Consider the following 57549-nt stretch of genomic DNA (forward strand, 5'->3'; position numbering starts at 1 on the left):
AGCAGCAGTATGTCCAGGTTGGTGTATTTTAAGCAATGTTTTACCATAAACAGTAGTTCAATGAAAAATTGGAATCTGGCAAGTCTAGTTATACTTTCATTATGATGGAAATATACTATAAACACATTAGAAAAATGTTTATAGAAATTGTTTACATCTCATATTCCAGCTATATCTGACTGTGCAGGATTTATGAATTTTGGAATTTTAATATCTGAGATGTTAAAATTCCAAGTTCATGTGTTACTTGGTAGTCAACATTTTGTGAACATTCAGTATTAGAGGATAAACTGAGCGTTATATTTTGCAGCAATGTCTTGCCATGGCATTCAGGCATTTTTATTCAGTGAAGTGCATTACAGATTATTACATGGATACTTTTTCTATCACTTTGAGTGTTTAATTCACCTCCAAAATATATTAAAAGGACAAGAATGATTTGGATCTGGAGTTAAGGATTTCATTTTGTGAGTTATTATTACATACTTCCCATTATGATTTTACATATAAAAATAAATGTGGTTTGATACTTATAAAGATAAACAAAGGATTTTGCAGTAACACAAAAAATATAGAACACGTCATAAGCTTAGGATGCCTTAAAGCCAACCATTGAGTGAGCAGTAAAACAGACAATTAGTGAGATAAGAAAAATGATGCTTTTAATTAGAAGAACCTGCAGCATTTGCATTGTGCTGTTTATTGTAGTCTTGGTGATGTATTTATAATGATATTGGAATGGAAGTTACGTGGTTGTTTTCTTGCTCATGCAAAACATGATTGGATGTTCATATTAAGCATACATTTACATTGTACATATTAAACCATTACACAGTAAAACAAAAAGGACAAATATTTACAATTCCTGAAGGATTAAGACATTGCTCTTATTTTTTAACTAAAAATAATCATTGCAAACTATGTTGCCCAGAATTTATACCAAATGGTGACACTTCTTAATGTGCTAGACAATCTGATTTTCATGACAAAAAATATTATAAATTCAACAAATTTTGTTTGGGATCTTCTGTGCTTCTGATGCAAACTATACAGAGGATCACATACACATTTGTATCCAATGGTACACAATAGTGGGCACTACCTCTGGGACTTTCAGAGATGTATGATTGGCTTGTGCCATTTGCAAGCTGCTCATGCCGAAGGATGCTTTCAATACACCTGTGCAAACTGCTTCTGGGCGTCTTGCAATCATCCTGACAAATGACTGCAAAAACTCAGCTTGGTTCCCTGTAACTAAAATATTTACCCAGCTCTTTTTGGATTCTTGACCTCCTCCATAAGAAACTGATCTCCCAGCTCTCCAAGTACACACTCTTTGCCCCAATCTCTTCACTCATGATTCTCCCAACCCAATTCCCTCTATCTCCTGATCTGATCCCACCCAACACTAACCGCCAATAGCCGAACCCATCCGGCTGTTCGCAATCTGTCACAACCAATGACCACTCCCTTAATCAATTACCTCAGCCCCAATTGGAACCTTCCGAAATCAACCAGTTGACTGACACTTGCAACACCTACTTCTATTTACCATTCCCTGGCCTACCACCACACTACTACCAATACCTGGCAGCTGACCTTCCTCCAAACATTCTTATAATCAATAGTCCATAGCCCTTATGGCTCAACCCTGGGCCACTCTCCCTTGCATCTTCCAGGATCTAGCCCTGACCTTGACCTTATTATAGTTATTTCATTTGCTAGACGCTGATAGAGTGAATGAAGGGAAAACTATTATCTTATGAGGTCTTCCTATTACATTTCCTAGCATCAGTCCCACAAACAAAGTCACCATCGGATGATTACTTAGCTTGTCTTGGAAAGATTTCTAGGCATTAGACTTTAATCTTACAATACCCTTTTCTAACAGGACAATTTAACAATCATTGGATATTTTTACCTCTGATCTTAGAGGGCCAGCTTTAAAATTTCACTATATTTTTAAAACTATCGGGCAGCTGCCAAAAAATTTCTACTTTACAGGGGGAATAAGACAGAAGAAGGTAAACAGATACATGTTGGACTTGGATGGCTGATGAAGCAGTTTATAATCTCAGGAAGTCATTGTTCTATGGAAGGAGGAAATTTAAAACTGCACTTGCAATTATTATGATAAAATAGAATTGCAATCGAATACTTGGATCAGATTGCAAATGTAGTCAAGATAAGTATTTTATGAAAGAAATGAATTCAAAGCTGTAGTAAAATCTATATAGTGTAAAAGATAGCAATGAGAAATTCAAAAAATAAGTAGTCATCAAAAATCATCTGGAAATCTGCTATTTAAAGAACTCAAAGCAATGGAAAACTGAAGGTGTCAGAAATATGTAGCTATGGAAGTTCATAAAAAGGGAGAGAAGAGATTACGCAATATATGTTTGAAGATGCATTCAGAAAGATTGCTATTCTTTTACAGGATTGCAAACTTTTATAGAACAATAAAAGTCCTTCAAATGATCTGGATGAAAATAACAATGAAAGTTTTGTCACAATGGTGAATCTGAGTCATGTATGGATTAATGAGGCAAATTCAACAGCAGTCAATGGCACATCTTCTTACTGCAACAACTTTGGAAGTTCAACCTGAAATCAAAAAAGAAATACTTACATCAGAAAATCCTTTCAAATAATATCATTAAATCAACTTAGAGATCATTGTTAATTAAAGGCTTCTAAAAACATGTACTGCTGAATTTATAGACCAAAAAGAGAAGATAAGACAGTCATAAAAAAAATTGGAACCTGGCAGATGAACATTTCTTTAAAAAGATTAGAAGCCAAAAATAATAATTCTAGATTTATAGTGTATAAGGAATAACTGGGAGGCAGAACAAGGTAATGATCTTACAAGGGGGTTCAGTAGGCTATAAAGTAACGAGCGTAAACTTCTTTAACAGTTCAATTCCGTAGATATTGCTGAGTGAAGCATTGTCATTACAGCTTGGACTCATGGGTTTCATGGGCTTGTCAGAAGTCTCATCTTGCATTCAGCACTTGATTGGTGTGGCACTCTTTGCAAAGGATCAGAGGTGTCTATGAAATGGATGGCAGGAAGGAGGTGCTTCAATAATCTCAGAAACCCAAGCCGAAAAATGGAAATTATAGATAACATTTAAATTATTGGGATGTAAAATGAAAAATAGAAATACTCTTAACAACAAAATCTGAAAATTATTTTTTACCCTGAGGCAACAAAGCTTAGCGATCAGTGAATTAATTTTTCATGCTCATAAACGTTGTTCGGCAATAACACATGAAGCCCGAATTTTTCGACATGCCTGCTGCGTAAATAGTAATTAATTAGTTTAAGCTCACATCATCACAGTAACCTGTTCACAAATTGCATCAGTTAAATGCTACAAATCTAATAGAGGAACAGGATGTACTGCACATATGTGCACATCAGATTTGTCCTATAACAACAATGTATGCTGTCCTTCTCACCATTATTGATGAAGCAAGGAATGGCTCATTGTCTCTTATAATATTTGTATTTATTCCATATAATCAGAGTTATCAAGGCAGTTTATTCTTGGTTTATATTCTTTTTGCCTTGGCTTGATGTATTAATTGACACTGACTCTGACATAGTTCATTTGTTAGAAGGTGGTGTCCTCAAAGAATTTACATATATGACACTTAAATATTTGGTCATTTTTGCCTTGATCCATGATTGCTTTGATCCTTTCAGCAGATCGCAGTTCAGGAGCAGGACCCAATGTCAGATTCAGGGGCTCCCCTCAGTGTAAATGGAAGTCTGATGACTGATGCAAGAGAGCAAGGGTACTCCCACCAATTTCTTTTCGGTATCTATTAATCATCTTCACTGGATTGTAGTAAATAATAGCTCACAAAATCTCTTCTTGGCAAAACAACATTACCAAAGTTTGCATTTAAAGAGAACAAGGCTTTTATTGGCTTTTTCTTCCATTCCTTTTGTCACTGATTTAACCATTTTCTAAAGCAATTGAAATATAATTGTTTCTATTCTTGGCCACCTGAATATGCTAAAGCATTTTATGGGCAATTAATTTCTTTTGAACTGTAGACACTATTTTAATGTAGCAGCCAATTTGCAGTCAGCAAGCTCCCTCAAACAGAAACTTATGCACAAAAAGTTCCAGGCAATTCTAGGTAACAGTGTGGAATTGATTGATTGCAATGTGTTTGAAGGTGCAATCTTTCAGATGATATGTCAAACTGAGTCTTGTTTGCTTTCTCCCACAGAAAGCAATATCAAATGTCCAGGTGATCTGTTTTAATGTTTTTAACTGAGTGATAAAAATGCAAGACCCAGGGCTAATTTGTGTACAGATCTTCATAATAACGTTAATAGATTTCTCACATTCATCTGAGAGGGCAGAGGAGATTTAATTTGACGTCTCCTCTGAAAGACAGCATCTTCAAAACAAAAGCCTAGATACTTATACTTAGATTGCTGCAGTGAGACCTGAACTCAAAATGTATTGTTTCAGAGACTGCGTTCCATCAAACTTAGAAAATTAAGTGACTTGATTGAAGTTTTCAAGACAATACAGGAAAGATATGGTGGATGGAGTAAAACTATTTTTGGTGGCAGGGAATAAGGAACATCACCTAAAAAAAATCTAAACATCACTGGACTTAAAAAAGAAAGGAAACAGAATGTAACAGATGTTTGGAACTTTTATCTCACTAGCACCAATTATTACTGGTTCTGAAGGTCACAGTCTTTTCCTCGGGCAAAGGACTCTAAAATTAAATGACTTAGATTTAAATGAGATGCAAAAGCTTTAAAGGGGACCTGAGGGCAACTTCTTCACAAGGAGGGTGGTATTTTTACAGAACAAGCTGCCAGAGGAAATGGTAGAACAACTGCAACAGTTAAAATACATTTTGACAAGAATATGTTTAGAAGGATATAGCTCAGGTGGATGGCATGGATGAGTTGAGCTGAAGGGCTGTTTCAACGCTGTATAACTCTATATGATTCTTTAATCTAAGATTGATAGATCTTTAATAACTGAAGGTGTTAGCAAATGTAAGCCATAGACTGGTCTGTGGTATTCATCATTGATTAGCATAATCTTATTCAATAGCATGGTATACCCTAGGCTTTCTATGTTTCTATATTCCATAGCGGTGTATGTCGGAAAGAAGCCGTGCATCAAAACATGGATTAAGCTTAGCTTACCTTGTAACTGAAACACAGTTTCAATGACCACTCTATCAATAAATAACATTTTTGTTCTTGACAAATAAGCTGCCAGATGAAATGGTAGACGTGAGGCCAATCACAATATTTAAAAGATGCTGCACAAGATAAGGGGGTAGTTAATTTTTTTTCTAAGATGTAGTTCATTCCAAATTTATTTATTTATTGAGATATGGCAAGGAATAGGCCCATCTGGCCCTTCGAGCTGCACCATCCAGCAATTCCCCAGTTTAACCCGAGCCTAATCATAGGACAATTTACAGTGATCAATTAACCTATCAACCAGTCCATCTTTGGACTGTGAGAGGAAATCAGAGCATCTGAAGGAAACCCACTGGTCAAGAGGAGAACATACAAACCCCTTACATATGTATGTGGAATAATTGGCAAAAAAATCATCGGATAGTTATCTTAACATGCACTGTATCTAAAAAGGAAAGGTATGTCGCATTTTAATACCATTTTCAAAATGCTGTTTGATTGTGTTCCATTCAGAAGCTAACTACAATAAAAATGACTTTTCAATTTAAAATGAATGATGAATCTAGAATGATTTAGATCAATAATATTAGACTAATGCAGCTTGATTTCACGATTAGAGAATAACAGAAAACACAAATGCATGCTACTGTGCTGATCCCAAATGTGTTCCTCTCCTCCATTACTAAATTAACCTCTTTGATTCCATAATGTTCAAACAATTTCTTTAATTCGACATTCTCTTGTAGGCAGTTCTTCTTTGGGATTGCAGTTTCAATCCCGTGCAAATTCCCCAACAGATCCTCTTTGTAGCTTGCAATTGAGACTTTCAGCTGTGATGATGAAAAATGGTTTCTTGGTTGTATTTTTAGTGACATCATTCATTTTGTTGCCAACAATGAGACAAAAAAGAGCTGTTCTGTTTAATACTGGGAATCTTAAGTGGTTCAGAGAGGACATGATGTACACACATTTTTTAGTCAGCGCAAGAGCCTGTGGTTGGCAAGTTATTAATAATTGTAACATCAGCTTAAGAGCTTCTACAAGTACTGGGAGAAGAAGAAAAGCTGGTCTCCTAAAGCCGATTTAGAGAATGGAGAAATTTCTTATTGGAAAACATGAGAAATATATCATAAAGACAATGATAGAGAAAACCATGTAAGGAATTTAGAACAATTATTATCACATGGGAAAAATACTGAGTAAATTAATGGGACCAAACATTAACAAAATCCCCCGGAGCTAATGGACTTGCAGTCCAATTTCCAAAGGAGATGGTTACAGGGATTTTTTTAAAAAAATTAGGCTTTATAGTGGCAATGCAAGGGTTATACTGTAAATTATATTGTATATATCTTTATTTTAAGAAAATGATATGACAAAAATACCTTGGTTATTACAAAAAATTGTAATATTTCTGAAACCACATCAAAGGATTTGAACATACTGTATGAACATAAAAAATAGAAACAAGAGTCTGTTCCTCAGCTCTTCAAGCCACCAATGATCGTCTCCTGTTCTGTGCCAGTCCTTATATCCCTCAATCCACTGAAATCTTTAAAAAATTAGGTACAATCTCTTTAAAAGAGGAAGCAGAAACATCTTGATAAATGAGGTTCTGTGAAAACTAAATCATTCCTTTAATGACATTCTGTTTGCCCAATGCCAGTGTTCATTTTATCCTTCCAAACTGAGGAGGTTAAAAGAGATGGAACATTGTGGTCACTGTGTTTCATTCGACAATTAAAATTCATAATTCATAAGCATTCTGAAACTGCCAAAGTGTTGGCCAAGATGAATCACAGCTGAACGGTCAACCATCTACCCTCAACTGTTAGTCTTCAATACACTGTTGAGAATTTATAAACTTCCCTCTACAAATGCAATCGCTTCTCATCTTGGCCCCACTTGGAGTAGTAGCATCCATATTTAGCATTAAATGAGAACAACAATTATTTGCATGGTCACTTTATGTATAAAAGAGACTGACAACTATTTACCTAATCCATATATTTTGCATTTATTGCATGATTTTGCTGTTGTTATTTATTGCTTCTTCCAATAATCAAATGAATCCAATCTTTCCATAACACTCCCAATTTGTAATTCTTACTTCATCTCCAAACAATCAGATTCCTTGAATATGTGGCTTTGGTATAACCAGGGTAACAATTCTCTTCTGACAGATGTTGTAGCTTGATTCATTTTTATTTCTGTAATCACAGCGAGCTTATACACTCATGGCTTCTATTCTAGTTCCTCTTTTGAGGTCCAGCTCTCCAATTCCACAATCTCCCACCATTTCCCAGAGTATCAAAGTAATTTTCCTCTTGTTTTCAAGCCTCTGTGTTCTTCACAATTTGGACTCATATCCTGTAATTTTATTGCACCTATTCCCCATCAAACATTGCTCCTTCATCTCACTTCAGTCCTCTCATTCTTATAATCTCCCTCCACCCTTCCAACATATCATCCATTTCCAAAAGTTTATCTTACGAATAAATTTTTGACTTCCAGTTCTCTCTGTTGCCCCCCCTTCCACAAGTTATGTGACCCATACATCCTCAAATATGCTGATATACCTTAATGCATTTGAAGACCATAACAAAAGTACTCCAATTAATGCATGTGGTATATAAATGTGTATTAACACAATATCCAAATATTAAAGAGCACAACTAAAATAAGGCTTTAAAGTTGCTTGAAATTCCGCCATCCCATTCCTTTGCACCAGGCATTTCCAACCTTTTTTATGCCATGGACCCCTACCATTGATCGAAGGATTCGTGGACCCCAAGTTGGGAACACCAGCTCTACACATATTTCAATTGTATGAACTTAACCTCACATTTCAGAATCTTGGACTCTAATCTGTGTTAATAAAATAATTAGAAAACAGCTTGCATGAATTTGCTCACAATCAACTATATGCATTAGTTCCAATAAATAAACACATTTCCTCACTTTTTAATATAAATGCACTCATGATCAACTGATTTTTAAGTATCTACCTTCAGGTTCTATAATTGGCCATACAAGTTCTCTGTCCCCTGGAAATAGAACCAACCACTGGACAACACAGGAAAGGAATAATTTACCTTTTTCAAATTTTTCAAGTTGCTCTGTCGAATGGCAGCCAGTAGCTGATCTCTTGAATTTCGTTCTTGAACTGGTGGTCTATCTTCCAACTTTCTTTCAGATACAGGTGTCAAGGAATTTCTTAAATTCTTGGTCTGGCCATTTCCTTCCACAGTCCTCTTGTTTTGCATTTTATGATTTTGAGTTACAGAGTTGGCATCTTCCGGCAGTCCTGGGGGTGGAGGAGGAGGAGGAGGAGGAGGGGGAGGAGGAGACGGGGTGTGAGTTGCGGTCTTCTTTGGACTTGGTTTAGGGGATGACCATGGTGAACTTCTGGGAGAGGACTGTGGAGAAGGCTTTGGTGACTTCTGCATGCCCGTTGTCTTTGGAACTTCCAGTACTTGTTTCTTATCCCCACCCTGCCCTTGTCGCTGCTCCTGCAAGCGCTTTTGCCTCTGCTTGTCCATGTTTCTACTCAGTAAGTTTGTCACTGTCATACGAGGACCCGCTAACTCAAAATGGTAGCCCAGTTTAAGAAGGGTGGTGTTCTCCTTCAAAAGTTTGGCAATATCCATCTCCACCTGCCCTCCAAAAATGTGACGCTGATTGTGGAATCTGAATTCTGTCAGGACATTATTCTGCTGCAAAGCTCTCATAATAGCAATGATTCCTTTACCAGAGATGTAGTTTGATTCCACATTCAGGTTAGTTATGCTTTTGTTTACCCTTAACACACTAGCAACAGCAAATGCAACATGGTCATCTGCACGAGTGTTGGCAAAGCTGAACATTTTCACAATGGTGTTTTCTTTCAGTGCATCAGCAAATCGTATTAAGATCTCATTTTTCATTCGCTCTTCATTATTTAAGTTTACTTCTGTTACTCCCGGATCATTGTTCTTAACTTTTTCTATTGATTCATCATAAATGGTTGGAGTTGTAGCTTGCGTTTCTGAAACTTTGGCCGTTTTTTTTGCTTCCAGGTTTTCCATGTTGGATGAGTCCTTACATTGTATGGAACAGTGTTTACTAGAATTGCCCACGCAGTCTTCATTTTCTTTAATGTCTTTGGTCTCACTTTTTGTTTTGCTACAATTTCCTTCTTTGGCGATTGCCTTTGGTTCTTCTTTAATTTTAGTTACCTTTTCTTCCTTTTCTTTTTCTTTGACCTTGTTGCCCTTCCTGTTATCAATTGCCTCACTCTTCTGCTCCTTCTCAGTAACTTTTGCCTCTTTGCTTTTCATCTTTTCATCACTTTCTCTGTCCTTGAGATTTTCAGTCTGTCCCCTTTCCTTGTCTTTCCTTTCTCTTTCTCCCCGTGGTTTAGGCAATTCCTCACCCTTTTTCACATTTTCATTGTCCAGTTTTTTAAGTGCTTTCTTTTCAGGTTCTTCTGCTTTGGCTTGCTTACACTGATCGTCTGGGCTTTTCCCTTCCTACAAGAAAGGGCATTGATTATGATGAGACCATGGAGATCATGGAAAGAGGCCCTATGGCCCATTATGTCTGAGCCAACCATCGGGCACCCACTTACATTAATCTGTCACTTAGCAAACTTTATTTTCTCCCAACTCCCATAAACTCCGACCGGATTCGGCAACTCATCTACACATTAGAGGCAATTTATAATGGCTGATTAATTTACCAACTCACATGTCTCTGGGATATTGGAGAAAACAGCAGCACTGCAAAGAAACCCATGTTATCACAGGGAAAATGTGAAAATATTACCCAGACAGCACCAAAATCATTAGCAAACTACAACGTTTGTATTTTAAACCATCTGATACTATCAAAAAATGTAAATTATGAATTGATTAAATTGGGGGGAAAATTAACACAGCAGAAGTTATATTCTGGACTTGAACTTGACCTTGAATCAGTCTAGGCAGATGAGATTTCCTACACTTTAAACTCACGGCCAAGAGCAGTTCTGGTTCATTTTAACTCCTGGTCCTGTGATGCTTAAATTAGTCCATATCAAGTTCAAGTTTATTGTTATCTCACCATACATATATACAACCAAACGAAACAACCTTCCTCTGGACCACAGTGCACCCATAAAAATATATCACACATAGCATATCAACAAAAATATTAGCACAAATAAATTAATAAAATATAATTCAAAAATATAATTCTGTAGTGTGCAGAACAGGTAAACAGTAAACAGCTTGCTGTCCTAGAGACAAGACCTCGGAGGTGGTAGAGTATTCGTTAGTCTCACAGACTAAGGGAAATAGCTGTTACCCAGACACGCCTAGTCATAATGCTCCTGTGCCTCTTTCCGGATAGTAGTGGGTCAAAGAGATTTGTGGAGGGGTGGTAGGGATCCTCATCTCAGACTGACCTGATGACTAGCACCTTCAGGTAGCTCTGAAAGCTGCCCTAAAAGCTACAATCAGAATAGCTCATAGCATTCTCAACCTTCTTCGATCCTTTATGAGACTTAGAGTGTAAGCCTCCCCTTTCGACCAACATCCTCTATGGTTGTCATTAAGGGGGAGGAGTAGAAGAGGTGGTGCATGATACATACTTCCACTCGGTCATTCGCAGTCCAGACCTACCTTTTGCCAAGCAAGATGATCATGGACTTTCAACAAGGGGAGTTGAACCAAGATTTTTAGGTGGACAAGGAGTTGAATAAGAGGTGGTAATTGAAAGAAGCTGCACTTAGTGGATAAATCACAGGATTCAGAAGCAAAGTATCCTAGGTTGATGAGGAAAGTAATGAGCAAAATTGCTAAGGCCCAGACCATAATTTTCCAGATGGCTATAGATTCATGGATGATGCTTGATGACTGGAAAATTATAAAAGTAATGCATTTGTTTAAAACAAGACGTATGTAGCTAAAACTTGATAAAAACAGGCCAGACAGATTAAACTTAATGTGACAAAATTTCTAAAATCAATAGGGACAGAGTTAGCAGTAAGTGGCAAGTGTGGTTTGATGAGAGAACCTAGCTTGGAATGTTTAATGTCTAATTATATTGTAGAATTTTTATGCATATTTTGCAATAATGCCTTAATGGGCTTTGAAGAGCAACTCCACTGCCTTCACAATTTACACATTTTGTCAAATAAAAACTTTTCTAAAAGAATCTCTAAAATCTGTTGTTGAAAGTGAAATGCAACATATTGTCCGTATCCAGCAATAATAGCTTTTCCCTTCACTGTATTTTTTTTATGTTTTGCCCGTCATATCACAGTGGATTCCAGTTAAATAAGACACAACGGGACCAGTACATTTTGGTCCAATTAAGTAGCTGGCCCAGTTAGACAAAGTTTCATGGAAATAGTTAAAAAGGTATTAAAAAAAAGACAAATAGAGTTACAAATGATGTATTTAAATGAAATACAGATGGAATTAGAACACTACCGATCATTCAACAATTCTATAAAACCATGTAACCTTTTGAACAAACTCATCCAGCTTTGCTATCACAAGGATCATTACAGAAAATCTTTTCTACCAAATGCAATAAGCATATACAACAGTTCATCTCCGTGCAACAGGAGAACACGCATCACAATACAATATTCTCCATTTTACTATTCTGTACATTATTATTGTACAATATTGCACATTATTGCACAATGATAAATTATTAGTGCATATGTTATTATTCTGTGCTATTATTAGTTAATATTACTATTGTTATCATATTTATTGTTATTTTTTTATTGCAAAATGTGTTTTTAAATGTTGCAGCTAGAACAAAATAATTTCCCACTTGGGATCAGTAAAATACTTATTATTATTACTATTATTATTAATAAACACAGAGAATTTAATATTGACGGAGGAATTCATCCAGTGGATGAAATGAAAAAGATCAGCAAACATCCAGTGCAGATGATGGACTGCTTTCATGCAATGATACTGACAATTGCGTCCTCCAAATCTTCATTTTCATTGTAATATTCAAGATGATTGTTGGTAGATGCCTTCAAATTCTTCATAGTACCTAACTTGTTGAAGTAGCGAAATTGTTTCATTTTCACTCCTGGCTATTTTTGACATCTTCAAACCTGAATGCTTGAAACTGCAGTGAGTAAAACGGTACTGAGTTGTCTTCCTTCTTATTTCTCACCAACTCTCAGTGACAAAAATCACTGTTTTTTGAACACAAACACACGCAATGGATGCTATTTAAAAGATTTTTGCTTTAAGCATGGTGCAACATCTAACAGCCACACAAGTGTATGTAACTGATGCTAGTTAGAACCTGTTTGGCAAATCTCCTACCCAAATTAAGTGGCATAGTTTCCCAAGTAAACAAAGAGAATCCCAGCAATTTACTCAATTTGTGTTTGTTCTTTAAGAGTTGTCCAAAAAAAGTGCCTGTTCTGGATAACCGAAGGGCCACTTAACCGGAAACCACTATATTTCCACCATATTTTAAGTCATGTTTATTAACTAATTTTACTTTGATTAAGTTGGTTCAGTTCCATTTGATGTGAAGTGGTAGCACATTGGGCTCTTCAAAGTACTCCTAACTCTTCCTCCATTCTTCCTCATACTCAAAATTCTGCTCCATCCTTTGACTAGGACTGCAACCCATTCCTTCAATAACCTGTTCTATTCATCTATAGGAAGGGGTATAGTCGACGTTTCGGGCTGAGACCCTTCATCAGGACTAACTGAAAGAAGAGACAGTAAGAGATTTGAAAGTGGGAGGGGGAGGGGGAGATCCAAAATGATAGGAGAAGACAGGAGGGGGAGGAATGGAGCTAAGAGCTGGAAAGTTGATTGGCAAAAGGGATACAAGGCTGGAGAAGGGAGAGGATCCTGTCTTCTCCTAACATCTCAGTTAGTCCTGACAAAGGGTCTCGGCCCGAAACGTCAGCTGTACCTCTTCCTATAGATGCTGCCTGGCCTACTGTGTTCCACCAGCATTTTGTGTGTGTTGCTTGAATTTCCAGCATCTGAAGATTTCCTCGTGTTTTCTATTCATCTATAGCTTGTCCAGTCAAGCAGTCAAGCATTTTCCAATAGCTAATTTCCAAACCGTGACCCTGTGAGGGGCTTTAACTGGTCATGTTTATATACCAAGGTAGTAAGAATGTTGTACGTGCATCGAAGAACCTAAAGCCAAGCTGTAGAATACTTTTCAGAAGCAACACTCACAAACCGTATCATTAGTTAGTTAAATCTCTTATATTTTTACAGACAATGACTTCTTTTTCACCTCTTTTACTAAGATATCCATATTCAAGCTCTCCCAGGCTCCACTACAATAAACAAACATGAGCCACTCGACAAAATCTTGGAAGCTTCTTCTCCATTCTGCACAGTCCTTGTGTCAGTGGGGATGTCCCATATTTTCAATGAGGCATTGAGGATATCTCTGAGAAAATTGCTGTAAGAAATCTGTGTCTCAGAAGCATGCAAGACATCAGGGACTACTGCTGTCAAATAAACCATGAGCTTTGTGGTGAGTTTGACGCCTTAGTTTTCATGCATTCTTTTCCTCAGTTGGCCAAAGTGCATGCTGCCACAGTGAAAGCAATAGCCCTTTTTATCCCTGATATCAGTCTTTGTTGAGAAATCCCTTGATCCACGTTGAGAAGAATGTCAAGTCTCTAACCCATGTTTTCAGCATCTCAGCATGGAGCTTTACTGTCAGAGGCTATGTTGTGCATTGGAGGCAGGTTCATAGAAGACCTTGGCTTTACTTTTGTGTGTTCCAGTGAAGTATGCTCAGAAGGATTAAGAAAACTGTTACAGCAATGATGCAGCCTTGCTTGACTCTAGTCTAAACCGTGATTAGGTCTGCTGTGGATCTGCTGACTAAGATCACAAAACCAAGCAAGAAAGAAACTCTAGATGTTCATAGAATGTGCTGGAGATTCAATGCATTATTTCTCTGCCAAATAACCCACTCACTGTTCCCATCCTAGTATTCTGTTATGCAGCAAACCTTTTCCCCAAATCCTCAAGACCTTCTACAGGGGCACCATTGAGAGCATCCTGACCACCTGTATCACCGCCTGGTATGGGAACTGTACCAACCTTGATCGCTGGGCACTGCAGAGAGTGGTACAGACAGCCCAGCACATCTGTGGACATGAACTTCTGTCCATTAAGAAAATTTACAGCAGCAGGTGCAGAAAGAAGGCCTGGAAGATCATCGGGGACACCCGTCATTCCAATCATAAACTAGTTCAGCTGCTTCCGTCTGGCAAACAGTACCGCAGCATTAAAGCCAGGATCAACAGGCTATGGGACAGCTTCTTTGTACAAGTCATCAGACTTATAAATTCATATGTCTGTACATTATGACAGAGTCAAATTGCAAAGATTTTTACTCCCTCAAGTTGCGGGATGGATGTAAGATTTAAATAAATTCAAATTATCCCAAATTCTCACACCAGCTGCCCTACTTCAGAACAACACACACAAAATGCTAGAGGAACTCAATTGGTCAAGAAGTATCTATGGAAATGAGTAAACAGTCGACGTTTTGGGCCAAAACCCTTCATCAGGATTCACCTCAGAACCTAGAACTCATAACATAAAGGGCAACTTTTTTTCTAAGGCAGCACAAACAAAATGCCAGTGGAACTCAGCAGGTCAGGTAGCATCTAGGAAAATGAATAAACAGTCAATATTTCAGGCCAAGGTACTTCTTCAGGACTCATTTTAGAAAAACAAGAATGTTTTTCTAAACATTTTTTCTATCCCTCTTGTGATTCACTTTACACCCTACTCCATTGTCCTCCACCACCTCCTTGGATTGTGTTGCACAATGGCGCACAAGACAGTTGACCGTGTGTTGTGATGTTTCAATGTACTTGTGACAAATGAAGCTAATCTTTAATATTTATCTTTATCCTTGGGACATCCACCTTATGGCAACAGATTCCACATGGAGTCCTGCAATGCAGTACAGAATTTCCCATATTTTCTAGCAGTTCGGCATCCACAATCAAACTGTTTCCAGTTTGACAACAGGTTACTTGAAACTTAAACTTCATGGTCTGATTGGATACTGTGTTTCATCAGGAAAAGCACAATATTTAAGAACTAGATGGCTAGCCTTCCTTAGAGTATCATGCTCAGTTTAGAGCATCCACATCATTGGGATGTATTGATAGTGACAGGGTCTGCCAACGCCTTCCAGAATACTTTTGTAGAGTTAAAGGGCTTACATATGGCTACTGTCCTTTGTGGTAAAATGAAAGTTAAGGATTGGCCCGCCCTAGACTGACTGTTTAAAATAAAGAAGGGAAGTAGATTTTTTCTGTTTTGTGGTTGAGCCGTCTGAAATTGGACATAATCTCGATAAGTGACTAAACCAGGTAAAAATGAATCCGTGAGAGGTTCTATGCAGCATTCTAAGATTCCAGAATGCACCTTAACCAAAAGGCTAAAAACGCTGAATCATCAGAGGTGGGGAATAAAGTATTAAAAAGATGGAGGCAGAGCATCAATTTGAATCTAGAAAAAAGAACTAATGTACTCCTGTTATTTATCATTATATTTTGTCCATTTTACTTTACAGAAATTGTATGGATAGAGAAAATCTCAGTGAATTTAACAATGCAGTGATAAAATCTATACCAAAGGGGTATATGGGGTGTCAAGGAGGGGGTAGCACCTCTGGTGGGGGAACATGTTGCATCCTTTTCAAGGCGGTTAGTCCACCTTTGGACCCCACCTGGCACTCAGCTCTCACCTGCGGCTCCCCGTAGCTGTTTGCATGCGACAGCGGCCACACCCCGGGCAACGGCTTCGACAAGCCGGCTAAACCAGGTGAGGGTAGCCGACGGGTCTCAAACCCTCGGTGAGATAGGGAGTTGTCTATCCCAGCTTGTGAAGACAGACTCTGGCGGATTGAGGGGATGAGACAAATGGAAGATCCAACAGTCAAGAAGACGGTCTCTGCAAGCATTCTGGAACGTGTAGAGCAGGACAAGACACAGAAGACGTCCTGGTCATCCACTGCACCTAGTCCCATCTCCCAGCGTTTCGACTCTGTCTTGCCACTGGATCCATATGGGGATTGGGAAGAGAAAGTGAGGCTGACGCTGTGCAACTCTCCCTCACTTAAATCCAAATCGCGTGCTAGTCTCAACACCATCATAATGGTGTCGAGGTCCTCATCAACGTCGACGATGGACAAACACCAAAGGTTACAAATTTCCTGTTGATACCTTGTAACATTAATATAGTGTCAATAAAAGCTTGAAAATTGTAAGCAGAGGACACTTTACATAACTTCACATTGCAACAACAAAAAATACAAAGCTGGCAGAGTAATGGATTGAGTGTCCTCATTCTGTGCTGCAATAATATATGATTCCATAATGTTATTCTTTTTTTAAGCTTTTGATGTAAGAATCTGAGAATATTTAACTGTTTCATGAAGATGAGAAAGCTAAGTACACCTAGAAAAGGAACTTTAATCCAATGCAATCTATTATTCCATTTCTGTAATTCCTCCCACCAAAACATTTAATTGTATCAGGAACAAACCCTTACTTCTTCCTTTATTTCCTACCTGGGAAATCACAAATATTTATCACTATTGAGTGAAGGACCTCTAACCAATACCCTTCTAAATGTAATTTTAATACACTTACAATCTATTTATATTCAGTGCCCTTCTTTTCAAAGCTCACATAGAGTTTAGTCTATCAACTAACATTTGTACATTTACATGAGCTGAGTGTAGTGACCTTTCTTTCTTTGCTAAATAGATTCTTTAAGTGTAACTCACAGTTCGTCTCCTTGTCATTTTGTCCCCATTCTCTGTATCCTTTCAAATGCGAGTAATATTTTTCCAGCATTTTATGAAACAGTTTAGCAGATCTTTCCTCATGTTAAAAATTGTTGACATACCTGTATATTGCGATGATACAGATTGGCCTAAAAACAGTTAAATAAACACTGAGATATCTTTTGGAGCAGGAGGCGCACGGATTAGTGACCGCGCCCTCCCCCCACCAAGGTGCATGACATGAGTCAAGATGTCTGGAGTTTGAACCTAGAGTTCAGTATCCTGTCATTGGAAAGACCAGAGTTTGAGGGCTAGAATTCGGGGTCTTGTTATCAGCTAGTACTGGGGTCCTTAGCGACGATCTAAGCTCGAAGGTCAGTTAGAAATTCAGAAGCCAAAGCCCGATGGCAGAAGCCCTGGGTATATGAGTTTGAGATTCACTGGGGAAGTCAGAGGCCCGTTGGCTGCGATTCCGCGAGTCCACTGGAGGTTGGCAGCCTAGAGGCCTGTCCTGGGGTTGGAAGTGTGTGTGTGTGTGTCTCTGTGCCTGTTTTGTTCTGCTGAGCATCGAGGGCATGCTATGTTGGTGCCGGAATGTGTGGCGACATTTATACACTTAAGCGCTGCCCCAGCACATCCTTAGGTTGCGGTGTTCATTAACGCAAATGACCCACTTCACTCACAAGGGAAATTCTGCACATGTTGGAAGTCCGAGCAACACACACAAAATGCTGGCGGAACCCAGCAGGCCAGGCAGCATCTATGGAAAAAAAGTACAGTCGACATTCGATTTCAGCCCAAAACATCGACTGTACTTTTTTCCAGTGATGCTGCCCGGCCTGCTGAGTTCCTCCAGCATTTTGTGTGTGTGACGGACTTCACTGTATGTTTTGATGTACATGTGATAAATAAATGAATCTAAACCTGAATCTGAACTGACAAGAGAAGAATTATTAAAATGATATACACAAATTAGATAATAGATCATAATAGATGGTACACGTGTGTACAGATTAAATATTCAACTAGCTTTGAAGCATACCTACTAATCATCTGTGAAAGATTAAATTCCATGTGTTCCGAATGTAACAAAGTTCATGTGGATTAAGCAAAGATAAAGTTGATTCTGAGAAATATTTTCTTCAAAGCTAAGTATAGTTTGGGACCCACAAATAAATGAACTGCCAACAGTACTTGAGTTTTCAGCAATGGTCATCCGCTGCTGAAAAATATTAATGTAAAATATTCACGATTCTTCAGAACCACTGCGAAAAATCTCTTCCATAGCACTCAGTGGAGGGGAGACTGGAATACAGTTACTTTAATTTAAGAAAGAAAAAAATATTTGAGAAGATTCAGGATCAGCTTTCACGAACGTCTTAAAGTAACAATCAACCTTGATTGTGGATTGTCCACAAATATCCATATGGCTTCAGTGATGTACGGTCTAGATGAATGTGCAGAGTTTATATCAGCGGACAGTAGGAAAAATAGGAGAAGTAGGTGGGAGAGTAGGGTAGGGAGAGAGGCTAATGGACTCATGAGTCTGAGGAAGGGATGAGTGTGTGAAGAGACCATTGAAACAGGCATACAGAGATACTCATTTAGGTCCTGACAAGCTTCTTGCACTCACTCTTTCATTGGCTTGGTTAACTTTTTCTTTAACATTATTCTCAGTTTCCTTAAAAAAAAAAGACAGTACGCTTTCTATAGCTTTTCAGCACCAGAGCTCATAACAAGGTGTTTAACCATTGGTATAGAGTGGATAACTGGAACCAAGGACCTTTTAGTGGCTTCAGCAGAAAGATTCATTGTTCGTTAGACACGGCTTCAAATCTACAAAATATAGTCCCGCAGTGAAGCCGCTCTTGGTCTGCGCTTTGAAGCCGGATTTGTGATGAAAAGCTCTGCATCCCTGCTTCCTAGGAAATAAAGCAATGAACTGAACTAGTGGCAAGACATTGTCCTTTTGCCAAGATTACTGGAATCAACAAATGTTCAAAGACTGGTGGATTGTTTTCCACAGCTCTAAGATTGATTATTCTCTCGTAAGTTGAAATATGGAGATTCATATTGTTGTGCAGCAAAGAAATAACATCTACTTTTCCCATCGTAGCATTAGCATTACGCAGCTGATACTTTATTTAGAGTCTGCCCTTGTTATTGTAGAAATTATTCTTGCCATTTTTCTTCAGGCTTTTGCAGTCTCCAGTGATAAGAGAAAAAAAAACATATTGTGGAGATTTAGATTGGGAATACTGGAGGCTGTAACACTGACAAGGCAAAAGCAGATTATGTTATGTCATTTCTTTATAACAGCTGTTATACTGACACATTCCCTTAAAAGGAGCTAGTCAATAGCATCGGAAAAATTCTAAACTGCTACATCTGGGACCATTAACATCAAAAGTTTCATTCTGGCATCTGTTCACAATTTCTCATGTGCCCCTTTTGATAACAGACCTACACAGAGCACACAACATGACGAATTCTGCAGATGCTGGAAATTCAAGCAACACACATCAAAGTTGCTGGTGAACGCAGCAGGCCAGGCAGCATCTCTAGGAAGAGGTACAGTCGACGTTTCGGCCCGAGACCCTTTGTCAGGACTAACTGAAGGAAGAGATAGTAAGAGATTTGAAAGTGGGAGGGGGAGGGGGAGATCCAAAACGATAGGAGAAGACAGGAGGGGGAGGGATAGAGCCAAGAGCTGGACAGGTGATTGGCAAAAGGGATATGAGATGATCATGGGACAGGAGGCCCAGGGAGAAGGAAAAGGGGGAGGAGGGGAAAAGTCCAGAGGATGGGAAAGGGGTATAGTCAGAGGGACAGAGGGAGAAAAAGGAGAGAGAGAGAAAGAATGTGTGTATATAGATAAATAACGGATGGGGTATGAGGGGGAGGTGGGGCATTAGCGGAAGTTTGAGAAGCCAATGTTCATGCCATCAGGTTGGAGGCTACCCAGATGGAATATAAGGTGTTGTTCCTCCAACCCGGGTGTGGCTTCATCTTTACAGTAGCTAAGACCGTGGACAGACATATCAGAATGGGAATAGGATGTGGAATTAAAATGTGTGGCCACTGGGAGATCCTGCTTTCTCTGGCGGACGGAACGTAGGTGTTCAGCGAAACGATCTCCCAGTCTGTTTCAGGTCTCGCCAATGTATAGAAGGCCGCATCGGGGGCACCGGACGCAGTATATCACCCCAGCCGACTCACAGGTGAAGTGTCGCCTCACCTGGAAGGACTGTCTGGGGCCCTGAATGGTGGTAAGGGAGGAAGTGTAAGGGCATGTGTAGCACCCTCTGTCCTTCTGACTATACCCCTTGCCCATCCTCTGGGTTTTTCTCCCCTCCCCCTTTTCCTTCTCCCTGGTCCTCCTGTCCCATGACCCTCTCATATCCCTTTTGCCAATCAGCTGTCCAGCTCTTGGCTACATCCCTCCCCCTTCTGTCTTTTCCTATCATTTTGGATCTCCCCCTCTCCCTCCCACTTTCAAATCTTACTAGCTCTTCCTTCAGTTAGTCCTGACGAAGGGTCTCGGCCCAAAACGGCAATTGTACCTCTTCCTAGAGATGCTGGCTGGCCTCCTGCGTTCACCAACAACTTTGATGTGTGTTGTTACAGAGCACACAACATGCTTCTTGTGAAGACTGTTCAATTTTCAGACATTGCCATTGAAGAGGGAATTAAGATAACATAACATTATTAATTCTCTATATTCTAGTTTGGTGTTCAAATTAATTTGCTATGGGCTGAATCCTGTTGGATTTGGCCCTTAGTCCATGTTTACCCACCCTCATCTGAGGGTTGAGCAAGCTGACCTTGTAGACCTGAAAGGCATCTAGTAAGGCACAATGAGGCTTCAACGATGAGACTCTCACTCTCTCACCCAGTTCCTTCCGCCTTCCATGTTTGAATCCTATTGAACTTAAACAGGTTGAACCATTATTGGCCAAAACAGAATCACCAGCCAGCTGGAGATGTGGAACTGCGGATCTCACCACCAAATACTTATTCGATTTCCCCCCACCAAGCCCATTTTTAATTTTACCATCTTTATTTCTGTGTTATCGAAACCAAATATAATTTTTATGGACAGAGGGTGAATGCCTTTTCTCCAAGGTTCAGGCTTTAAGAACTAGGTGTAGGGTAAGAGGGGAGAGATTGAAAAGAGATCTGAGGGGAAACTTTTCTCCCAGAGGATGGTCAGTATGTGGAATGAACTGTCAGAGGAAGTGGTGGCAGAAGGTATATTAACAACATTTAAAAGACTCTTGGACAGCTATGTGGATAGGAAAGGTATAGAGAATGGTTTCACAACTTTGTTGATGCCATGGATCCCTACCATTAACCAATGGGTCCATGGACCCCAGGGAGACCGCTGGTATAGTGGGATTTGGGCCAAATGTGGGCAAATGGGACTAAACTAGAGAGGAATCTTAGTCTACATGGACCACCAAAGCTGAAGGGCCTATATCCATGCTGTATGATTCTCTGACTCCATAGTTCCATGACACTAGAGTCTCACAGCAGTTCAGAACATATCTGAGGTTTACATATCACTTCAATCGTGATTGCCCACATTGATTTCTATGGCAGGAGCCTATACCTTGATTCAAAGCACTTTCATTTTGAAGTAGAAAATTGACTAGGCCACAAGGCCTTGATTGCTTCCCACCAGAGGCTGCCATGCGTTCAGGAGTTGACGTACTGTAGAAGATAGAAATAGTCTCGGCAATGAATTGAAATTGTCTGTTGACACATCTTGCACAGGTAATGCCAAGGTTACCTCGGATGGAGGATCCAATCGCCTGTCAAACTAAGTGTCAACATAGAAGGATTGATTAAAATACTCAGAGTTGTCACTACACTCAGTTGCAATATCCTTATGCTACTACCCAAGTGATGAAGTTATTTCATAAACATTGTGTAATGGCGCCGGGGTGCATTATTAATTACGAAAATAAACAATTAATATATCACTGGATTTGCACAGATTAATAGCTTTATTCATGAGAATAGTTTTGTCTGAGCTTTTGCTATGGATTTGATTTACATCTGAAGTGCTACCAGAGTCTTCCCCCAAAACTGGGGATGGCGCAAATTAAAACAGCCGCATCCAAATTTCAAGCTTGCAAACTACCCAGCTCAAAATGTGCAGCCTATTTACATAAGTTTACGACATTTTGTCATGTCAGTATGGAGTACTGTGAGCAGTTTTGGGTCCCTTATCTGAGAAAGGATGTGCTGGCATTGGCGAGGGTCTGGAGGATGTCACCAGAATGATCCCGGGAATGAAAGGGTTAATGTATGAAGAGTATTTGGTGGTTCTGCACCTCTATTCATTGGAGATTACAAGAATGGGGGGGGGGATCTGATCGAAATCTATCAAATATTTAAAAGCTTAGATAGAGTGGATGTGGAGAGGATTTTTCCTATAGTGGGGGAGTCGAGGACCAGGGGGCGCCAGCATCAAAATAGAAGAACATCCCTTTACGACAGAGATGATGAGGAATCTTTTTAGCCAGAGGGTAGTGATATCTGTGGAATTCATTGCCACAGATCGCTGTGGAGGCCAAGTCAGTGGGTATATTTAAAGTGGAGGTTGATAGATTCTTGATTAGTAAGGCAGGAGAATGGAGAATGAATTGAGAGGCATATTATATCAGCCAAGATGGAATGGTGGAGCAGACTTTATTAACCAAATGGCCTACAAACACAAGGAAAACACAAGGAAATCTGCAGATGCTGGAATTTCAAACAACACACTTACTAGCTCATCTTTCAGTTAGTCCTGATGAAGGGTCTCAGCCCGAAACGTCAACTGTACCTCTTCCTAGAGATGCTGCCTGGCCTGCTGCGTTCACCAGCAACTTTTATGTGTGTGGCCTAATTCTGCATCTATGTATTAGGGTCACTTTGCAATAAAATGGGCTTTACTTTCTTTTTGTTCTGATTGTATTCTTTTTTTGTCAAATTATGTATAATTCATGTCATTCTTCTGATTATATGATGCTATGTTCCTGTAATATGAGGGGTGACCTCATTGAAACTAATCAAATGTTGAAATGCCTTGACAGAGTGGATGTGGAGAGGATATTTCCTATAGTGGGGGAGTCTAAGACCAGAGGACACAGACTCAGAATAGAGGGGCGTTCTTTTAGAACAGAAACGAGGAGGAATTTCTTTAACCAGAGAGTGGTGAACCTGGTGGTATTCATTGCCACAGGCAGCTGTGGAGGCCATTTAGGCTGAGGCTGATAGATGCTTGATTAGTCAGGGCATGAAGGAATTTGGGGAGAAGACAGGAGATTGGGTCTGAGGGGGAAAATGGATAAGTCATGATGAAATGGTGGAGCAGGCTTTTGATGGCTAAATGGCCTAATTCTCCTCCTTATGGTCTTATTTTTACTGCATGTGCATGCATGCACTTTTCCATCTGACAATAACCTTGACATTGACTTTTAGTTAGATCCAAATGTATGCCCATCTTCCAACCAACACCATTCCATACACCAAGCCTTATTACTCTGAAATTATAAATTAAACTCCACTCTCCTGAACACAATGTCCTTTCATTCACAATGTCAAATTGATATAGTGTTATATGCACAACTATATCACGTTATCACAAACTTCAACGGCAATGGATTGTGAAGAAAAACAAAACCTTTTATTAACCTCACAACTAGTTCATATCTTCAATGTGCACAACAATAATACATTGAGATATATAAAGTAGTAGAAAATGGGGACAGGCCCCTTAGCCCAACTCATCCATGTTGATGAGGTGTCTATCTATGATAATATGGGCCTTTGTTTGGCCCATGTCCTTGTAAACCTTTCCCATCCATATTCCTGTCTGAAAGTCCTTTAAACATTGTAAATGCACCTGTCTCCACTACATCCTCCGGCAGCTTGTTGCATCGATACACCACACTTGGCGAGAAAAAAAATTGCCCCTTAGATTCTCTCATCCTCATCCAATGCCATTTGGGTTTTAACCCCTACCCTTGGGGAAAAACTGACTCTCCACTTATTCATATCCCTTTTGATTTTATAAACCGCAGTGGTCTCCCCTCATTCACCTTCTTGCGAGGGAAAACAGATCTAGCCTATCCAAACTCTTCTTATAACTCAAACGGTCCGGTACAGGCAACATTCACGTAAGTCTATTCTGCACCCTCGGTAGCTTAAATTGCATTCTTCCTGCAGTGCAGTGACCACAAATAGGGAGGTGCCAAACTCTGATGTTGAAATGAGGAAAAAGAGGAGAATCTTTGGGAGGTCACAGAGAGAGGGCAGAGCCTGACTGCCAGAGGAAATGTCAGACACAATTCTATTTCCCCACCTATCTCAGGAATGGCCCACCTTCACACCCCATATCTAACCATGATCTGTGCAGGGGAGATCTCATCACCTCATTATGTATACAGTTGCCATCATCAGAAGGTATGAAGGTGAAGCAGCTGCTGTGAAAATCTTAAAGCTAGAGTGCCAACAAAATGGAAAACTATTTTAAAATATAGCTCCCTCACTAAAGTAACAGGATTTCAGATAAAATAATCCAATTGCATTTGGAGAAGTACGATTAATGTATTGTCCATCTTGTTTATGATGATCAACTTATTTACAAGTCATTGTCTTAACCATTGACTGACCGAGTGAAGTTGATGATGTGGCATAAGGGAAAGATGTCATGTGTATTAACACGCGGAAATCCAAAGCAACACACAAAAAATGTGGGAAGAACTCAGCAATTCGGGCAGCATCTGTTGAAATGAATAAACAGTCGATACTTGGGGCTGAGATCCTATAGAAGCAGGAGGATTTCCTGGTACAATTTAAGGGACCATTTTGTAAGTATCCAAGTGAACTGTCCAGAGAAGGTCTGTTTAACAAGCCTTTGAGAAGACAGTACCTCAATAATAAACACAAAATAATCTGCAGATGCTGGGATCAAAGCAACACTTACAGTGCGCAGGAGGAACTCAGGAGGTTGGGCAGCATCAGTGGAAACGATGAGTCAACGATTCGGGCCGGAACCCTTCGTCAGGACTGAAGAATGAAGGAGGGGGAAGGATTTGAAGAATACTAGTAGGTTCGGTTGAAAGATCAGTAATTTGAAAGACAAAGGGGTGGGGGAGGGGAAGCATCGATGTCATAGGCAGGAAAACAATGGGTAGTAGAAGAAGGAGGCGGAACCATGATGGAAGTGATAAGCATCGGGGGGAGGGGGCAGAGTGACTTAGGGATAGAGGAAGGGAGGGGGAGGGAATTACTGGAAGTTGGAGAAATCTATGTTCATACCAAGGGGCTGGAGACTATCTAGACGGTATATGAGGTATTGCTTCTCCAACCTGAGTTTAGCCTCATCATGGCAGTAGAGGAGGCCATGTATGGACATATCTGAATGCGAATGGGAAGCAGAGTTGAAGTGGGTGGCTACCGAGAGATCCTGTCTGTTGTGGCGGACAGAGTGGAGGTGCTCGACGAAGCGGTCCCCCAATCTGCATCGGGTTTCACCGATGTAGAGGAGGCCGCACCGGGAGCACCAGATGCAATAGATGACCCCAACAAACTCACAAGTGAAGTGTTGCCTCACCTGGAAGGACTGTTTGGGGCCCTGAATGGTGGCAAGAGAGGGGGTGTAGGGACAGGTGTAGCACTTAGGCTTACAGGGATAAGTGCTGGGTGGGAGATCCGTGGAGATGGACGTGCGGATAAGGGAGTCGCGAAGGGACCGATCCCTGCGGAAAGTGGAGAGGGGTGGAGAGGGAAAAATGTGCTTAGCGGTGGGGTCCTGTTGAAGGTGGCGGAAGTAGCGGAGGATAATGTGCTGGATCTGGAGGCTGGTGGGGTGGTAGGTGAGGACAAGGGGAGCTCTGTCCCTGTTGTGGTTGCGGGAGGATGGGGTGAGGGCCGAAGTGCGGGAAATGGAGGAGATGCGGGTGAGGGCATCATTGATGGCGGTAGAAGGGAAACCATGATCCTTAAAGAAAGAGGACATTTAAGACGTCCTGGAACGGAAAGCCTCATCCTCAGAGCAGATGGGGCGGAGGTGGAGGAACTGGGAATAGGCAATGGCATTTTTGCACCTCAATAATGTTCTGAAATATCAGATTGGAGGCTCCTTCTCACTAAAATTCACCACAAGTTTTCCTCATGAGTTAAGTAACTGGTCGCTTGGTTGTAAAGCAAGCTTTGTTTTGCAACTGAAACATCAGTACTGGTTTTTATAAACTGATTCCCACAGAATAAAATTTTGGCTGCAGTCCATCAAATGGTTTGTTTAAGACCATGTCCTGAAGCTTTTCCTAATTAGGATGACGATTCCCCAACTGTGAAGGTTTAATGAACTTACATTACTCTTCATCCAGCTTCACTTCAGTTTGAGACTTTTAACCTCTATCTGATGCATAAACTCAGCATTAGGATCATATGGTTTATTCCTGTACATGCATTTATGATCTTAAAAGTCTGTCCATGGCACATTTAAGAGAACCTTACAAATTCCTTTCTATTTGTCTTTGAACACTGTTACATCTTCAGTCCCAACCGCTCACTATATTTTTCTGACTGCTGTCTGAGTCAGGTTTAACCCTGCTGTGCTGTTTGTGAGGAGTTGTCATGTTCTCGCTGTGACCGTGTGCATTTCCTCCAGATGTCTGGGTTTTCTGTTTTGTTTATTGATTTATTTAGAGGTACAGAGCAAAACAGGCCCTTCTGGCCCAGAGCCACACCTGCTCAGCAGCCCACCTATTTAACCCTAGCCAATTTACAATGGCTGATTAACCCACACGTCTTTGGAATGTGGGAGGAAATCAGACACAGGCAATTTACCATAACCGATTAACCGGTACAATTTGGACTGTGGGAGGAGACCGGTATGCCTGGAGAAAACCCATGCACTCAAGGGAAGGATGTACAAACTTCTTACAGATGGTGTCAGAATCGAACTCAGAACTCGATCTCCCCGAGCCGTAATAGCGTAGCGCTAACTGCTATGATACTGTGGCACCCAGTCTCACACATCTCGATGACATGAAGGGTGGCAGGTAAGCAATTGGTTTAATCTTAGGGAAGGTGGTGGAAATGTGCAGCGTGTTGGAATTATGGAGGACTATGTGGGAGGGAAGGGTTAGATTGTCTAAAATTAGGCATAACATCATGGGCTGAAGGCTGAAGTGCTATGTTCTGTGTTTTAATCAAATAGAAATAGTGTAGATTAACTGTAAATGGATGTTTTTTGGCCAATGTAGGCTTAGAATCTCAAAGGTTCTGCTTCTGTACTTTGTAACGATGTGACTCTAATTATAGACAGAACTCACAAATGGGAATTGGCATAGTGCCTCTGACTCGAGACTCAATAACCCATCTTTGGCAATTGACCAGCCTCTCCACCCACCTCCACACTCTCATACACTACTTAGCCAATGAGAGCCCCTCACTTTGCTTTTCCATGACCATTAGTTTTACCTGTTACGTTACTGGTTATTTCCATGACCACACTGATTCCTTGGGTCCCATGGCCTCCCAGAGGCCTTCCCTGCAAAAAGCTCTTGAAGTATAATTGGATGCGACTGGATGAATTCCAAAGTCATTTAAGTGGGTACTATTATAATACTGAAAATGCCTCTCGATGTCTTGTAGTTGGAAAAGGCTATTCACAGATAAAGATTTGACATATCCCCAGTCTTCAGCAACAGTTTCTATGACTGAGGATAAAAAATTACATTGCAAAAGTCAATCTGCAAGAAAGGACAGCTCTTGGATTACAAGTTGGTAATTCACAGAAGCTCAAGATATCCAACATTGGCATCTCTTATTCTCCTAAACCTGTTATCTTGATCCTGACGCCACACAACTTTGTCTACACCTAACCATAACATCCATTATAAAATATTATTTACCTGCTGCTCATAAGTCATTTGAAATTTTAAAGTATAATTTACCAAATATAAGCACTTATGGATTTTGCTTTTACTTTAATGACCATGAAACTGTAATACATCCTAGAAACTACCTGAACAGCCACACATCACCACTTCCCAAGGACCTTAGGGGTACAGCATAAGCTGTTCTACTGAATTGCTAACACCACAAGGTCTAGATAATGAGCAGACCACGTCTCAAGGCTCTTGAACCAATGACAATCAGCATGAATGCTGGATGGTTGAAGCCAAGTTTGGTAGAATGCATTTCTGTTGTGGGCAAAATAGTCAAGCATATGATCAGTATAGTAGATTTTCCAAATCTTAATGCATTTGTCAATCATCAATATCATGCAAAGCCCATAAATATGAGAAAACAACTCCAGGTCACTGGGAATTTTTCAGTGATAGTATCCTTTAGAAGTTTTTGAACTGAGAACGCACACATTACTGGGGTTCTTCAGTTCATAATATTTTAATTTTGCAAAGCCCAAATCAGAATACTGGTCTAATTCAGTAGATGGACTCGAATGTTGTGTTAATTGAGACATCAGTAACAATTTAACATTAATGTTTTTTGTTGGCAAAACATTTAGCACAGTCTCTGAAGTTGCCAATATAATGATAATCTTAACACTCATGCATTTTAGTGCTTAAATCACAGTCCAATTTTACTACTTGATTCGAAAGAGGAACTGCCATGATGTTAATCCAGTAAAGATGGTGAAACTGCCCACTCACTTTATCCATGAACGTAAAACTTCAAATCTATTCTCGATATAAAAAAAATTTATATACTGTGCACAGATATATACAAACATGTTTATGTGTGCATACACACAGAAATACACTCTCTCTCTTTCTCTCTCTCGCCCTCTCCCTCTCCCTCTACCCCTCTCCCTCCCCCCTCCCCCTTTGCTCTCTCTCTCTCTCTCTTTCACACACACACATTCACACTCAAAATCAGGCAATTTCACTATCAAGAATCAACTCATTAGAGCATGCAAATGAAGAACAGCAGGCATGAATATTTATCACAATGTTTGTTGAATGAACAGAGTATAAGCAAAGTATTAAAGATGTTGTCAATTGTAACTGTAGTACTCAAACTTTCAATCCATTTTGACTAGTTATTAATATACATCAAAATACTCCTGTCAATAGACAACTCCTTCTCTATCAGTCTCTATCTGATTTCTCACAGTAGGTGAGTATTACCTCCTGATCACACGTTCCTGTTGGCTGCTTCTCTAGCTGGTTTCTCTGTCTCAATCCGACAGCCACACTGGAATTAGGATCCATGACCTCCAGCTCTATTTGTAGTTCTTGCATTTCCTCCGGAGAAAGATTTGCCAGCAGGTTATCAATATCTGGATCCTCGCTCACCTGCCTTTTGTATTCGTGCTTTCTAAACCGTGACATTTTTTCTACCTTGTGATCCAAAAAAGCCCAAGCTACAGCTGTACAGTCCAGAGTCCCCAGTTGAATCACCCCTTTGCAGTGAAATCCAGCTACATCCAAGGAAAGATAGATTTGACAATGTTTGATAGCTTGAATAATAAAACTAGCTGTTGAAGAACCAAGCAAGTGTGTAGTGACTCCTTATATGATTTAGCAACCAAACATGAAATGGGAAGAATAATTGATGTGAGACTGCACCATTCAGACTCTGCTCCAAGCATTTTTTGAATACTAATTACATAAGCAGCCAGTTAGCAGTGAGAGGGGGATCTGACAGCCTATCAGTTTAGGTTGCATGGTGAAGACATTCCTCAGAATCCTAAGCAGTCACATTACCAAATTTAGTACAGCATATTTAGCCTTGAAAGGCAATAGGAAAAAGTATGGCAAAACTGAGACATAAAAAATGCAAGAGTTGGCAGCATTAAATGTTTAATTAATACTGTAAAAACTTTCAAAGGCAGAAGAACAAGAAGGAAAAATCCTAGTACAATCAAAAATACTAAATTTGGGCAGTGTGCTTGAAATCAATTTAGATCAAAATGGTTTAAACAAGCAAGGTTTGATTTAATCCAAGTTACAAAATAAACTGTAATAATTTTTTTCCCAGTAGAAACATATTCACAGCAAACATACCACCCTCCAAAAAAATCTCAGTCTGGTAGATCTGTAAACTGCAGTCTATAGAATATCAGAGTGGCATATAGTTGAGTAACAGTGTCTAATATTTGAAATATTTTGGAACACAATTTACTATTTAGAATTGGAGCCAAAATGCAATTGGATTAAAACAAGGCTGAATAAATAGAAATATTTTTTGTTATTATATTTTTTCACCTATTGACTAATTAATCTTGCAATTATATTTCTGAAACTCATTACAAAATTTTGGCAAAGGTTCACATCTCAGCATTTTTGGCATAGAAGCCTACTACTGATATTGAAATGACTTCCTCCTGCCTCCTTTACAGGCATTCTGGAAGAGTGAAGCTTACATGTGCCAAAAGCTCATTGTTAAACCTGTGAAACACTATGCATCTTCAGGTGCTTCAGAATAAGTCATTCCACCTCATAAATTTGATGGACTTCTTGGCTGGTCTGCACAAGATGGGCTGAAGTGCCTGCTGTAATTTCAATTTCTGGCTATTTCATTCAATTTCAGGCTAATACAGGCATCAAAATAAAGGAAATAGACTCATTTAGCCTATTGTGTATGATTCTCTTGTATTAGTATTGCTTCTGAAGATTAAGACATTTTAGAAGAGCATTTGACTAGAACTCAATTCTGTCATTAATGCTCAACCATGAATGAGCTTATTTTGCTCTATCTTTAAATTTATTACATGAACTTTGAGACAAAAATGTTGAGTCCAATGGATTGACTTATTAGTAATGAGCAGATGCCTAAATTCTTCTTCCCAACCATGGGTCCATGCTCTTTCCTTTAATTTTTTTTCTCTGAGCTGCCTACAAAAGGACATTGAGGGTGAACTCTTTCGAATGCTCACACCAAGTACCAAGAGATGGAGCATGTGTGATACATGTTCTACATATGGAGACCTGACAATCCTACCTTGACCTTATGTATGTCAAAGCTATAGTACAGAAACAGCTGGTCTATATCCGGAGGTAATGCTCTGAGTGAACCTCCTCTCTTTTTCATCATTAAACCCTATCATTACAGACTTTAATCTAACAAATATAGCAAGATCTTGTTCGACCAGATAACCAGGCTTAGCCTCTATATTCTTCATTGTAGTAAAAGACAGGACAATGCATAATACTTTAGGTGTGCATTATAAGACCTGATAGAAGATTAACATATCTTCTCCACTTCTCAGTTTTATCTGTCCAGAAATGAAGTTCAAAGTTCCAAAACTGAGACCAACTTTTCAGTCCTCAGCTTTCTAAGTCAGGGTCATCAGAGTCTTACAACAAAAGAAACAGGTTCTTCAACTCCACCTACTGTATGTCTATGCTGGCCAACATGTCTACCTAATCTTCCATACAATAATTCCATATTCCTCTACACCTTGTTCATTCAAATATCTGTCCAGTTGCCTCTTCAGTGGCAACGTAACAGTTAGAGCAACACTATCACAGCACGGGGCATGCACTTCCAGCGCTGTAGGTAAGGAGTCTATACATCCCACCCGTGGAATGCAAGGGATTTCCTTGAGTGCCCTGGCTTCCTCCCGCAGTCCAGAGACTTACAATGCTCATTGTAAATTGACCTGTGATTAGGTTGGAGTTAGGCAAGTTTGTCAGGGGTTGCTGGGGGGGGGGGAGGGTGGGGGCCGCGTGGCTCAGAGGGCCTACTCTGTACTGTGTTGCTAAACAAATGACTGATGTTACTGTTCCTGCATCAATTACTTCCTCTGGTAACTCAGTCAAAATACTGCATGTGTGAAAAATTTACCACTTACATCCCCTTTAAACCTTTTTACTCTCTCTCCTTAGACTAATGTCCTCTAGTTTTAGCCACCCTTACAATACAAAACAGATCCTAGCTACTTACCTTATCTATTCCATTCATCACTTTATATACCTCTATTGTATCCCCAGCCGGTGGTGTAGGGGCATCCAGACCAGACTGTGAGATGAGAGGTCCTGGGTTCGAATCCGGCCGCCTCCTTGCCCGCTTTCCATCCGCGCTGGGCTGAGTGTTGAGCTAGCAACTTGGCCTCGTAAAAAACAGACAACATGCTAAAGAAGCAGCAAGGCTGCCTCCCAATGCGCCACAAGACACGGAGAGGAAGAATAACAATAATTATATCACCTCTTAGCCTCTTTCACTCTGGGGAGAACAAACCCAGCCTATCCAAGAAAACAAACTTGCTCTATAATCCAACATCCGCAGTCTCTTGTGTCCCCAACCTATCCAATCTCTCCTTATAATACAAACTCTCCAATTCAGCTAAATCCTTACAATTCTTTTCTGCACCCTCTCTAGTTTCGAAGTGCTGTGTAACTGTAAGGCGACTAATTCCACGTGCTTCTTCGGCTGATGAAGGCAACCATGTCACATACCTCCATCAGTACCCTGTCTATCTGTGTTGCCACTTTTAGAGAACTTTGTACTTACACCTGAAGGTCCCACTGTGCAACAGCACTTCCCTGGGCCTTGTGTATGTCTGCCCTAGTTTAACTTAAAGAAATGTAATACTTCACACTTGTCTAAGTTAAATTCCAAGAGCCATTCGATTGGCCACTTTCCCAGTTGATTGATATCCCGTAACCGCAGGCAGTCTTCATTACAGTCCACTAAACCACCCATGTTTGTGTCATCTGCAAATCTACTAATCTGAAACCACGTTCTCCTCCAAATCATTCACACATATGACAAACAACAGAGGACCCAAAACCAACCCTTTCAACATCACCACTGCTCAGGAGCCTCCAATCTGAAAGACACTACTATTACTACTACTACTACTACGTCGACTCAGGCCTAGGGGGCCGGCGTCGGGCACGATGACGAACTCTTCACTTCTCCCTCTCCCTCATCAGCGTGTTCAGTTCATCTACATTAGCCGTGCCGCTGTCTTCTAGGAGCATGTTGACCATAGTCTTGGGAGGGCGCCCAGGGTTCATTCTCCCATGCTTGGGCTCCCATATGATGACCAGGCTGGCAGGTAGCTCGGGGTGGCGTAGACAGTGCCCCGCTGGTTGCAGTCTTCTCGCCTCGATTTTAGTGGTGAGCATCTGTGGGTCATTATAGAGCTCGACGTTCGTCATGTGCTGTTGCCAACTCACATCAAGAGCCATCCGGAACATTCGTGTATAGCAACCATCTAGAGACTTTCGCATAGTCTTGGTGAGTGTCCACATCTAGCATCTGTACGTGAGAATGGACTCTATGACTGCTATGAAAATCCTCTTTTTAAGCCCTCTGGTCAGGTTCGACTTCCAGATTTCCTTCATGTCATTCATAGCCCTCCACGCCAGCGCCTTCCGTATCTTTATTTCCCTCTCCAAATTCATCATTCTTGACCCGAAGTACTTGTAGTCTTTACCACCTATGACCGACTGAAGGAAGAGGAACTAGCTGAGAGGATTAGAGAGGTAGAGGCTGCTAACGAAGACATGCAGCATGGAGAAGCATGGCACCTAGTCAACAAGATCAGTAGACGGAAGAAGTCCCCATCAGGTCAAATAAATGGTAAAACAGCAGAAGACTGTGTCCAGACATGGTTTACCCACTTTGAGAACCTGCTGTGAAGCCCTCCAGCAATCACAGAAGAAGAAAAGGACATACCCACAATACCAACACAAGTCTGTAAGACAACCCTTCACCAACATCCTCTGATTCCTACCACCAAGCCAATTTTGTAACCAATCAGCTGGCTTACCCTAGTTCCCAACCTGGAGTACATGGACCCCTCAGTTAATAGTAGGGGTCCATGGCATAAAAAAGTTTGGGAACTCCGGCCCTAGATCCACATGCACATTCCTGGACCAGCATATCATGTGGAATCTTATCAAAGGTCTTGCTGAAGTCATATCTACCTCCATGCTCTTGTCAATACTCTTGTCCACCTCTTCAAAAATCCACATCATACTGACTCTCCCAATTCGGCCCTTACCTTTCCAGTTGCAAGTAAACCCTGTCTCTCAGAAGCCCTTCCATTAAGTTTCCCACCACTGATGTAAGTCTCACTGAGGTAAGGCCTGATGTTATGATATAAGAAGTACTCATCCAATTATTTTTTTAACCTTGTGAGGTTTTCTGTCTCCATCACACTTTCCAGCAACGAGTGCCAGATCTGTACCATTCTTACAGTGAAAAACTCTAACGATCCTAGTTAAACCTTCCCCAACCTCTGTTCTGAAGCAAACAAGTTAGGTTCTCAATTCTTTCCCCCTCAATTCTTTCCCCGGAAGTAAACTTCTCCATCTCCAGTGAAATACAGTGAACTTCACCTGGTACTGTCATTGTGCTAGGTTTGTGACAGGTCATAAATTATAAGGAGATAAATGGGGGAATGGGAATGTTGGTAATGATCTGAGAATAGCATAGTCTTAATGAGCTAAAAAGCCTTTTGTGTTCTGAAGAAATATGGGAACATGCGATTTTATGGTTGTTACTGTTTTCTTTAGTGGAGTTTAAAGCTAAAGGGATAGATTGCATATAGTACGTGCTTCAAACTTTCATAAACTATGCAGTGAATGGAAATTGCTTTTGCTGCTTTCAGTTTGAAGTCTAGATTATTTAAGTCAACCAGCATGACTAATCTAATAAGAAGTAATTATTTATGTCAATCAGAGGTAGTGGGTAGTGGCTCCATGTGTCACTACTACAGAGCGTGACGACCCTGCCTTACACGAGTCCCAGGCTCAGGTGGCTCCGGCTGACAGTACCCGGTATGGTTCCCTATCCAGGGTTACCGATCCCACTGTCCTGTGGGTATATTTGGGAGAAGAGAAGGCTAAGGAGTAAACCCTACGTAAATCCGGAGTGAAGCCCCTAAGGCGGTTGGATGACCTATCACGTCACCTCCCGGCAGCTCCTGCAGCCAAGCTGATGCCAACTGTACTGCTTCGCATTCCTTTGGACCACATCCGCGAGACTGAGAGGGGGATCTTGATGTCTGGGCAGCCCAGGATCTCCATATTCATCGTCCAGGTCTGCTCCCCAAAAGGGTGCATCCATTGTCTACTTAGACAGACAGAGCTGTTATTATTATTATTTATGTCAATCATAATTTTGCCCTCTGAACACATAATGCTTGAGCTGTCACACATTTAGTTGAGAAATTCTGGAGTGGTCTGTCTTTCTTTGGATCTATTGTGGACTCTTAAGTTATTTTTTAATATAGATGCTTCTTTCCTTAAGCCTCCACTTGAACAAAAGGGACATGGTCAAATTTAGGTTCTATGATTACTTTTTAGGTTGAAGTACCTACAGCCACAATGATGATTGGAAGCTGAGCAGTGGAACTTACGATATGTGTGGAAAATACAGAAGGCAGGCATGTAATGCCAAAGCAACACACACAAAATGCTGGAGGAACTCAACAGGTCAGGCAGCATCTTATGGAAGTGATCATACAGTCAACATTTCAGGCCAAGGCTCTTCATCAGGACTGGAAAGGAAAGAGGAAGAAGCCAGAATAAGAAGGCGGGAGGGGGCAAGGAAAGTGTAAAGCTGGAACGTGATAGGTGAAGCCAGGTGGGTGAGGGAGGATGATGAAATACGAAGCTGGGAGGTGATAGGTGGAAAAGGTAAAGGGCTGGAGATGAAGGACTCTGTTAGGAGAGAAGAGTGAACCATGGGAGAAGGGGAAGGAGGAGGGGAACCGGGGGGGGGGGTGATAAGCGGAGGAGAAGAGAAGAGGTGGGGAGTCACAGTGGGGAATTGAAGACGAGGGAAAGGAGAAGGGGACAAATTACCAGAAGTTGGAGAAATTGATGTTCACACAATCAGGTTGGAGGTTACGTAGATGGAAATGAGATGTTGCTGCTACAACCTGAGCATGGCCTCATCGTGGCTGTGAAGGAGGCCATGGACTGGCATGTCAAAATTGGAATAAGGTTTGGAATTAAAATGGCTGGCCATTGGGAAATCCTGCTTTTTGTGGATGGAGCAAAGGTGCTCGACAAATTAGTTCCTCAATCTACATTGAGCTTCACCAATGTAGAGGAGGCTGCTTCGGGAGTACCAGACACAGTAAATGACAGCAACAGATTCGCAGGTGAGGTGTGAACGATCACCTGGAAGGACTGTTAGGAGCCCTGAATAGAGGTGCGGGAGGAAGTGAATAGGCAGCTGTAGCATTCCTTCTGGGTAGGTAAAGATGTGTTTGGTGGTAGGGTCCTGTTGAAGTTGGAGAATGATGTGCTGGATGTGGAGGGTCATGGTGTGGTAGGAAAGGAGAAGACGAACTTTATCCATTTTAAGGTGGTGGAAAAAAGAGGTGGGGGGATGTCTGGGAAATGGAGGAGATCTGGGTGAGGGCATCATCATCGGTGGAGGAAGGGAAACCCCGTCCTCTGAGGAAGGAGGACATCTCTGATGTCTTGGAAAGGAAAGCCACTTCCTAGGAACAGATGCAGCAGAGACAAAGGAACTGAGAAAAGGGAATTGCATTTTTACAGAAGACAAGGTGGGAAGAGGTACAGTCAAGATAACCATGGGAGTCAGTAGCTTTCTAAAATATATCAGTAGACTGTTTGTCTCCAGAGATACAGACAGAGAGATCAAGAAAGAGATTAGAGGTATCAGAAATGGATCAAGTGAATTTAAGGGCAGATTGGAAGTTGGAAGTAAAGTTGATTAAATTGAGGAACTCAGCACGGGTGCATGAAGCAGCGCCAATGCAGTCATCAATGTAGCTCAGAAAGAGTAGGGTAGCATTACCAGGGAAGGCTTGGGACGTGTTCTGTTGCACGTGACCAATGAAAAGGTGGGCATAGTTGGGGCCCATGCAGGTGCTCATGGCTACACCTTGAGTTTGGAGAAAGTGGGAGGAGCTGAAAGAAAAATTGTTGAATGTGAAGACCAGTTCCGCCAGGGAGGAGGCTGGTGGTGAAGGGAAAATGGTCGGGACTGTTGTTGAGAAAGAAGCGGAGAGCTTCAAGGCCTTCTTAATGGGGGAGGAATTGTATAGGGAGTATACATCCGTGGTGATGAGGGCCAGGGAATTGAAGGTTGTTGAAGAGACTGAGGCATGTGAAGTGTTGCAGATGTAGGTAGGAAGGGACTGAACCAAGGGGGATAAAATGGAGTCAAGGTATGTAGACATGATTTCAGTGGGGCAGGAGCAGGCAGAGACAATAGGCCTCCCTTTACTCTCAGATTTGTGGTTCTTGGGTAGGTGGTAGAAATGAGCAGCGTCAGGTATGGAACAATGAGTTTGGTGGCAGTCAATGAGAGACCTCGAGAGTTCATGAGGTTGGTGATGGTGCCAGAGACAATGGCCTATTGGTCCTGAGTGGGGTCCTTTTCAAGGGGAAAGTAAGAAGAGGTGTCTGAAATTTTCCACCTGGCCTCAGCAAGGTGGAGGTCATTCCACCAGACTACAACAGCACCCCCTTTGTCTGCGGTTTATTGGTGAGGTTGAGATTGGTGTGGAGTGAGTGGAGGGCAGTGTGTTCAGAGGGGCTAAGGTAACACCAGACCTCATTGCAGGGGTCAGGTGTGGAAAGAGTGAGCAGCTTTAAGTGCCTGGGTGTCAACATCATGAAGGATCTGTCCTGGGCTTAATACATTGATTCAGTCATCAAGAAGGCATAGCAGTGGCTCTATTTTGTTAAGAGTTTGTGGAAATTTGGTATGTCACAAAAGACTTTTGAAATCTCTGTAGATGTACGGTGCAGACCAATTTAACCGGTTGCATAATAACCTGCTATGGAGACTCCAATTCACGGGATCAAAAGAGGCTACAGAGGGTTGCAGACTCACTGCTTGCCACCGCTGAGTACATCTTCAAAAGGCAGTGCCTCAAGAAGCTGGCATCCATCCTCAAGAATCTTCACCATCTGGGACATGCCCTCTTCTTGTTACGACCATCAGGGAGGAGGTACAGGAGTCCGAAGACACACATTCAATGATTCAGGGTCAGCTTCTTTCCCTCCACCATTAGATTTCTGAATGGTCCACAAACCTCTGGCCATGATTTTGTTATTCCTTTTTCTGCATTATTTATTTTGCAATTTGTAGTAACTTATGTCTTTGCACTGCTGCCACAAAACGGACATCAAGTCATATAAAACAGCAATAAAAAACCTGATTCTGATACTGAATAAACACAACTGGGCAAAAATAGCAATTGGATATCCCCTATGATTGGTGTGTGAATGGTGGACTGCTGTTTTCCCTTGTGCAGAATCAGACACCACCAAAATAAGCGTGAAAATGGGATATCTTTGCTTTCAGAACTGTTGCCCTGGTTTCCCCCGGAAAGAATTCAAGCTTTTGACTTATGCAATTATGCCAACAGCTGCGACACAATCTATGAGCTGAATCATAGATGAGCAAATGAGGGGAAAATTGCAGGGTTGTGAGTCACTTTGATTGACCTCATAGCAATCGTGGAAGAAGTGGCTGAAAACAGGGTTGTGTTTCTGTCTGGAAAACTGTACCCTCCAACTCCTGGAACAGCCTGACCCCACACTGTGTCTCAGGGGCCAAACAATCTACGCTTTATTCTTTTTATTATAATCTTAGGTTCATAGTCGGACTCACAGTGCCAGTATTCTGCAGAACTATAATCGTGGAAGATAATAAAAGGAAAAGTAAACTACAGTGTACCTTGTGAGGTTTAGCAAAAGAAAAAATAATATTACAAATGGCTTTTAAAATAAAAGGAAGTCAATTACTTTTGAAAGGTGGACATGTCCGTTTATATAAGAAATACCAGAGTTATAACCTTGCATGAATTTGTTCCTTAAATTCCTTACTGCTTGCACAAGGAAAGTTAAAGTTTAATGTGCTTGTGTTCTATTTTTATAATTTTATGGAAGTTTAGACTTAATGAACTCAGAAAGGGTGTAGAAAGATTCAGTTCATGAAATGCATTTTCTGGAATGTTTTAGGGTCATCTTATACTGTTTAATATTGTTATGCCAGGAAAAGGCTGGCAAAGTTGTCTGTTCCAGTGCTTAACTCTACCATATAAGGAAAATGTAAACAGAAAATGGACTTAAAATTGCTCTCATTCTCGAAAAGTCTCTGAAAAGAAAAACATAGGTTACAGTCTCAGAATAGGGAGTGAGCCATTTTGGAGAATGTCGAGAAACGCCATGTAAAGGGCGAATCTTTGGAATATCTACCCTGGAGAGCCTTGGAGGCTCACCCATTGAGTTCAAGGCAGAGATCAACAGCTTTTTGGTTATTAACACAATTAAAGGATGTAGAGATAGTGTTGAAAATGGCACTGACGATGAAGATCAACTATGATCTCACTGAATATCACAGCAAGATCTAAGGGCCAAATGACCTATGGTTTGTCTTACATTTCATATTCTTATACTTTTACCAATTCAGCAATCATTCTAATTTGCAGAAAGATAAACCAGTTAAATTGATGGGGGACGGAATCAAAACATTGGACATTAGTATATATTTTGAGACTGCAGGAAAGCTTTTAGAGATTTAGTATGATTCCAGCAGAATATATTCATCATACAGTGCATGTTGCACTGAACAATATTAATAACACCTGTGAAGTGAATGTTACTACAAGGTAGACAACAAGTTTCAATTGATTTAATGCCACGATTGCAACTTTGGCTAAGACTCTCTCCTGAATAGACTTGGCTGAATGCGTGTTTAGCTGCTGGAAGGAAACATTATCATTACTATGGAAAGAGATTGTTCACTACTTGCAGGTTAGAGGCTGATTGGTTTCTTTGTTAAGGCTTTTGCATAATCCATTTGAGTCTAGACACTACTGCAGTAGTAGAAATTAGAGTCACAAAATAACAAGGTGAATGACCAGACCAGATTTAGAAGAGGAATTAGAAGAGGGAAAACAATGGTTCTCCTTAAAAACCACACTTATAATTTATTAGGAGTTTGAAGCGATTAGGCATGTCAACAAATACACTCAAAAACTTCTATAGTTGTGCCATGGAGAGCATTCTGACAGGCTGCATCACTGTCTGGTATGGGAGGGGCTACTGCACAGGACCGAAAGAAGTTGCAGAAGGTTGTAAATCTAGTCAGCTCCATCTTGGGCACCAGCCTACAAAGTACCCTGAACATCTTCAGGGAGCGGTGTCTCAGAAAGGCAGCGTCCATTATTAAAGACCTCCAGCACCCAGGGCATGCCCTTTTCTCACTGATACTATCAGGTAGGAGATACAGAAGCCTGAAGGCACCCACTCAGTGATTCAGGAACAGCTTCTTCCCCTCTGCCATCCGATTCCTGAATGGACTTTGAAGCTTTGTACACTACTTCACTTTTTTTAATATACAGTATTTCTGTTTTTGCACATTTTTAATAATCTATTCAATATACGTAATTGATTTACTTGTTTATTTATAATTATGTTTTTTTTCTCTCTTTGCTAGATTATGTATTGCATTGAACTACTGCTGTTAAGTTCACAAATTTCACGTCACATGTCGGTGATAACAAACCTGATTCTGATTCTGACTCTGACCTGCTGAGAATGTCGAAGGATAACTCTACTTTGCCAGCCTTTTCTTGGCATAAGAATATTAAACAATATAAGATGACATAAAACTTTCCAGAACATACATTTCATAAACTGAATCTTTCTGTGTTCATTAGATTATAAGTCAATAAGACATAGAAGCAAACTTAGGCTATTCAGTCCATTGAGTCTACTCTGCTATTCCATCAGTGCTGATTTATTATCTCCCTCAATCCCATTCTCCCACCTTCTCCCCATAACCATTGACTGTCTTAGTAATCAAGAACTTATCAACCTCTGCTTTAAGTTTGTACATTGACTGGCCTCCACAACTGTCTGTGGCAATAAATTCCACAGCTTCACCACGCTCTGGCTAAAGAAATTCCAGCTCATCTCTGTTAGATGTCTATGCTGTCTCATGGATTTTCACTTGCAGCGTTGTACCAAGTCCCCATGTGTTGATTGCAGGCAATTGAACTCTTGGGATATTAATGCCCATTGCGTACTGAATATGCAACTTCAGGGCTTCATTACCCACTTCAGCACAGGACATCTTCAATGTTTTCCAGCTTCTTCACCAAGACTTGCACCTCTTCTAACTTATTCTACTTCTACTGGAAGGTCAATTGTTAAAAAATAGTAATTCTGTTCTCTTTCTGCTGATGTCTCTCTTTTGGGTATTTCCAAATTTTACTATTTTGCAATACTGTATTAGATTTCCAGAATCCATAGTATTTTGCTTTTGCGATTCCATGTTGATGGATGCCAACCATAATTTGACTGAACTTCCGTGGGCCCCATTATTCTTCTAAAATTGGAATAGGACTTGAGGGGGTGATGGTTTGTATTTCATATGGGCAGCTGGGCTGCCCCAGAGGAACTATCTGATCATTTCCTGATAAGCAAGACAAGGTCAGTAGTCCCAAACACTTTGGCAACAATGCCAGTCCATTTGCTCCAGGCAAGGTAATCTATGTCTAATCTCATAAATCTCATTAAATTTTTCCTGTCAACTTTAAACAACAGAAATGAAAACCACACCCCAAATGTGAAGTAAAATCCACATCAGATTTATTATCACTGGTTTGCTGCATAATTTGTTGTTCTACAGCAGAGGCACAGTGCAAGATATAAAACTATTACAGACTACAAAAAATAAACAAGTAATGTGAAAGACAGAAAATGAGGTAATTTTCTTGATTTCATGAACCATTCAGAAATCTGATGGAGGAGAGGAAGAAGCTGTTCTTAAAATGTTCATTGTGTGTCTTTGGGCCCCTGTATCTCCTCCCCAGTGGTGATAAGACAAAGAGGGCATGTCCCGGACGGTGAGGGTTTTTACTAGTGGATGCTCTTCTCGAGACGTCACCTCCTGGAGATGTCCTTGATGGTAGGAAGGGTTGTGTCCATGATGGAGCTTGTTGGGTCTACAGCTCTCTGCAGCCTCATGCAATCTTGTGCTTTGGCGACTCCACACCAGGTTACAATGCAATCTGTCAGAATGTTCTCCAGTGTAGAAATTTGTTAGAGATTTTGGTGATTTTCCTCATCTCCTCAAACCCCTAATGAAGTCGAGCCCCCGGCATGCCTTCTTCATGATCGCATTAATGTTGGGCCCAGGATAGATCCTGTAAGACATTAATGCTCAGGAAGTTGGAACTGATCACTTTTCCACCCCGGCCCTTCAACGAGGACTGGTCTGTGTTGCCTTGATTTCCCCTTCCTGATATCCACACTGAGTTCCTTGGTTGACATTGAGTGCAAAGTTGCTGTTGCAATGCTGCTCAGCCTGCCAATCTACCTCACCCCTGTGTACTGCCGCATCACCACCTTAGATCCTGCCAACAACATTAGTGCCACAGGTGAATTTATATCTGACATTTTGTACTAATTCTAGCCATAAAGTCATGAGAGTTCAGAGAGTAGAACAGAGGACTAACTACACATTCTTCAGATGTGCCTGTGTTGATTGCAAGCAAGGAGGAGATGGTATTTCCGATCCATGCTGTCTGTGGTCTCCAATAAAGAAGCCAAGGGTCCAGTTACAGAAGGAGATACAGAGGCCCTGATTTTGAAGCTTATTGATTAATAATGAGCACATGATGGTGTGGAACGCTGAGCCGTAATAGATAAACAGCAGCCTGACATCTGTTTTGCTCTTGTCTAGGTTTTCTAAAGCCTAGAAGAGAGCTGGCGAGATCACGTCTGTGTAGACCAGTTGTGCTGGTAGACAAATTACTGAGGCTCCAGATCCTTGGTCAGGCCATGACCAAACTCTCAAAGCACAACCAGAGTAGATCTGAGTTCTACTGGGCAATTGTTGCTGAGGCAGCTCACACTGCCCTTCTTGGGCACCATTATTTCTGATACAATGGGAGTCTTAGACCACAGCAGTGAGAGGGTGGATCCTTTACAAAGGCTGACATAATTAAAAATTAAGTACATATTTAATATTGATGGAAATTGTGTAAAATACTACAGTATATGCTATAATTGGCTATTAAGTTAGGTGGTTTAATTTCACATACGTCATACAATTTAGTCCTTCTGGATAATATACCAACATGATCAGTGTTCAACCAGCCCAAGCATTCAATTATATATCATTCATGTTTCATATATTATTTTCAACTCTCAAAAATGACTTGCATGACAGCATAACTGTTGGTTGTTACTACAAGTTTACCTGAGCTCAGTAGCATGAGGGATGTAAATTAAGAGCAATTACTCACTCCTGAGATATTTCTCAGAGTTATCATCATGATTCATAGTTCAAACATTGAAAGAAAATATTAGTGAAACAAATAGGTTTAATCGTGATTCTTTTTCAGTAATTCATGAAGATGAACTGTTGATCAAACTTCACTCACCCAGTGTAGTTCGTAGAGTTTATACAAGTACTTTGCCAATCAAAATAACAAAGAAAAACCCCTCATTATTAAAAAGTTGCAAATGCAACTTGGAAGATATGTGTCATACATAATAGAGCAAGATTCTTTAAATAGATTCCAAACATTCTAAATGCAACCCTAAAAAGTAAAAGCTGGCTAACTATTTCAATAGTAAATAATACCAGTTACTTGTGACGTACTTACAATGAGCATGAAATATCTTCATGCATGCCAAAAAGAGTGAAGATGTTAACCATAAAGGACTTCAGTACAGCAAAAGAAATTCATTCAAAGTGTATACTACCAATAATAATTCTGATTTAAATACCTTTATAGCAAGAAATTATAAATCAAAATATATATAGGTAGCTTCATTAATCAAAGTCATGATCAATTATCATAATTCTGTGAAAGAATCCAGAGATCTAAAGAATGAGGAGATTGAAAAATAGTTAACAGATCTGTAACAAGGAGAGAGAAAATGTCAGTAATACAGTACATTTAGTCAAGCCACTGTTCAATTCACTCTCGTGACTGAGGATGGATCCAAATTTCTTGGCATAGCTGTGTGAAACAGAAGTTTGAACGGTTTGTTCAGTCATAGGTTACTACACTCAGTAGTATGAGTGTAGAGAATCATAGTAGTTGAAGTTCTTTCACCTACTTTTTAATGTATCAGTTACTTGATGAACCACAAAGCTCCAGACGACTTATTATTTTGTCACTTCAAGTCAAAGTCAAAATTATTTCATCCAGCATTACTTTTCCCATTTTATTCCCATTGTGGGTGTAAGTGAACCTACAATTTGCAAAATGGAACATGAACGTCCTTACAACTAGAAATAAGGAATTTATTTGTCTTGTCTAAAATAGATAAGGCAAGATCTGAGCGATTGCGTTTCTTGTCATTGCTTATACTACTGCTTTAATATGCTGAATTATGACCACAAGTTATTGATGATGCCTTCTGGCCTCAGGTCATCTGATCTGGAGATAAGTGTCTCTGTTGCACCCTGTGTGGCATGTGGTAGCTGTACGTGTGATCCTGAGCTGACCTTCATTTAGATAATGGTGCAAAAGACCTATACCCAGATCTCTCAATTGATCCCATTTTTTTCTGTTGTGTTATTGGTTCCTGTGTTGAACAAGTTGAAGATTTTTTATTTTTTATTTTATTGGGATACAGCTAGGAATACTGTGCCATCCAGCAATGACCCGATTTAATCCTAGCCTAATCACAGGACAATTTACAAAGATCAATTAACCTACAAATCGGTACATCTTTTGACTGTGGGAGGAAACCCATGCGCTCATGGGGTAAACATACAAACTCCGTCCAGGCAGTGGCAATTGAACCGGGTCGCTGATACTGTAAAGCGCCATGTTAATAACTACACTACCGTGCTGCCCCAGACAGCAAACATTTGGAGTAATGAGTAAATACTTTATCTGTCCTTGATATGCAGGAATATTTTGGGGTTTATTTTCTCGATTTTCCTTTTGTAGATGTTTGAATTCTTTGTAGTACAGATTGTCAGATGTCCCATGACCAGAGTGAAGACATGAGATGGGGAGATGATTCCCAGCTCTTCTCTAGAGTGAGATGGACATGGGCTCACAACATAGATAATATTCTCAACTGCAGGAATCTAATTAATGTTTGTTTAATGTCACTAAGCATTCTTTATTTTTTAGGGTAGAAAACCTTTTCCTCTAAACCCAATCATGCCAGGATCCAGTGTAAACCAGGGAGCACATGAATGAGTAACATTTAGTGAAGAACTACTTGTCGTTGTTTTGTTTGATCCGACTCTGATTTTGCCAATATCTCAATTTTAAAATTCCCTTATGAGTTTGTAAATACTTTCATAGACATGTTCTGTTGCCTTCTGAACTGCAATTTAATGCTCCTCCAGTACTGACTTCCTGTTCTTACTCCAACATTTAGAACTGTGCTGTGGAATTTCTTCCCCAAACCTTTCAGTCTACTGCTCAAGATATGGCTTGAAGACTCCTTCCTCAGTCAAGCTTTTAATTATGTGAAGCAACATCGCCCAAAAAATGTGATGCTTTTCATAGGAAGTGGCTGAAATGGCCCACAAAGCTCTTCAGTCCTGCTCTGCCATTCAGTAACGTTGTTTGACACACTCGTATTACTGGCCAAACCCAATATCGTTTGATTTTTTTTCTTAACAGAGTATCTAAATAAAATTGTGCATTGTGGTGCATGTTATAAGTTCCTAAAAGTATTTTGCATTATCTTTAGGGAGTAACTGTAATTCATTTGGGATTACAATGGTATCATATCCAGAGACAGCAAGGAATCTCAAAGTTTTATGTTCTCTTCACTCTGTTCACTTTCTTAAGAAGAAGAAGAAGAATATCTTTATTGTCATTGTTGTGGAGCAATGAAACACAGTTTAGCAGCTCAACGTTTTGCAGCATGACAAAGAATATATACATAAAATAAACACTAAAACCTCAGGAGTACAGTCCAAAATTAATAATATATGGATGGGGGGGGGGGTAGGACTATTGCACACCTGCCTTTCCTGGAAGTGTGATGCATTTAGCTGCCGCCGTCTTAGGAGGGGGGCAGGAGAAGGGAAGGGGGTGTTATACATTTCACTGTTTGTGGGTAGAAGCTGTTAAGGAGTCTCTTTGTTTTCGTCCTTAATGCTCTGTATCTCTTCCCAGAAGGTAGAGGGGAAAACAGGTGATGTCCAGGATGAGTGGGATCCTTTGAAATACAAGTAGCCTTCTTTTGAAGTCTGCCAGTATAAATATCTCTGAGGAAGGGTAATGTTGTGTCAGTAACCCGCTCTGCTACTCTCACCACCCGCTGCAAGTCCTTCCTGTTCTGTTCTGTGCAGCTGGCAAACCACACTGCACAGCAAGACGTCAGGAGGCTCTCTATAGTTGTCCAATAGAAGTTGATCAGCAGGTGATGAGGGAGGAGAGCGTGCTTTAGCTTCCTTAGGAATTGGAGCCTCTGTTGGTCCTTCCCCACCTGATAAGAGATATGGGCAGTCCAGGTGAGAGCTGAGATGTGGACGCCGAGGAACTTGAAACTCTCTACTCTCTCCACCTCTTTCCCGTATATGTGCAGAGCAGAGTGATCAACGTGCTTTGATTTCCTGAAGTCTACTATCAGCTCCTTGGTTTTTGTGATGTTCAAGTCCAGGTTATTATGACAACACCATTCTGTCAAATGCTGTACCTCCTCCCTATAGGCTGTCTCATCACAGTCTGGTATGATACCTATTAGGGTGGTATCGTCAGCAAATTTGACAATGGTGTTGATGGAGTGAATGGTAGAGCAGTCATGGGTGAAAAGAGAATAGAGGATGGGGCTGAGAACACACCCCTGTGGTGTACCGGTGTTCAGGATGAGAGTAGATGATGTGTGTTCTCCCATCCTGACACTTTGGGGTCTGTTACTCAGAAAATCCAGTATCCGTGAGCACAGTGAGCTGCCAAGACCCAGGTTGCTCAATTTCTTTAGGATGTTGATTCAGGAGCAGTCTGTAGGATGATAGAAGATAATCCAGGGAGTGGAAAATGGCAAATCTCAAGAATTCTGCTGCATCTTCTATCTGCATTAAATCTTCAGGAATCTATAACCTAACAGTTGCTAGAGAGGTCTTAATAAAATTTTAATGGAACTGAATTAATTCTTTGACATTAATGGAACATTATATGGTATTTATTCCAAAAGGCCCGGTGAAAGTACATTTATAGGTGCTTTGGTTTTTGTTGCATACAAAGGATGGCTGGCTAAACAATACTCTTCATACTTAAGTAGAGTGTAATCTCCATATAATGAACTGATGTTTCCTATGAATAAACTCTAATTTACATATCAAAATAAAATGAAGTTACAGAACTCATTTCTTCATGCAATTGTTTCAATTATATAGCAAAAAGATTAAGCATTAACAGGTTGGACATGAATTTATACATTTGATTACATGTAGCCAGGCAATGACAATACACAACAATAGAAATGACAATATACAACAATAGAAAACATACCCATCACCCATCTCCATAGATATTCAATGATATCCTCATTATTGTCCATATCCTGGGGATTTACTACTGATGTCAAACTGAAATGGAGTCCCACATACATAATGACACTTAAAAAAAAGCAGATCAGAGACTAGGAATCTTGCAGCAAGTAATTCACCTTCTAACTCCCCAAAGTATGTCCACCACCTACAAGGCTCATTTCAGACTCTCCTTGCCTGGGTGTGTGGGGCGGTGGGAAGGAGGGAAGGGGCTTGCTGAAGTAATGTTGTAGCTTGTTGTGGTCTGCTTTAGTGTGTTATGTGTTGTTCCATTGAGTTTTTTGGTGTGCTATGTCGGTGCCAAAATGTGTAGTGACGATTAGGGGCTGTCCCCAGCATATCCCTCGGTGTTTTGATTGTGAATGCAAATGGTGCACTTTTATGTGTGTTTCATTGTACATGTGATCGATAAATCTGTGTCTGAATCTGAATCTGAATCAAAACCACTCAAGAAAAGCTCGACACCCTACAAGACATAGCAGCTTGCTTGATAGGCACCCTATCCATATCTATGTACTCACTCCAGTTCTGATGCACAGTAGCAGCAGTTTATACCATCCACAGGATACACTGCAGCGACTCACCAAAACTCCTTAGACTGCACCTGCCCAACCCTCAAGAGAGCACCATCACCTGGAGGTTACTCCCCAAGCCATACGATGAAGGTGTTCCTTCAATGTCACTGGGTAAAAATCCTGGAACACTCCCCCATGACAGCTTTGTGGGCATAACTGCACTCAAGACGTGCAGTGGATGAAGAAGGGAGCTTACCACCACCTTCTCAAGGGCAGTTAGGAATGGGCAATTAAATGCTGACCCCGCCAGCAAAGCCCCCTTCCTTTGAATGAATATAAAGACTTAATACTGTTATCCAATGGCAATAGTTTTAGTTCTAATGTATCTTACACCATGCCACACTAAGGATCTGACTGGTCATTTGATCAGTGATAGGACTCGGAGAACAGACTGGAAAACCTATTAGAAGAGAGGGGGAGGTGGGGGGTGGTTCAGGGCTTCGAAGTTTCTATCATTCAATAAGGTTTCTTTGTTTTGTGGATGTCTGTGAAGAGGACAGATTGCAGGTTGTATACTGGAGGCATACCCTGATATTAAATGCACTTTGAAACTTTGAAATCAGAAATATCAAAAAGAAGTCTAATCATGTCAAAACTTGATTGTACCATCCTGTAACTGAAGGTGAGGCAGAAGAAAAATAACATGAACTTTAATTTATATGTCTCTTTTCACATTCTTGGTATATCAGCAAGTGCTCTGCATCTGGTGCATCATTTTTCAAGGTAGTTACCGTTGTCGTGCAGGGAAATATTGTAACCAAACTGCACGAAGTTCCACAAATGAGATTTAGCTCTTAGAATCACAGAGTTCTTACAACAGAGACCATATGATCTATAGAGACTGTACCAGTTCCATGTAAAAGCAACCAATCTAATCCTGGTCTGTGTCCTCTTCCCGTGCAGCCCTGAAATTCCTTCTAATATTTGTTCAGTTTCCTTTTCAATGCCACAGTGAACCTGCCTCCACTAATATTTCTGGCTGTTCATTGCAGACCCTCACAATTAGCTGCATCAAAAATGTTTCTTGATGTGATTTTTGGTTTTTCTGTCAATCACTTTCATTTAGCTTGGACTCATCATTTATGAACCAGCTACTTAAAATACGTCAAAGTTATTTTAGGAAGGTATTAAAGTAAACGAATCAGATTGGGTTTAAAAAAACAGCTGTCATGTAGAAAACAGAGGGTTGGAATGAATACCTGCTTTTCAGTCCAGAGAGATGTAAGACCATAAGACATAGGAGCAGAACTGGGACATTTGGCCTATTAACTTTGCTTGTCTACTCAAGCATGGCTGATGTATTTTCCCTCTCAATCCCATTCTCCTGCCTTCTCCATATAACCTTAGGTGCCCTTACTAATCAAGAACCTATCGACTCCCATCTTAAATATACCAAATGATTTGGCGTCCACAGCCAGCTGTAGCAATGAACTCCACATATTTCCATCCTATGGCTGAAGAAATACCTCCTCATCTCTGTTCTAAAAGAACATCCTTCTATTCTGAGGCTGTCTCCTCTGATCCTAGACTATCCCACTATTAGAAACATCCTCTCCATATTCATTCTATCTAGGCCTTTAAATATTTGATGGGTTTCAATGAGGTCCCCACTCATTCTTCTAAACTCTAGCAAGCGCAAGCCCAGAGGCATCAAATGCTCCTCAAACATTAACCCTTTAATACCCATGATCATTCTCATTAATCTTTTCTCCAATGGCATTACATCCTTTCTTACATAAATGGCTCAAAGCTGCTCTACATATGGCTGACCAACGCCTTAAAAAGTCTCAGCATTATAGTACATTCTAACTTTTTATATTCTACTCCTCTCGATATGGATGCTAACATCATTTGCCTTCCGGAGTACTTCAAAAATTGGTTCTTGGTCTTCAATTGTTTACCATTTACATTCATGACTTGCAGAAGGGAACAAAATGCACGGTTTTCAAGTCTTGATGACATAAAAATAAATGAAAGGGCATGAGGATCAGAAAGATCTTGGGGTCCGTGTCCATGGGACACTCAAAGCTGCTGCGCACGTTGACAGTGTTGTTCAGAAGGCGTATGGTGTGTTGGCTTTCATCAGCCATGAAATTGAGTTCAAGAGCCATGAGGTAATGCTACCCTTAGTTAGACCCCACTTGGAGGTGTTCAGTTCTGGTCTCCTCACTACAGAAAGGATGTGGATACTATAGAGTGAATGCAGAGGAGATTTACAAGGATGCTGCCTGGATTGGAGAGCTTGCCTAATGAGAATGGGTTGAGTGCACTTGGCCTTTTCTCCTTGGAGCGTCGGAGGATGAGAGATCACCTGATAGAGGTGTATAAGATGATGAGGGACATTGTTTGTGTGGATAACCAGAGGTTTTTTCCCAGGCCTGAAATGGCTAACACAAGGGACATACAGTGGCATGCAAAAGTTTGGGCACCCCTGGTCAAAATTTCTATTGCTGTGATTAGCTAAGCGAGTAAAAGATGACCTGATTTCCAAAAGGCATAAAGTTCAAGATGACACATTTCTTTAATATTTTAAGCAAGATTACTTTTTTATTTCCATCTTTTACAGATTCAAAATAACATAAAAGGAAAAGAGCCCGAAGCAAAAGTTTGGGCACCCTGCATGGTCAGTACTTAGTAACACCCCCTTTGGCAAATACCACAGCTTGTAAATGCTTTCTGTAGCCAGCTAAGGGTTTTTCAATTCTTGTTTGGGGGATTTTCGCCCATTCTTCCTTGCAAAAGGCTTCTAGTTCTGTGAGATTCTTGGGCCGTCTTGCATGCACTGCTCTTTTGAGGTCTATCCACAGATTGTCAATGATGTTTAGGTTGGGGGATTGTGAGGGCCATGGCAAAACCTTCAGCTTGCACCACTAGAGGTAGTCCATTGTGGATTTTGAGGTGTGTTTAGGATCATTATCCTGTTGTAGAAGCCATCCTCTTTTCATCTTCAGCTTTTTTACAGACAGTGTGATATTTGCTTCCAGAATTTGCTGGTATTGAATTGAATTCATTCTTCCCTCTACCAGTGAAATGTTCCCCGGGCCACTGGCTGCAACACAAGCCCAAAGCATGATCGATCCACCCCCGTGCTTAACAGTTGGAGAGGGGTTCTTTTCATGAAATTCTGCACCCTTTTTTCTCCAAACATACCTTTGCTCATTGCAGCCAAAAAGTTCTATTTTAACTTCATCAGTGCACAAGACTTGTTTCCAAAATGCATCAGGCTTGTTTAGATGTTCCTTTGCAAATTTCTGCTGCTGAATTTTGTGGTGAGGATGCAGGAAAGGTTTTCTTCTGATGACTCTTCCATGAAGGTCATATTTGTGCAGGCGTCGCTGCACAGTAGAATAGTGCACCACCACTCCAGAGTCTGCTAAATCTTCCTAAAGGTCTTTTGCAGTTATATGGGGGTTTTGATTTGCCTTTCTAGCAATCCTACGAGCAGTTCTCTCAGAAAGTTTTCTTGGTCTTCCAGACCTCAACTTGACCTCCACCGTTCCTGTTAACTGCCATTTCTTAATTATATTATGAACTGAGGAAACAGCTACCTGAAAACACTTTGCTATCTTCTTATAGCCTTCTCCTGCTTTGTGGGCGTCATTTATTTTAATTTTCAGAGTGCCAGGCAGCTGATTAGAGGAGCCCATGGTTGCTGATTGGTGGGACAAGGTTTGAGGAGTCAGGGTATTTATAAAGCTTTGAAATTTGCATCACCTGGCCTTTCCTAATGATGACTGTGAACAAGCCAAAGCCCTAACAAGCAAATTAAGGTCTGAGATCTTGGTAAAAGTTATCTGAGAGTTCAAATCTCTTGGGGTGCCCAAACTTTTGCATGGTGCTCCTTTTCTTTTTTTTGCCCTAAAATTGTACAAAACAAAAATAATATACTAATCTTGCTTAAAATGTTGAAAAGAATGTTTAATCTTTAACTTTATGAATTTTGGAGATCAGATCATCTTCTACTCACTCAACTATTCACAGTAACAGAAATTTTGACTAGGGGTGCCCAAACTTTTGCATGGAGGTAGGTTCAGGGGGATGTCAGAGGTAAGTTTTTTCACACGGAGAGTGATAGGTGCTGGAATGCATTTCCAGTGATAGTGGAGGAGGTGGATAAAATAGGGTCTTTTAAGAGCCTCTTAGATAGGTACATGGAGCTTAGAAAAACAGTGGGCTAAGTGGTAGAGAAATTCTAGGCAGTTTCTAGAGTAGATTACATGGTTGGCACAACATTGTGGGCCGAAGTGCCTGTAATGTTCTGTAGATTTCTATGTTCTGTGTTGTGATGAGGACGTTGTGATTCTACAATGGACGTAGAATGATTGAGTGACTGGGTAAAAACCTGGCAAATGAAGTTCACTGTTGCATATGGGCAGTGAGAGGAACGCGAAACTGGATTATTATTTAAAAAGAAAGCGATTGCAGATAAATGAAGTACAGCGGGATCTAGGATTCAAGTGCATGAAGTGCATTAGTTAGCTAGCAAAACCAACAAGTGGTTAAGAAAGCAAACAGCATGTTGCACTTCATGGCAAGTCAGTTGGAATTTAAAAATAAGGAGATTTTTATAATTGTACAGTGGGTTGGTTAAGCTACTCTTGGAATATTTGGCCTCCTTCCCTAAGAAAAGGATGTATTTGTAAAATTAATACAGATTATAGTCATTTAATATTGGATATGCTAGCTTGAGAGACAGTTGAAAACAGATTTGCCAGGTCAATGCAGCAGGCCAGGCAGCATCCCTTGGAAGAGGTACAGTCGACGTTTCGGGCCGAGACCCTTCGTCAGGACTAACTGAAGGAAGAGATAGTAAGAGATTTGGAAGTGGAAGGGGGAGGGGGAGTTCCAAAATGATAGGAGAAGACAGGAGGGGGAGGGATGGAGCCAAGAGCTGGACAGTTGATTGGCAAAAGGGATATGAGAGGATTATGGGACAGGAGGCCCAGGGAGAAAGAAAAGGGGGAGGAGGGAAAAAACCCAGAGGATGGGCAAGGGGTATAGTCAGAAGGACAGAGGGAGAAAAAAGAGAGAGAGAGAAAGAATGTGTGTATATAAATAAATAACGGATGGGGTACGAGGGGGAGGTGGGGCATTAGCTGAAGTTTGAGAAGTCAGTGTTCATGCCATCAGGTTGGAGGCTAGCCAGACGGAATATAAGGTGTTGTTCCTCCAACCTGAGTGTGGCTTCATCTTTACAGTAGAGGAGGCCGTGGATAAACATATCAGAATGGGAATGGGATGTGGAATTAAAATGTGTGGCCACTGGGAGATCTTGTTTTCTCTGGCGGACAGAGCGTAGGTGTTCTGCAAAACGATCTCCCAGTCTGCGTCAGGCCCGAAACGTCGACTGTACCTCTTCCTAGAGATGCTGCCTGGCCTGCTGCGTTCACCAGCAACTTTGATGTGTGTTGCTTGAATTTCCAGCATCTGCGAATTCCTCGTGTTTGCCAGGTCAATTCCCGGGAGGAGAGGGTTGTTCTATTGAGAGAGTCTATCCAGTTTTGGTCTCCATTCTTTTGGAGTTTATAAGAGCGTGAGCTGACTTTAATCAAATATATAAGTTCCTTGGGGGGAATTGACAGGATTGTTTTTGAGATGCTTTCACAAGTGAGATTCATGAATAAGAAAACAGGGACAAAATAAGGAGTTGGTCATTTGAAATAGAAGTCTGCAGAAATCTGTTGCTCAGAGAGTAAATGTATCTCTGGAACTTTCTCCTCCTAAGGGTGGTGGAGACGAGATTGTTAGATATATTTGAAATGAAGATAGATAAGTATTTGATAGATTGAACAATTAAGGATAAGTGGAATCTGGTCAGTATACACCAGCCATGACCATATTGATTAAGGGCCTACTCACAATGCACTGGAGGAACTCAACAGGTCAGTCAGCATCAGTTGAAAAGATTAGTCGACGTTTCGGGCCGAAACCCTTCATCAGGACTGAAGGAAGAACTTTGAGGAGGGTTTGAAGAATGCTGGTAGTTGAAAAAAACAGTAATTTTAAAGACAAAGGGGTGGGGGAGGGGAAGCAGGGAGGTGATTGGCAGGAGAACAATGCGAAGTAGTAGAAGGAGGCGGAACTATGAGAGAGGTGATGTGAAATAGGGATAGAGGAAGGGAAGGAGAGGGAATTACCAGAAGTTGGAGAATTCTATGTTCATACCAAGGAGCTGGAGACTACCTAGACGGTATATGAGGTCTTGCTCCTCCAACCTGAGTTTAGCCTCATCATGGCAGTAGAGGAGGCCATGTATGGACATATCTGAATGGGAATGGGAAGCAGAGTTGAAGTGGGTGGCTACCGGGAGATCCCGTCTGTTGTGGCAGACGGAGCGGAGGTGCTCGACGAAGTGGTCCCCCAATCTGCGTCGGGTTTTACCGATGTAGAGGGGGCCGCACCAAGAGCACCGGATGCAACAGATGACCCCAACAGACTCACAAGTGAAGTGTTGTCTCACCTGGAAGTATTGTTTGGGGCCTTGAATGGTGGCAAGAGAGGAGGTGTAGGGACAGGTGTAGCACTTACGCTTACAGGGATAAGTGCCGGGTGGGAGATCCGTGGGGATGGACGTGCGGATAAGGGAGTCGCGGAGGGACCGATCCCTGTGGAAAGCGGAGAGGGGTGGAGAGGGAAAGGTGTGCTTAGTGGTGTGGTCCTGTTGAAGGTGGCGGAAGTTGCGGAGGATAATGTGCTGGATCTGGAGGCTGGTGGGGTGGTAGGTGAGGACAAGGGGAACTCTGTCCCTGTTGTGGTTGCGGGAGGATGGGGTGAGGGCCAAAGTGCGGGAAATGGAGGAGATGCGGGTGAGGGCATCATTGATGATGATAGAAGGGAAACCACGATCCTTAAAGAAAGAGGACATTTGAGATGTCCTGGAACGGAAAACCTCATCCTGGGAGCAGATGCGGCGGAGACGGAGGAACTGGGAATATGGAATGGCATTTTTGCATGTGGCGGGGTGGGAAGAGGTATAGTCGAGGTAGTTATGAGAGTCAGTGGGCTTGTAGAAGATGTCAGTGGACAGTCTGTCTCCAGAGATGGAGACCGAGACATCGAGAAAGGGCAGAGAAGTGTCAGAGATAGACCAAGGGAATTTGAGGGCTGGGTGGAAGTTTGAAGTAAAGTCCATGAAATTGATGAGCTCAGCATGGGTGCAGGAAGCAGCACCAATGTAGTCGTCAATGTATCGAAGGAAAAGTTGGGGAGCAGGTCAATATATCGAAACAGAAGTTGGGGAGCAGGTCAATGTATCGAAGGAAAAGTTGGGGAGCGTCAATGTATCGAAGGAAAAGTTGGGGAGCGACAATGTATTGAAGGGCCTAGTGACCTAGTGGTCTACTCCTGTTCCTATGCTCTTGTGTTCAAGGCATTGACTTTGGCGCCATGAAGGAAACAAAGAGGTCTGGTGGGTTAAGAATCATAACAGTGCACTCTAAAACATTATATTAATTACCCATAATTTAGTGTGAGAATCAAACAATGACCAAACATGAACAAGATAGTATTATTAATTTCAGAATTACTAGCCTTCATTTTAAAGCAGAAGTTCCCAACCATTTTTATGTCATGGACCCCTACCATTAACCGAGGGGTCTATGAACCCCAGGTTTGGAACCCTTGTTTTAAAGGCCTAACTTATGGATATGATTCTTGTTCTTAAGTAAAACTTACTATTAAGAGAAAGTTATTATTTCTAGATTTTTGATTCAATTCAAAAAACATGTATACTGTGCTAGATACTGCAAGGACAAATTGATGTCTAATGACAACCTATTCCTCCCCCCATCCCCCAGCAGAGATTTTGAGATGTCCTAGTTAATTGTATAACTAATAAATTAGCCTTCAGCTCCAGTTTATTGTATGAATGATCCTCTGTATGCAGTTATCTATCTTGTTAGCTAAGCAATCAATGTGCCTACAATAGGATTCCAGAAGTTAGAAATGAATTAATGGCCAAATAATTTTCATTGGTAGTGTTTGTTCCATGTTGAATGTCAGCTAAGACATCAAGGGAATTCTCTGTTCATTAAATAATGCTTGCCATCATGTCTGATGTTAACAACATTTCCATTAATGGGGCCAGGCAGCTGTACAGGCAGCAGAGTTAGTGTGTGGTCCACATATACAGACATTAACCAACGTTTTCAGTAGGAGGGTCAAGGGCTCCATAAATGTACAAGCTGCCAGAATAGAAAGAGAGAGAGGGGGAAAGGGAAATGTCTTTTTGCTCTGTTTAAGCATGTCTTTTCTTCCCTCCTTGTGCTTTTTGATTATCTATATGTCTATAATATTCAAAATACAACAATGAATAGGCTCTGTATGTCTGGTTACTATATCCAAAGCCTTTGCAAATGCTAATAATCAGAAGCTGTTGAGTTAAAAGAGCACTTTAAATATCCAAACAAAGTTCAACTATAATGAAGCCCTGCATAATGTCTGAAGGATTGATTTGATTACATATGACATTTCATGACAATGCACCATTAGCTTTATTTTAAATAAAGGAAGACAGGTGGAGAGGTTTGTATTTTCCCAACTTAAATGTGATTTTACTTTAAATTTGTAATTCTATGCATACTGCCTACCAATGTGAAAGCCCTAAGTGTAATTGTATTTGATCACTTGAAATGCAATTTAAAATTGTCACTTAATCTCATCGCTGCTTCTGGGAAATTAGTAGCTAATAAGTTCTTCCTTTACTTTTGAGTACACTTCAAAAGTCTTCGATTGGTTGTGAAGTCACTTGCTACATAAGACTGTGAATGATATTTTCTTTGGCATCACAAATAAAAAAAAGTCTAAAAATGCTTCAAAAGAATACAAAAGATCTGGTTTTAAAGTAAATTCAGAGTGTATTTTCTTACACAAGGAGTTGCTAAGAATTTGGAACTTACTACCAGATGGGATCATTGGGATAGATCTTGGATTGATCACCACCCACCTGTATTCACCGGGCAAAATGCAAAGGGCAGATCTCACTGACACCCAGTGAATGGAGTCCAGACAGGAAAGTTTAGTAGTGTAGACAGGAAAGCGGTCTCAGTGATGTGTGGTGAGGCCCTTGGCTTTGCAAGAGACTGCCAGATCGGTGAAGCTTGGAAGTTGACAGAACGTGAAGCTGGGTGTGGAGTTTTGATGGGAGCTTCACTTCTTCATTGAATCAAGAAGTGGGTAGTGGGTAGTGGCTCCATATGTCACTACCACAGGGTGTGACGACCCTCCCTTACACGAGTCCCGGGTTCAGCTGGCTCCGGCTGACAGTACCCGGTATGGTTCCCTATCCAGGGTTACCGATCCCACTGCCCTGTGGGTATATTTGGGAGAAGAGAAGGCTAAGGAGTAAACCCTACACAAATCCAGAGTGCAGCCCCTAAGGCGGTTGGATGACGTATCACGTCACCTCCCGACAGCTCCTGCAGCCAAGCTGATGCCAAATGTACTGCTTCACTTTCCTTTGGACCACATCCGCGAGGCCGAGAGGGGGATCTTGATGTCTGGGCAGCCCAG

At 40.9% G+C, this 57549-nt stretch overlaps 1 protein-coding gene across 1 annotated transcript; it reads right to left on the reverse strand.

Moving 5' to 3' along the window:
- Positions 1-1274: 1274 nt before the first annotated feature.
- On the reverse strand, positions 1275-29556 carry lmod1b (leiomodin 1b (smooth muscle)). The gene is made up of 3 exons (XM_063065526.1): positions 29155-29556; positions 8293-9708; positions 1275-2604 (listed from the first exon to the last, which is right to left on the reverse strand). The coding sequence occupies exons 1-3, from the start codon at positions 29356-29358 to the stop codon at positions 2578-2580; spliced, it is 1647 nt and encodes a 548-aa protein (XP_062921596.1). The 5' UTR covers positions 29359-29556; the 3' UTR covers positions 1275-2577.
- Positions 29557-57549: the final 27993 nt, after the last annotated feature.

This window comes from Mobula hypostoma, chromosome 13 (assembly GCF_963921235.1).
Source record: "Mobula hypostoma chromosome 13, sMobHyp1.1, whole genome shotgun sequence".
Taxonomy (NCBI): domain Eukaryota; kingdom Metazoa; phylum Chordata; class Chondrichthyes; order Myliobatiformes; family Myliobatidae; genus Mobula; species Mobula hypostoma.

Coding starts and splice junctions, on each gene's coding strand:
- lmod1b (XM_063065526.1), bottom strand. CDS start 29,358: ATGTCACGGTTTAGAAAGCACGAATACAAAAGGCAGGTGAGCGAGGAT. Junction 9,709..29,154: donor CAGGAACGTGTGATCAGGAG/GTAATACTCACC, acceptor CCTTTCTTGTAG/GAAGGGAAAAGCCCAGACGA. Junction 2,605..8,292: donor ACTTGAAAAATTTGAAAAAG/GTAAATTATTCC, acceptor TTTTGATTTCAG/GTTGAACTTCCAAAGTTGTT.